The following is a 72089-nucleotide window of genomic DNA, read 5'->3' as shown; positions in this document are numbered from 1 at the left end:
TTATGCCATCTTTGGGTGATTTTTCGTTTGTTGATACTTTTGATCTCTGATTTTGATATGGGTAGCTTTAAGCTTATTTCGGGGATTTTGAGGGATTGTTTAGCGGCTTGGTCGGCGTTTTCGTTTCCGTATATTCCTACGTGGGCTGGGATCCAGATGAGTACTATCTTCTTGCCTGCCTCTGTTAAGTTATTTACGCTTTTGAGTATTTGGTTTATAAGTTTAGGGCGGTTTTTGGTGTTTTTATTTTGGAGGGCCTGCAGTCCACTTAGTGAGTCCGTGAGTATGAGGATTTTTTTTATGATTTTTAGATTGACCTTTTAGTCCTATTTTTTTAAGTTTTTGTATTAGCCCGTTGTGCCAAACTATGTCGTATGCTTTTGAGAAGTCCAGAAAGATGCCTGTTGTGTATTGTTTGTTGAGTTGTCCTGTTTTGATGTCCTGTTCTAGACGGGCTAGGTTATCTAAGGTTGAGCGGCCAGGAGTGAGACCGCTTTGGTCTGAGTTTATTATGTTGTTTTGGGTTAAGTAGTGTTGTAGTCTATTTTTTGCCATGGATTCCATTACTTTGCATAGATTGGAGGTAAGAGATATTGGTCTATAGGAGTTTGCTTGGTTGGTTGGTTTGCCGGGTTTAGGGATAGGGATGATTAGAGCCTCTTTCCAAGGGGTTGGTACCTGGTCGTTTTCATAGATTAGGTAATAGAGTTTTAGTAGTGCCTGGAGTAGTTTGGGGGGGGGGGGGGGGGGGGGGTATTATTTGGTAGGAAGTTAAGTCTAGACCTGGGGCTGTTCCCTCTTTCCTATTTTGGAGTACGTAGTTTAGTTCTTCTATTGAGTAGGGTTGGTTAATTTCTAGGTTATCATTATTTGGTTCTTGGATAGGTTTGGCTTCTGCTTTGAGTTTTTGTTAGAATTTATCACTGAAGTTGTTATTACTGCTTGTGGCCGAGAAGTGGTTTGCTAGGTTATTTGCTTTTTTGCTGGGATTGGTTGAGTTGTTTATGTTAGGTGTTTTTTTGTGACGTTTTAGGCCTCTAACAGCGTGAGACCCGTGAAGATTCCGGGGTAGAATAGGTCTTCAGCAACCCATGCTTGCCGTAAAAGGCGACTATGCTTGTCGTAAAAAGCGACTAACGGGATCGGGTGGTCAGGCTCTCTGACTTGGTTGATGAATGTCATCGCTCTCAATTGCGTGGATCGATGCTCATGATATCAATCACTGGATTGTCTGGTCCAGACTCGATTATTTACAGACCGCCGTCATATAGCTGTAATATTGCTGAGTGCGGCGTTAAACAACAAACCAACCGAACCGTCTAACAGCTTGAATTTTGCGCCAGACCGTTCTGGCGTCTGTGCGGTTGTTTAGTCCCTCGCAGAATTTTTACAATCTCTGGTTTTGGCTATTTTAACTAGGTTTTGGACCTGGTGGTTTAGTTGGTGAGCTACTGGTATGTGGTTGTGATCGCGTTTGGCTTTATTGAAGGCTGTTTTACGTTTTCGTCTAGTTAGTTCTATTTCCTCGTTCCACCAGGGTACAGAGGGCCTACCTGTTTTATTGGGTTTTCTAAAGGGGATTGAATTTTTGGCTGCGTTAATTATGTAGTCTGTTAAGTTTTGGCAGTAGATTTCTGGGTCACTATTCTCTATCTCTTGTAGATTAGCTTGGTTGCAGATATTTTGGGATTTATCCCAGTTAGCCTGGTTGTAATTAAATTTAGGTTCTGGGTTTTCGGTTTGGTTGGGGACGTTTGTGTTGCCTATGGTGATGTTTATTGGGAAGTGGTCACTTCCTAGGGGGGCGTCGTGAACTTCCCATTGGGTACTTTGAGCTAGGTCTGCTGTGCAGATAGTTAGGTCGATAGCCGACATGTCTCTATTGTTTTTATCGTATCTGGTAGGTTGGTTGTTATTTAGTAGTACTAGATCATTAGCCTCTATCCATTCTGAGATTAGTTTGCCATGGTTATCTAGTTTATCCCCCGTGGAGCCAGGAGGGGTGGTCGGCGTTTAAGTCTCCTAGGAAGATAGTTGATTTGTTGCCTTTTTGTTTGAGTATGTTTAGATCCGGTTGGATTTTCTGTTGTTGCCAATAGTAGATATTTCTGATGTTTATTTTTTGTTTTTTTAAAGTGATTTGGATGCCATTGGCTTCTAGGTTTGGAGTATTAACTTTGATTTCTTCATAGCTTATATCCTCTCTAATTAGTATAAGTAAGCCTCCTGATGCTCTAGTGATTTTGGATTTGGGTCGATCTAGTCTGACTATGTTATAGTTTGGTAGGTTGAATTTGGATTTATTTGAGAATTTAGTTTCCTGGATACATGCTATATGCGGTCCTTTGTTTAGTTTGAATTTAGCTTTGAGTTCGTGGCTGTGCGAGTTAAGCCCGTCGGCATTCCACTGGAAAATATTGAGGCCTGTCATTATTTGTTTTTTTAGCGTTTGGTAGAGTTGGTGGTTTATGTTTGCGATTTTTGGTTTGTTTAGGAGCTGATTTAGTAATTTCGTTTATGTCATCATCTGAGGTGAAATCTTCGTCGTCTACGTTTATTGTTTCCTCACACTCCATGTTGGTTTGCGTGTCTGGTAATGTTTGTGGGTGCATGCTGGGTGTGTCCGTGGTTAGGTTACTGCTTGGATTTTCGGGTTGTGCTTGCTCGGGTATGATTGTTGTTGCCCTGGTGGCTGTATGTTGTATGGTGATGGGTTGGGTGGTGGCGGGTATGGTGCGGTTTGTTTTGCGTGCGGGTGTGGATGTAGTGATTGGGTTTGGTGTGGTGAAGGTTTGGGGGTTTGGTGGATGGTGGATGTGTGTGGTTGTTGCCGGGTGTATTTCATGGAGGATGCCATCCCATAACGAGTTTAGATGTCGGGTGTTTGGTTGCGGTGTGGGTAAAAGTGGTTGTTTTGGATGCTGTGTTGGTTTTCTTGTTTGGTGCTTAGCCGTGTCGATGTCTATGTGTCTGTTGACCTGTTGAGTGAGGGTGTGTCTGTGGGGGCATTTGTTGGAGAGTGAGGAGTGGTTTGTTGTTTTACAGTGTATGCACCAGGGTGCGCAGGCCCCTGGGCATTGAGTTTGGGCACATGTCCTACATTTTGTTTTTTGGAATTTACATCCGTTAGCAGTACGATTATATTGAAGGCAGTTTGAACATTGTTTAACTTGTTTGATGTAAGGTTTTACTTCTAGTTTGGTTGATGCGCCGAAAGAGATAAATTTGGGGGCTTCAGGATATTTAGTTGATTTTTGGAAGTTGACGATGACGATTGGTGTGTTTGAAGTTCTGCCGTTCCTATTTGATGTTATTCTCCTAGTGCTGGTTATTTTGGGTTGAGGGAAGGTGTCGGTGTTTTGGTTAGCTTCATTAGTGTATAGTGTTAAGTCTTCCTCTGTTTCCCTAGGGTTAACCCTAATTACGCCTCTGGTGTAGAGCTGCCAGTTTGGAGTTTGGTGAGTTACAGTGTATTGGAAGATCTCCGTTACTTTTTTAGCTGCGTTTAGCGAGTCTAGATCTGGAAAAAATATTTGGTAGCCTTTGTGTGCTTCTCTGAATTTGTCGTAGTTTATTTTTTGTATTTTGAACCAAAGTCCTATTTTGTTTGCTGAGAGAACCTTAGTTAATGTGTTTACGGGGCCTGCTGCGCAGAAGTAAAGGGCGAAAGTAACCAGGGATGCAGTGAAGGTAGGTGATGAGGGTGTAGTGTTGGAAGAGTCCAACTTCCGTTTGTTAGTGTTCGTGGTGGTTGCCGGCGTTTCGGTAGTCTTTGTTGGCGAGGCGACTGTAGGTTTGTTACCGAAAACGTGTGGGATGAGGGTTTCGGGTGTCCGATCGGAAGTGTTGTGTGCTTCCGATGGTGTGGGTGTGTCGGTTTGGTGGATGTCTGCATGGTTGACGGTACGTGTGTCGGACATTTTGTTGTTGAGATGTGTAAGAAGATGTGGTGTTTAGGTTTTGTTTGGGGGGAGGAGAGTGAGCTGAGTTTAGGAGAGGGGTTTGTGTGTAGAGTGGGTGACTGGGTGAGTGGTGTTTAACTGGTTTTACGCTATTTTGGGGTTGGTTTGGGGTGTTTGTTTGTTCTAGCTAAGAGATTTGAGGGTTGGTATTTTAAGTGGGCTTGGGTGTGAGTTATTTTTACCTAAATTGTATGGGTGTGTTGTGATAATTACCGGGGTGTTGCTCTTGGGCTGGCTAGCAGTGGAAACTGTGCTGGCTTGGGAGGCTTGCTGGGTGAGGTTGGCTTGGTGGCTGGATGGCTTGGGTTGCTTCGTAGGCTGGAGAGGTGTTGCTAGCTTGGAGTACAAACTGCAGATGGAGATGATCAAGCCTCTGGCTATTTCGCACTCGGGGCAGACAGTTCTTATAAAGTATAAAATAATGGGAATAAGTATAAACGTCTAGCCCAAAAAAACTGTAAGTGTAGGGGGATAAAGTAATGAGAAGAGAGGTTGAGGTTTTAGTGGCCATAGAGAGCCGAGGAGGGATAAAAAGTTCTACATTAACCAGGTTTAATTGGGGTGTAATAACTAGGATAGGTAGAGTGACAGAAGTAATCAGTTAAGCTGATGTATAGCTACTACTAATAAAAATAAAATGATTTATAAGGGAGAAAGAGTAATGGATATGTGTAAGTAACCTAAGTTAAAAGCAGGGGCCTAGCGCGGGGGGTGGTCGGTGGGGGCAAGGCTGTGTGTCAGCGTGATTGGTAGTGGGCTTGTTGTTGATGGCTATGGGTGGATGGCTGGTTAAACGGCTATAATGTCAAGAATGTATGAGTTGTCTGGGGGTGTGTGAGTTATATGTTCTAGATTGTGTGTTTTAATGAGATTTTGCAGATGTGTTATGAAGGGTGCTATGTTTGTTTGTTTTTGAACTTGTTTAAGGTAGCTGGTCTTGAGTTTTTGTATTTATGGAGTATTTCGTTGTAAATGGGGTTTTGTTGTGCCCCAGCCCAATAACTAAGTATAGATTGATGTCGTTTAAGTTGGATTGATGTAATGCCTGTGATGATTTGTAGTGTATTAAGGGAGGTGCCATTTCTAGTCCCCAGGGCTGGTTATATCCCATTAGTTAGACGTCCCATTAGTTAGACGTCCCAATTGTTAGACATTTGTAATAAGGCAAAGAGGGAATATACCTACAGGTGTAATGGATCAGTCCTAATTAGATTAAAGTACTGAGTAGGGATAGGGGACTCACAGTTTAGGGAGTATATGTGTTATAATTTCGTTTAATTAACCTAAATTACCTTACTCTCAACACAGGTTCAATAGGCATGAGATTAACTATGTAAACTATGGAGTAGCTTAATTGTCTTACTGTATGATCAGTTGAAGGAGTTGAGTTTAGATTATCTACTCATCCAACAAATAAAAATGATCTTGGGGTACGTATCATTATCAGTATCGATTTGGCTGGTTTAAGGAAAGTAGAGTACATCACCTCTCGGCGTGGAAGTGAGCAGTTGATATTAGATGGATATATTTACAACAGAAACCGCGAGAGGCAAACCTACACACATTGGAGATGTGTCGTCAAGACGTGCAATGGGAAATGTACAACTGTCGGTGACTTTCTTTGCAATCAGTCGGAACATAACCATCCGCCTGAAGATGAAACCAGAGTGAACTTTGTCAGCAATCTTCGTAAAAGAGCGCGAGAAGTAACCACACAGATGCAGGCATTGTACGAGGAGCAAGTCACTCAAGTAGATGAAGCCAACATGCCAGCGATGCCATCATTTCAGAGCGTGAAAAGTGCACTTTACAGGTAAATATCATCCCGTATTTTTGACTTGGTTAGAATTTACTTTTTTTTTAGGTCCCACATAACTTGTTTTGCTCTTAAACATTTCAAGTTAATGAAATCATTATCAATATTTCGTCTGGGATAAATAAACTGTAAAAGTTATTAAATGTAAAGTGTACATTACCAAAAACTTGCACAAAGTGTTGTTACAAACTGTATTAAATTTATCAAATGTAAAGTGTCGTTAAATGTTAAGTATATTATTAAAGTATCTATTTAAAGCTGCTTTGCTTTGTTTGTCAGATCTTATCTGGACTATTCCATTTTAAAGTCTGAGGTAACAAGCATAAGGATTAGTGTGCACTCAACCGTTTAAAGTGTTGTTATAAGTTGTCTAACTATTGGGACGTCTAACTAATGGGAGGACACCCCAGGGCTATCTTGAGGGCCTTATATTGTAATGAATTGAGCTTTTTTTCCAATTTATCTGTTAAAGAGTGGAGAACCGGAGCGGCGTAATCTTTTTAGGCTTGTATAAGAGTTTTGTATATGTTTAATAGTGTTTGTTTGTCTGCTCCCCAGTGAGAGCCGCTGATGACTCTCATTAGATTAATATCTTTTTTTGCAGAAGTTGACCACGTTATTGATGTGGGGAGCCCATGTAAGGTGTTGGTCAAATGTGACTCCTAGGAATTTTTTTCTTTTTGGAATTTAATATTTTCTTTATGAAGTGTGTTAAATTTGGCATAAAGGGTTTTTTGAAGACAATTTTGAACCCCCATTGGGAAGCCCAGTTTTCTAGTTTCAAAAGAGTTGGTTTGATTCTTTTTTCAATTTGTTTTATGGATGTTGATGACGACCAAAATGATATATCATCAGCAAATTTTGCTGTGGTGGTATTTTTTGGGGTAGATGGGAATATGTCGTCAATCATTAGATTAAATAGGGTGGGGGACAGGATACTTCCCTGGGGGGTGCCGTTTTCAAGAATGTGAGGGTCTGATAGGGTGTTGCTTGACTTTACTGTTATGTTTCTGTTATTTAAGAAAGAATGAATGAAATTTAGAATTCTCCCATCAATTGCTTTATCTATTAATTTTTGAATTAGTCCTTGTTGCCAAACCATATCAAACGCTTTAGAAAAATCTATGAAAATGGCCACAGTGTATTGTTTTTGTGCTTGGGCTGTCCTGACATGTTCCAAATTTAAAATATGATCTAGGGTCTGTCTGTTTGCTGTAAAGCCACTCTGGTCCTCTTTTATAAGGCTATTGTTTTGTATTTTATGCTTTAGTCTGTTGTTTATTACTGTTTCCATGATTTTACATAGGTGAGATGTGAGAGAGATGGGGCGATAGGAATCAGGGTCATTTGGGGGATTTCCCTGGTTTTAGAATTGGCACCACTAGAGCATTTTTCCATGTTTTGGGGAGGTAGCCAGAAGTCCAAATTTGATTGTATAGTTGAAGTATTAGTTTTTGAATTTTGATGGGGACATGATTGAGAATTTTGTAACTTATGTTGTCTAATCCAGTGGCTGGGGCTGTGTTTTTGTTTTTTAAAGCGTTTTGAAGTTCGTGGATGTTGATGATTTTTTTATGGCAAGATGTGAGAGTGGTGATCTGTTTTGGTATGCAGGTTGAGTGTTTATAGTGTCTTGTATGTGTTTTGAGTGGTTGGTGGAGCTGCTTTCTTTGTCTGTTTTAAGTAGGGGAAAGTTGGGCGAGTTGAAAGATTTGGCATTGCCTTTTATTGCTTTAAGTTTATTCCACAGAATTTTTGAATTTTGTTTGCCCATCCTCAAGGTTGATGTAAAAGTTTGCCAATGGTTTCTTTTGGTTGCCATGATTAGTTCTTTGGTAAGATTTCTTTGTTTATGGGCCAAATGAAGTTTAGGTGGAGGAGGGCCTGTTGGGTTGGGACTGGAGTGGAAAAGAGTTGTTTACGTTTGGACTGGGTGGGTCGGGTCTGGGTGGGGGGAATAGGGGCAGGTAGTGATGTGGAGGAAGATGTGTCTGATATTTCTTCATAATCTGGAAGGCTATTGTATGTTTGTAATAGTCTGGCCGGTTTGGGTAGGTGTTCCTGTTTGATGTGTTTGTTTAGCCGGAGGATGTGTTGTTGTTTAAGTGGGCAAGTATTTTGTGTGGCTGTATGATCTCGGCATCACACTGTATACAGTAGGCCGCCCATGTGCACTCTGGGGTTTCATGTCTGAGGGACCCACATTTCTGGCAAGTTGGCAAGTGGCTGTAGTATGGTTGTATGAGTGTCATATGTTGCATTGTGGTGGGTTTTTCCTTATTGGATTAATTTTATATCTGAGTGCTCCGAAAATTATGTGTGTGGGTAGTGTGGTGCTCTTGAAAGTAAGGAAAATGGTTCTGCCTGGTATGGGTGTTCTGTTATTGATGCTCTTGTAATCTGTGATTTGGGGTTGTGTGTGGAGTTGATCTGCTGTTTGAATGTACTCTAGTATGTCTTCCTGTGTGTCCCTATGGTCTATGTATATAACCCCTTGTATAGATGTGTTGGAATGTAGTTTTTGTGGGGTGATTGGTTTGGGTGTAGTTGACCTGAGTGATTGTATTTTCTGAGCGAGTAGTGGTTTTCTAGATAAATGTGCTTTGACTTTGTGTGTTTTGGATTGGATTTGTAGTTGGGTGGATAGGATTGGTATGGCAGATCTGAAGAGTGTGTGGTTGGGTTGGGAGATGGATTGGGGGGTAGGGGTAGGTAGCAGGGGGGGGGGGGGGGGGGGGGGGGGTAGGTAGCAGGGGGTGGTGCTCTTGTGATGTGTGTTGTGGGTGGGGGTACTGCTGGAGGGGGGCATGATCAAGTAATCTTTCCTCTTTACAGCAATACTTTAGATTCGGATCGGGATCCTAATTCTCAGCGCGGGGGTGGTGCTCTTGTGATGTGTGTGTTGTGGGTGGGGGTACTGCTGGAGGGGGGCATGATCAAGTAATCTTTCCTGAGTGAGTGAGTGACACTAGGAGATTTTACGTGCGCTTTCCGACTAATAGCGTATTTCGCACACGGGGAAGCACTTAATACTCTTGGGAGAAAAAAAGCGTAATGAATAAATAAAGAAGTGCGACTCAAAAAAATGTAACTTTTACAGGACTAATTTAATAAAGCTGCGGGGGGTGGGGGTTTGGCTGGGGGGGAGTAGGTGATAATAAAGTACTCAATAATATGGAAAAAGTTGGGCGTGGGTTGGAGGGTGGGGTCTCTCATTGTCAGCTTGGTAGTTTGGAGAGCTCGGGAGGACGTGTGCGCGGGGCGAGAGTCCAATCCAATCTTTCCTTACTTACTTACTTATATTAGGAGATTTTACGTGCGCTTTCCGACTGAAGCGTATTTCGCACACGGGCCCGGCCGGGCCATTTAGTGATATTGAAGGGAATAGAAAGGTGAGCAACCAAGGAGGGGGTTTTAGTGGTTGCTTATATAAATTTTGGAAATTTTGAGATTTGGAAAACATGCCTTGGGGGAGTGGTTGGGACTGAGGGAGTGTGTGGAGTTGAGTTGTTGTGTTATATGCTAGTGTTTGGTGGTTTGGTAATTTTTAGATACGATTTATTAGGTCTGTTTTGGTTAGGTATATGCCTAGGGCTTTGAAGTTTTCTATTTTATTTTGAGGGTTTAGGATTGCTTCTAAGGTAAGAGCTTTATTTGGATTTAGGTTGGTTTGTAATGTTGTACGGTGGGTGTGGTAGTGGGTGCAATGTAGGAGTACGTGATCTATTGTTTCTGGGTGAGTGCAGTGTGGGCACTTCCCGTTTGCGTGTTTTTTTTATTTTTAGGAGATGGTTATTTAGTTTGATGTGACCTGTTTGGAGTTTGGTGATAATCCTATCGATTTTTTTGGAGGGGTGGAGGATTTTTGGTTTGTTAAGGGTTTTTTTGAGGATTTTTCTGATTTGGGTGTTTGTGTTTTGATAGAGGCTATGCCATCTTTGGGTGATTTTACGTTTGTTGATACTTTTGATCTCTGCTTTAGATATTGGTAGCTTAAGGCTTATCTCTGGTATTTTTAGGGACTGTTTAGCGGCTTTGTCGGCGTTTTCATTTCCGTATATTCCTACGTGGGCTGGTATCCAGATGAGTACTATGTCTTTGCCTGCCTCTGTTAATTTATTTACGCTTTTGAGAATTTGGTTTATTAATTTGGGGCGATTTTTGGTGTTTTTGCTTTGGAGGGCCTGAAGTCCACTTAGTGAGTCTGAGAGTATTAGGATTTTTTTTTGTTTTTTAGTGTGTTGGCTGTGGAGGGTCGTGGCAATACCCATGAGTTCTGTAGTGAAGATGGATTGGTTGTTTGGGAGTCGGAAAGATTGAGTATTTCTAATTGGTTGGGCTATGTGGACTCCGAAACCTGTGTGATTTGTGATCGGATCAGCGGATCCGTCTGTGTAGATGTGACACCAATTTGGCCAGTTTTGATGAATGTAAGCTAGTGAGGTGGATTTAGCTATGTTTGGGTCGGTTTGTTTGTTTATTGAGTTTGCTAAGGATGTGTCTATTTTGGGGATTTTAAGTTTTGGGGTGAATACGTTGGATTGTTTGCAGTTTTGTTGTTGGTTTCCTATTTGGTGTTCGTTACGGTAGTCTATTATTCGTTGGGATATTGGAGTGAGTAGAGGGTGTTTCCTAGTTAGTGCCTGGTTTTGGGGACGTATGTTTTCGTTTAGAAGGTTTTGGAGGAGAGGGTTTGATTGGGACGCTGCCCAGAAGTTTAGTGTTAGGTGTTGCCTACGCAGATTTAGTGGCATTTCTCCTGTAAGGGCCTGTAGTGAAGTAAGGGAGGTGCCATGTTGGGTACGTGTGACTAGTTTGAGGGCTTGGTATTGTATTGAGTCTAGTTTTTTAGTTATGGGTTCGTTTAAGGTATCGTATATGGCACAGCCGTAGTCTAGTTTGGATCTGATTAGGGATGTATAGAAACTGAGGAGGGTATCTTTAGAGGCACCCCAGTTGGAGCCGGTTAGACATCTTAGTGTATTTAAGTCTTTGCTACATTTGGTGGTTAGGTTTTGGACGTGAGCATCCCAGGAGAGATGTTTGTCGAAAATTAGGCCTAGGAATTTAGTTTGTTTCTGAAATTGGATTGGTTTGTTGTTTAGTTTGAGGATAGGGGTGGCCTGTCTCATATTTTTGTGTTTAAATACCATTCCTGTGGTTTTTTCAGAGTTTAGGGAGAAGCCCCATTTGTCTGCCCATTGTTGTATTTTGTTTAGGGATTTTTGTAGTAGTTCCTGGGATGTTAGAATACTTTTGGAGCGGATCCAGAGGGCTCCGTCATCTGCAAATTTGGAGGTGTTTATTTTAGGGGATAAGCCATCAAAGAGATCGTTTATCATTATGTTAAAAAGTGTGGGGCTAAGAATGCTGCCTTGGGGGGTGCCGTTTTCTGGTGGACACTGGTCCGACAAGGCCTGGTCTGTACCCACTGTGATTTTGCGGTTTTTAAGAAAGCTTTGAATGTAGTTTACGATTTGACCTTTTAGTCCTATTTTTTTTAAGATTTTGGATTAGCCCGTTGTGCCATACCATATCGAATGCTTTTGAAAAGTCCAGAAAGATGCCTGTAGTATATTGTTTGTTTAGTTGTCCTGTTTTAATATCCTGTTCAAGACGGGCTAGGTTGTCTAAAGTTGAGCGGCCGGGAGTGAAACCGCTTTGGTCTGAGTTTATTATGTTATTTTGGGTTAAGTAGTGCTGAAGTCTATTTTTTGCCATGGATTCCATTACTTTGCATAGGTTGGAGGTGAGAGATATAGGCCTATAGGAGTTTGCTTGGTTGGTTGGTTTACCGGGTTTAGGGATGGGGATGATGAGAGCCTCTTTCCAAGGGGTTGGTACCTGGACGTTTAGATAGATTAGATTGTATAGTTTTAATAATGACTGGAGTAGTTTGGGGGGGAGTTTTTTGATTATTTGGTAGGAGGTTAAGTCTAGACCTGGGGCTGTTCCCTTTTTCCTATTTTGGAGTACGTAGTTAGGGATAGGGATGATTAGAGCCTCTTTCCAAGGGGTTGGTACCTGGTCGTTTTCATAGATTAGGTTATAGAGTTTTAGTAGTGCCTGGAGTAGTTTAGGGGGGGGGGGGGTATTATTTGGTAGGAAGTTAAGTCTAGACCTGGGGCTGTTCCCTCTTTCCTATTTTGGAGTACGTAGTTTAGTTCTTTTATTGTGTAGGGTTGGTTTATTTCTAGGTTATCATTATTTGGTTCTTGGATAGGTTTGGCTTCTGCTTTGAGTTTTTGTTGGAATTTATGGCTGAAGTTGTTGTTGCTACTTGTGGCCGAAAAGTGGTTTGCAAGATTATTTGCTTTATCGCTGGGAGTTGTTGAGTTGTTTATGCTAGGTGTTTTTTTGTGGCGTTTTAGGCCTCTGACAGCGTGGATTTTGCGCCAGACCGTTCTGGCATCTGTGCGATTATTTAGTCCCTCGCAGAATTTTTTCCAATCTCTGGTTTTTGCTATTTTGACTAGGTTTTGGACCTGGTGGTTTAGTTGGTGGGCTACTGGTATGTGGTTATGGTCGCGTTTGGCTTTATTGAAGGCTGATTTACGTTTTCGTCTAGTTTGTTCTATTTCCTCGTTCCACCAGGGTACAGAGGGCCTACCTGATTTATTTGTTTTTTTGAAGGGGATTGCACTTTTGACTGCGTTAATTATGTAGTCCGTTAGGTTTTGGCAGTATATTTCTGGGTCACTATTTCCTATTTCTTGTAGGTTAGCTTGGTTACATATTTTTTGGAATTTATCCCAGTTAGCCTGGTTGTAGTTAAATTTGGGCTCTGAGCTTTCGGTTTGGTTGGGGACATTAGTGTTGCCTATGGTTATATTTATTGGGAAGTGGTCACTTCCTAGGGGGGCGTCGTGAACTTCCCATTGGGTGCTTTGAGCTAGGTCTGCTCTTTACAGCAATACTTTATAGATTCGGATCGGGATCCAAATTCTCAGCGCGGACTGTGTTCTACGACGTCCTCACCCCAAAATCCCAGCGCGGATTGTCTACATTGACGTCCGCGCCCCAAAATCTCAGCGCGGATTGTCCCCTCCGAAATCCGCGCCTCAAACTCTCCCATATCCATACTAAATAATAACATAGCCGTTCAACCAGCCAACCGCTCAATATCAAGGACAACTGCCACACACGCCGACACATAGCCCTTATGCGCTAGCCCCCTGTTAATTAGATTAGGTCACCTACTTCTATCCACTTAACCCTCTTCTTTTTCCCCCAGCCATTATTTATTTATTATCTTATTATTTACTTTTACATCAGCTTAACTGATACCTATCCTCGCTCTACCTCTCCTATTTATTTATACTCCACTAGACCTTGGTTAACTTTGGACTTTCTCAATCTCAGTTATGGCCTCTCACTGCCTCTTCAACCCATACCGTTCTCTCTCCTACTTTATCCCCCTTCATTTACAGTTTTTTGGGCTAGACGTTTATTATTATTCCCACTATTTATGATTTTATAAGACCCGTCTGCTCCCGAGTGCGAAATAGCCAGAGGTTGAAGCGCTCGTAAAATCTACCGCATTGCACCCGGAACATCTCGGCTTGGACACTCGCCCCGTGCAGACGTGTCCTTCCCAGCTCTCCAGCTCATTATCCAAAATGAGAAACATCGCCTTGTCACTACCGAGGGAGCTTGTCTCCATCCTGGAGCCCTTGCTGGCTTACCGGGTTGGGGACTACTCCCTCAAGACTTCCTATAAGTCAAACTCCTCCACCCTTTCCATCACCTTTGACGTCGGTCAAAGGAAGAGACCTCTGGTCAAAACCAAGGCTAAGACCAAGCCTCAGAAGGAAGCAACCCAGGCTGCACCCCGCCCGGTGCAAAAGGCCGGGCCCGCCAAAAAGGACAAGCCCCCTCCAGTTCTCCACATGGAGAGGATACCTTGCCCTCCACACCCCCGCCCCCCCGCAGCAGCACTGGAACTCGCTCCCCTCGAATCCAGAGGGGAGGAGCCCTTTCGCTCGGAGAAAAGGAAGAGGAGAGACATACCCTCACCCGAACCTTCCCTCCGACCAGCCACCACCGCGTCTGCAGAATGCCAGACGCCCTCACCAGCACCACCCTATCTAGCCGACAGTTTCGCCCAAACAGCCACTCCAGAACTACCCAGCTTTAACACCAGCCAAACCCAGACCACACCGGTCGAGGACCCCCCAGGGGGAAAGGCAACCAAGCTTCGCTAGAGAAGGCGGATTCAGTACTTAAGATCCAGAGATCATCTTCACCGAATCGGGGATCCGCTCATCGTGGTCCAGGATGAGGCGTTTGATCAAGATCAATAGAAAACAAAAAAACCCACTTTGACAAAATTAAAGAAGCACACAAAGGCTACCAAATAATTTTCCCAGACCAAAACTCGCTTAACGCAGCCAAAAAAATAACGCAAATATTTCAATTTACTGTAACCCACCAAACCCCAAACTGGCAGCTTTACACCAGAGGAGTAATTAACCCTAGAGAATCAGAGGAAGATCTTAATATGTACACAAACGAAGCTAATGAAAACACTGACACATTTCCTCAACCTAAAATCATCAGCACTAGGAGAATTAATTCAAATAGGAACGGTAGAATCTCTAACACCCCAATCATCATTGTAAATTTCCAAAAATCAGCTAAATACCCAGAAGCCCCCAATTTCATCTCCTTTGGCGCATCCACTAAACCCGAAGTCAAACCCTACATCAAACAGGTTAAACAATGCTCTAACTGTCTCCAATATAATCTACACTGCTACACTGCTAACGGATGTAAATTCAAAAAAACTAAATGTAGAAAATGCGCCCAAAATTGAATGCCCAGGGACCTACGCACCCTGGTGCATACACTGTAAAACCACAGAACACTCCTCACTCTCAAACAAATGTCCCCACAGACACACCCTCACACAACAGGCCAACAGACATATAAATATCGATACGGCCAAACACCAAATAAGAAAACTAACACAGCATCTAAAACAACCTCTACTACCCACACCGCAACCAAACGACCCCCGACACCTAGACTCCGCATGGGATGGCATCCTCCAGGAAGTACACCAAGCATCCACCACCCACCACCCACACTACCCCCAAACCTTCGCCACACCAAACCCAATCACAACATCCACACCCGCACGCAAAACACCCGCCACCACCCAACCTATCACCATACAGCATACAGCCACCAGGGCAACAACAATCACACCCAAGCAAGCACAACCCGAAAACCCAAGCAGTAACCAACCATGGACATGCCCATCACGCACATGCAAACACAACCAGACACTCAAACAACCCCCATGGAGAGTGAGGAAATAAACGAAATTAACTCAGACGAATGTGAATTCGAAACCGAGGAGGATAAAAACGAAAAAAACGAAAACGAAAACCCCAAACACTCCCAACTTCCAAACTAAATAGTGTAACACTCTTACTGGCCTACATGCTTAAACAAATCAATCCAGAAGCTAGCACAAAAGCCCTACATAAAGTAGCATACAAACTTAAACTCACCACTCAAAACTACCAAGACTTCCAACTAAGCTATCTATTGGTAACTTCTGAACAATAACTTAAACCAAAAAACAAATAACCAATCTCCAAACACTAAAAGCCCAAATAATGACAGGCCTAAATATTTTCCAGTGGAATGCGGACGTGCTTAACTCTCACAGCCACGAACTCAAAGCTAAATTCAAACAAAACAAAGGACCACTTGTAGCGTGCATCCAGGAAACTAAATTCTCAAATAAATCCAAATTTAACCTGGGAAACTATAACACAGTCAGAACAGACCGACCCAAATCCAAATTCACTAGAGCATCAGGAGGTTTACTCATACTAATTAGAGAAGATATAAGCTATGAAGAAATCAAAATAAACACTCCTAACCTAGAATCCAATGGTATCCAAATCACATTAAAAAAACAAAAAATAAACACCATAAATATCTACCATTGGCAACAACAGAAAATCCAACCAGAGGATCTAAACATACTCCAACAAATAGGCAACAAATCTTTCTCACATTCAAAGCTCCCCACTCTCCCCACCCACATAACCTTCTACTACAAAGTCCACCCCATTAGAAAAAAACCTCCCCAATGCATTTACTGCCACTCATTCCAACACAAGTCTTCAGATTGTAAAAAAACCCACCTCTGCTCCAGTGAGTGAGTGAGTTAATATTTAAAGTCACATCGGCAGTATTTCAGCCATATGGTGACTTGAACAAGTTAGGCATTGATATTATATATTAAAAGCTGTCATCGAAGGACAGTACAACAACCAGCAATATATCACAGATTATAATTTTAAAACTAGTTTTAGAGCAATAAAATAATCAGATACAATTCAAACAATACAATATAAAAACGGGCTGTAGATCGCCAGCAACCAAAGTTAGGCCACCATACTAGGGACCATGGGGACTTACGGTACTTCTGCTACCTACATGATACCCCAGCAGGATTTACACCATCCCTCTGGCCACTGGCGATTATCAGACAGATTAGCCAAAGAGTTAAAATCAACAAAAATACTACGATTAAAATCACAGAGAAAGGAAATGATACCTTGAATGATACTGGACTTACGTACACCTCTGCTCCAAATGTGGGTCTGAAAACCACACCATCCAAGAATGCTCCTGGTCCCCATACTGTGTCAATTGCAATGCCTTTTCAGTAAGGACTGTAAACCTTTACATTTTTTTAGGTTGCACTTCCTTGTTTATTCTTTACACTTTTCCCCCCAATAGTATAAGTGTAACCGTGTGCGACATGCACTATAGTGTAAGTTATTACACTCACTTACTTACTTACTTTGAGAGATTTAACGTGCGCTTTCCGACTGATGCGTATTTCGCCAGGCCATTTAATGTGTTTCCGAAAGGGGCGAAAGTGGTCTGCTCAACCCAAGAGGGGGGGTTTAGGGGTTGCTTATATAGAATTTGGGAATTTTGAGATTTGGAATAGATGATGACACTATAGTGTAAGTTATTACACGCGGAAAGCGCACGTTAAATCTCCAAAGACCTACCTACCTCCGTCGTTCCATCTGCAGTTTGTACTCCAAGCTAGCAAGACCTCTCCAGCCACCCAAGCCTCCTGAAGCCAAGCACAGCATGGCTGATAGCCAGCCAAAGGAGAGCCTCTAGGTAACTATCAAAACACAAATCCATCCTTTCATACAAATCACAACTCTACACAAGCAAAAACACTTACACCCAAGCCACGCTCAAAACCTAAATCCACTAAAACAAACACCCCCTCTCACCACAAAGCCTAAAAAACAACACACCTAAATACCCAAGCCCTCCTAAAACCTCTTTAAACAAGCATGAAATACTCACATCACCCGCCAATATGACATGTCGGGTTGTGTGCAATGTAAATGGCCTAATTGCAGCACTAAAACAAGTTATTACTGGTGTTGTTTTTCCATCTGCAGTTTATGATAGAATATGTAACTGAATTTGTAATGAGTAAGGATGAGACATATGGACGAACAACTTCTTTATTACAATTAGGAGTGATGGTTTCGTTGAAGGTTCTGACACCGTTATCAAGCAAGTGTATATATAATGTTTATACAGTTCAGTGGGTTTAAGATCAGTTACACTGTTGTATTTGTAATGAGTTGTGTTTCTGCATGAAGTAAGTCAGTGAATGCAACAACTGTGTCCATGACACTTTTGGAGGAACATACACTCAAGCAATGCAGAACTTACCAACTAGAAAGGAAATGAATTCAATACTGTGAGATGACATTATGTGCCAAGTTTGGTGAAGAAATATAGTACGGTTTTCAAGATCTGCTCCGGAAACGAGGACTACTGCCATTTTCAGTCTAAACCAAAGTCGTTGCCATGGAATCTCAAAAAAAATTTTTTTTTTTTAAAAAGCCAAAACTATCAAAAGGCACCAGTTCACCACTAGATCTATCTATGTGCCAAGTTTGGTGAAGCAATATGGTACGGTTTTCAAGATCTGCTCCGGAAACGAAATGTGACGGAAGGACGGACGGCACCCAATCCTATATCCCCCTGCCTCTTCGTCACGGGGTATAATAAAACTCACCAATTAAACAACCCAACCCAAGGGAAACTTCCCAAAGGGTTCGCAGAACTTTAGAAAGACGGCCTGTCAGACCATGTCGCTGGAATGCCTCTCAACAAACAGACAGTCCTTCGCCTCCAAACAGCCAACCTCAAACTTAAAAACTATTTAAACAACAACTTACTTAACTTTTCAACAAACCCTCCCATCTGTCTAAATTAGGCCCCCACCATATCATTTATTAAGTCAATTATTATATTATCAGCCATGGTGATTTTACATTGGAATTGCAATGGTCTCGGGGCAAATGGGCATGAGCTTAAGGCCCTCATAGCCCAAAATAAAATTCAAACCTTTATCATAGCTTATAAAGAAACCCTTTTATCACCCAAAAAGGCCTTCAAAATACCAGGTAGCCAATTCATTCGGAAAGATAGCCCCGCCGAATAGAGTTGATAGGGAGAGTTTTGTAAAATCACACCGTACTTCGCAGAAACTCACATGTCATGATCATGATCAGGAGCCAAGTGTACCAAACACACCCGGCTTCGCGGAAAGCACGTGCCTTCCGTGAAGACCTTGTTAATGATTGGAACATAATGACTGAGTTTCTGAGAGTCAGTTTGGACAGTAAAGCGGTGTCTTGGGATACCCCCACAACAAGAGTACACCTTTCATTATATTGTATTATATTTGAATGTCAGCATTGTTTGCAGTTCATTGTGCAACCTGCACTTGTGATATGAAATGGAACAGTTGTTTTTTGTTATTTATACAAAGTGTGCTGCTACTGGGGACGGGGGGTAGAGGGAAGGGTCTCCTCGTTCTCCATGATGGAGACTGATGGGGACTTCTTCCTCCTGACCTTCTGCATCGGGCGGGGTGCAGGGAAGGTTTGGGCAGGAGTAGGTTTTCCTGAGGCTTGTGTTTAGCCGTAGCTTAGCCCAGAGGCCTCTTCCTTTGACCTAAGTCAAAGGAGATGGAGAGGGTGGAGGTGCTGGTCTTGAAAGACGTCTTGAGGGAGTAGTCCCTAACCCGGTAGGCCAGCAAGGGCTCCAGGATGGAGACAAGCTCTCTCGGCAGTGACATGGAGAGATCTCTCATGGTGGTAGCGTTTGGTAACGAGCTTGGGAGGACACGTCTGAGCGATTGTCAAAGCCGAAGGTGGGCATCAGGGGATGTTTTTGCAAGCAGGGGGATCGGATCGGAAGCTTTGAGCGCACGGACGTCGGTGAAGACAAGCTAAACGGCAAAAAACACGGTTTCGATCCTATTCGCGGCTGGTTGCTTTGCATTCGGCCGTATATTTCTACCTTCACCCACCCACACACCTGCGAAATAGCCAACGGCTGAAGCGGTCGTAAAATCTACAATACTACTACTACTACACACACCTGACACCAGTCGCAGTTTGTACTCCAAGCTAGCAACACCTCCTCAGCCTACGAAGCAACCCAAGCCATCCAGCCACCAAGCCAACCTCACCCAGCAAGCCTCCGAAGCCAGCACAGTTCCACTGATAGCCAGCCCAAGAGCAACACCTCGGTAATTATCACAACACACCCATACAATTTAGGTTAAAACCAATCACACACAAGCCCACTTAAAATACCAAACCCACAAATCCCTTAGTTACTATCCAAACACACCCTTTCAAACTTAGGCAAAAGTAACTCACCCCCAAGCCCACTTAAAACACCAACCCTCAAAAAATCTCCTAACTAAATAAACCAACTCACCAACAAACCCAAACAGCGCAGAAGCCAGCCAAACACCACTCACCCAGTCACCCACTCTGCACACAAAAGCCCCTCTTAAGCTCAGCTCACTCTCCTCCCCCCAAACAAAACCTAAACACACTACATCAACCTACGCACAACCACAGACATGGCCGACACACGTATAATCACCCAGGCAGACATCCACTGCACAGAGACACCCACACCATCGGAGGCCCACAACACCTCCGATCGGACACCTGAAACCCTCATCCCACACGAATTCGGAAAGCCAACTACAGTCGCTTCTCCTACCAAAACTTCGGATTCGCCCGCAACCACAACAAACCCCAAAAAACGGAAGTTGGACGCTTCAAACACAACACCCACATCACCTTCCATCCCTGCATCCATGGTCACGTTCGCTCTCTACTTCTGCGCGGCTGGCCCCATTAACACACTAAGTAAGGTACTCTCCGCTAATAAAGTAGGACTATGGTTTAAAAAACAAAAAATACACTTCGATAAAATCAGGGAAGCTCACAAAGGATTTCAAATCATCTTTCCGGACCAACACTCACTTAATGCAGCCAAAAAAATAACGGAAATTTTTCAATACACAGTAACCCACCAAACCCCAAACTGGCAACTATACACTAGAGGAGTAATCAGAGTAAACCCTAGAGAGTCAGAGGAAGACCTAGAATTATACAGTAACGAAGCAAATCTTAACACAGACACCCTCCAACCTAAAATAACCAGCACTAGGAGAATGACCTCAAATAGGAACGGTAGAATAACCAACACGCCAATAGTCATCATAAACTTCCAAAAATCAGATAAATATCCAGTAGCCCCTAAACACATCTCCTTCGGAGCGTCATCTAAATTAGAAGTTAAACCCTACATCAAACAAGTTAAACAGTGCACTAACTGCCTTCAATATAACCACACCGCTAACGACTGTAAATATCAAAAAACTAAATGTAGAACTTGCGCTCAACCTCAATGTCCAGGATCCTGCACTCCCTGGTGCATTCACTGCAAAACAACCAATCACTCCTCACTATCCAACAAATGCCCCCACAAACACACCCTCACCCAACAGGCCAACAGACACATAGACATCGACTCGGCCAAATTACAAACACGAAAACTGACACAGCATCCAAGAACACCCTTGCTACCCACACCACAACCAAACAACGAACCACACCTACAGAGCCCGTTTGACGGCGTCCCCATGAAAATACCACACGCAACAGCCACAAACACCCAAACCCCACACTACCCGCCAACATTCGCCACACCCAAACCAGTCCTTGCATCTACTCCCGCACGCAAACCAAAACTCACCATACCCGCCATATCCCACCCAAACACCATACAATCCACAGCCACCAGGGCAACAACAATCGGACACGAGCAAGCAACACCCGAAAACACAAACATAACTCAACCCATTGAAATACCCAGCACGACACAACTAAACACTCAAACAACCCCCATGGATAGTGAGGACACTAATCTAATTAACTTAGATGACTCCCAAACCGAAACTCAGATTAACATAAATGATATAACACGGTCGGCCCCCAAAAATCTCAAAAACCTCAAACTCAACCTGAACCCCAAACACCCTTAAATACCCAACTAAATAACTTCACAATCCTTCTACTCTACCTGCTGAAAGAAATCAAACCAGACATTAAAGCCACTAACCTACACCAAGTAGCTCGTAGACTAAATCTTACAACCCAAACCTACCCAGAATTCTACGCAAGCTACACCCTAGCTACCGCAGGACTATAAATTAAAACCTAAACCAAAATCATAATCTCCAAACACTAAAAGCCCAAATAATGACAGGCCTAAATATCTTCCAGTGGAATGCGGACGGGCTTAACTCCCACAGCCACGAACTTAAAGCTAGATTTAAACTTAAACAGGGACCACATGTAGCGTGTATCCAGGAAACCAAATTTTCAAGCAAATCCAAATTTAACCTTCCAAACTATAACACAGTCAGACTAGACCGACCTAAATCAAAAACACTAAGAGCATCGGGAGGCCTAATTATACTTATCCGTGAGGACATAAACTACGAAGAAATCTTAGTCAATACCCCAAACCTAGAAGCCAATGGCGTCCAAATCACCTTAAAAAACAAAAAAATAAACATCGTAAATATCTACCACTGGCTACAACAAAAAATCCAACCGGAGGATCTAAATACTCTCAAACAACTAAGCACCAAATCATCCATCTTCTTAGGAGACTTTAACGCCCACCACCCCTCCTGGGGCACGGGGGATAAACTAGATAACCACGGCAAACTAATTTCAGAATGGATAGAGGCTAACGATCTAGTACTTCTAAATAATAACCAACCCACTAGATACGATAAAAGCAATAACAACATGTCGGCTATCGACCTAACAATCTGCACAGCAGATCTAGCTCAAAGCACACAATGGGAAGTTCACGACGCCCCCCTAGGAAGTGACCACTTCCCAATAAATATAACCATAGGAAATACTAACGTCCCCCACCAAACTGAAAGCTCAGAGCCCAAATTCAATTACAATAAAGCTAACTGGGACAAATTCCAAGATATTTGCAATCAAGTAAACCTACAAAACATAGAAAATAATGACCCAGAAATATACTGCCAGAACTTAACCAACTTCATAATTAACACAGCCAAAAGCGCAATCCCTTTCAAAAAACCAAATAAATCAGGTAGGCCCTCGGTACCTTGGTGGAACGAGGAAATAGAACAAACTAGGAAAAAACGTAAATCAGCCTTCAATAAAGCCAAACGCGACCATAATCACATACCGGTAGCTCACCAACTAAACCACCAAGTCCAAACACTAGTCAAAATAGCAAAAACCAGAGACTGGAAAAAATTCTGCGAGGGACTAAATAATCGCACAGATGCCAGAACAGTCTGGCGCAAAATCCACGCCGTCAGAGGCTTAAAAAAACAAAAAAAAACGCCTAACATAAACAACTCAAATACTCCCAGCGAAAAAGCAAATAACCTAGCAAACCACTTTTCGGCAATAAGTAGCAATAACAACTTCAGCCATAAATTCAAACAAAAACTCCAGGCAGAAACCAAACCTATCCAAGAACCAAACAATAACAACCTAGAAATAAACCAACCGTACACAATAGAAGAACTAAACCACGTACTTCAAAATAGGAAAAAAGGAACAGCCCCAGGTCTAGACTTAACTTCCTACCAAATAATCAAAAAACTCCCGCCCAAACTACTCCAGTCACTACTAAAACTCTATAATCTAATTTATCTAAACGGCCAGGTTCCAAATCCTTGGAAAGAAGCTCTCATTATCCCCATCCCTAAACCCGGTAAACCAGCCAACCAAGCCAACTCCTATAGGCCAATATCGCTCACCTCTAACCTATGCAAAGTAATGGAATCCATGGCAAAAAATAGACTCCAACACTACTTAACCCAAAATAATATAATTAATTCAGACCAAAGCGGTTTTACTCCCGGCCGCTCAACCCTAGATAACCTAGCACGTCTAGAACAGGATATTAAAACAGGACAACTAAATAAACAATATACTACAGGCATCTTTCTGGACTTTTCCAAAGCCTTCGATATGGTATGGCACAACGGGCTAATCCAAAAACTTAAAAAAATAGGACTAAAAGGTCAAATCATAAACTACATCCAAAGTTTCCTTAAAAACCGTAAAATCACAGTGGGTATAGACCAGGCCTTGTCGGACCAGTGTCCACTAGAAAACGGCACACCCCAAGGCAGCATTCTTAGCCCCACACTATTCAACATAATGATAAACGATCTCTTTGATGGCTTATCCCCTAAAATAAATACTTCCAAATTTGCAGATGACGGAGCCCTCTGGATCCGTTCTAAAAGTATTTTAACATCCCAGGACTTACTCCAGAAATCACTAAACAAAATACAACAATGGGCCGATAAATGGGGGTTCTCCCTAAACACTGAAAAAACCACAGGAATAGTATTTAAACATAAAAATATGACACGGGCCACCCCCACCCTTAAACTAAACAACAAACCAATCCAATTTCAGAAACAAACTAAATTCTTAGGACTAATATTCGACGAACATCTCTCCTGGGATGCCCACGTCCAAAACCTAACCACAAGATGTAGCAAAGATTTAAACACACTAAGATGTCTAACCGGCTCCAACTGGGGTGCCTCTAAAGATACCCTCCTCAGCCTCTATACATCCCTAATCAGATCCAAACTAGACTACGGCTGTGCCATATACGATACCTTAAACGAAACATTAACCAAAAAACTAGATTCAATCCAATACCAAGCCCTCAAATTAGTCACACGTACCCAACAAGGCACCTCCCTTACGTCACTTCAGGCCCTCACAGGAGAAATGCCGCTAAACCTACGTAGGCAACACTTAACACTAAACTTCTGGGCAGCTTCTCAATCAAACCCTCTTATACAAAATCTCCTAAACCTAAACATACGTCCCAAAAACCAGGCACTAACTAGGAAACACCCTCTACTCACTCCAATTTCCCAACGTATTATAAACTACCGCAACGAACACCAAATAGGGAACCTACAACAAAACTGCAAAAAATCCAACGTATTCACCCCAAAACTTAAAATCCCCAAAATAGACACTTCCCTAGCCAAAACAATAAACAAACAAACTGACCCTAACATAGCTAAATCCACCTCACTAGCCTACATACATCAAAACTGGCCAAATTGGTGCCACATCTACACAGATGGATCTGCTGATCCATTCACAAATCACACAGGTTTCGGAGTCCACATAGCCCAACCAATAAGAAATACGCAATCCTTCCGACTCCCAAACAACCAATCTATCTTCACCGCAGAACTCATGGGTATCGCCACGGCCCTCCACAGCCATCACACTAAAAACCAAAATAAAATCCTAATACTCTCAGACTCACTAAGTGGACTCCAGGCCCTCCAAAGCAAAAACACCAAAAACCGCCCCAAATTAATAAACCAAATTCTCAAAAGTATAGATAAATTAACAGAGGCAGGCAAAAACATAGTACTCACCTGGATACCAGCCCACGTAGGAATATACGGTAATGAGAACGCCGACCAAGCCGCTAAACAGTCCCTAAAAATACCAGAGATAAGCCTTAAGCTACCAATAAGTAAATCAGAGATCAAAAGTATCAACAAACACAAAATCACCCAAAAATGGCATAGCCTCTATCAAAACACAAACACCCAAATCATAAAAGTCCTCAAAAAACCCCTTACCAAACCAAAAATCCTCCATCCATCCAAAAAAATCGATAGAATAATCACCAAACTCCAAACAGGACACACCAAACTAAATAACCATCTTCTAAAACTTAAAAAACACGCAAACGGGAAGTGCCCACACTGCACTCACCCAGAAACCATAGACCACGTACTACTACATTGCACCCACTACCTCATCCAACGTACAACATTACAAACCAACCTAAATCCAAATAAAGCTCTTACCTTAGAAGCAATCCTCAACCCCCAAAATAAAATAGAAAACTTCAAAGCCCTAGGCATTTACCTAACCAAAACAGACCTAATTAATCGTATCTAAAAATTCACTAAACCACCAACACTAAACATCTAAAAACAACAACTCACCCCCACACACTCCCTTAGTCCCAACCACTCCCCCAAGGCATGTCTTCCAAATCTCAAAATTTCAAAACTTTATATAAGCAACCACTAAACCCCCCTCCTTGGTTGCACTCTTCTCGCTTCCCCTTTTATATCACTAAATGGCCCGGCCGGGCCCGTGTGCGAAATACGCTCCAGTCGGAAAGCGCACGTAAAATCCCCTAATATAAGTAAGTAAGTAAGTAACTTGGACACCCGCCCTGCAAACACGTCCATCCAAGCTCTCAACACTCCAACCGACTATGAGAGATATCTCTAGGTCATTACCGAGGGAGCTTGTCTCCATCCTGGAGCCCTTGCTGGCTTACCGGGTTGGGGACTACTCCCTCAGGACTTCCTATAAGTCCAAAACCTCCAGCATCTCCATCATCTTTGACTTAGGTCAAAAAAGAGGCCTCTGGTCAAAGCCCCGGCCAAGACCAAGCCTAAGGAGAAACCCGCCCCGGCCCCTACCCCCGCTGCACCACTCCCGGTGAAGAGGAAAAGGCCGCCCAAGGTGAAGAAGACCCCTCCAGTATCCATCATGGAGATCGAGGAAAGTCTTCCCACTACCCCTCCACCCCCAACAGCAGCGACGGAGCTCGTTCCCCTCGACTCCAGGGGGGAGGAGCCCTTCCGCTCACCCGAGGGGACAGGACATGGGAGGAAAAAGAGGAAGAGGAGAAGCATATTCTCCCCTGACACTACACCCATCCCAGCTACTCCTACCACCCAGTCCATAGAGTGCCAGACCGCCGACCCTCCAGGCCCTGCACTCAATGACAGCCACACCCAGATCGCCCCACCACCAGTCCCGACTCTCTGCGACAGCCACACCCAGACCATCCCGGTCCGAGTGCCAAAGGAGAAGCCAGAGGACGCCCGGGTCTCACTCACCCGGGTAGCGTCCGGAATCAAGGACAAATTCAAACATCTACCGCCACCTGCCTGTGGAAAACCAACTAACAGGATCTACCCAAGCAGTCGCCCCCAACCAGCCATGGTTATGGTCCAGACCATAGAGGGCGAACGCTTTGAGCATGACATCCATAGCTTCAAGGACCTCAAGGAGTTCCTGGAACAGAGCGAAGTTGTCTACTCAGACAACTTCGTCGCCGCCATGGCAGCCCGCCTCGTCGACGGATTCTTACCAGTTATCTCCCGGGAGGAATGCCACCTCGCAAACCTCTTCCTCACTGGCGTTCTCCAGTAAACGCCTCTAGTCGCCACACAAGCTCGCCTGCCGACGCTGTGCCTTCCCACGCTTGACCACCTCGCCTCCAACCCACGCCCCAACTTTTCCATATTATTGAGTATTTTATTACCTCCCACAACCCCCCCAGCCAAACCCCCACCCCCCGCAGCTTTATTAGATTAGTCCTGTAAAAGTTACATTTTTTTGAGTCGCACTTCTTTATTTATTCATTACGATTTTTTTCTCCCAAAAGTATAAAGTGCCTCCCGGTGTGCGAAATACGCTTTGAGTCGGAAAGCGCACGTTAAATCTCCTAGGAACCTAACCTAACCCATACACCCACCCCATTGAAAACGGCACCCCTCAGGGAAGCATCATATCACCAACTTTATTCAATTTCATGATTAACGAAATTTTCTCAGATGTCAAATACTCGGAAAAAATCACAACTGCCAAATTTGCAGATGACGTTTCTTTTTGGAGCTCCTCGGCCTCCATTAATTTATTAAAAACAAGAATCCAATCTGTCCTAGATAACATTCAAAAATGGGCTTCCCAGTGGGGTTTCCAAATAAACACAAAAAAAACTATTGGCATGCTATTCAAAAAACAATATATGCAAAATTATACACCCAAACTTCACCTTAATAATCAAGACATTTCCTATCAAAAAGAAGCCAAGTTCCTAGGTATCACATTCGACCAACACCTTACATGGGGCCCCCAAGTACTGAAAACGGTCAATTCATGCGAAAAAGATCTAAATTTAATGAGAGCTATCAAAGGTAATAAATGGGGGTCCGACAAACAAACCCTACTCAACATATACAAAACACTCATCCAATCAAAAATTGACTATGCCGCTCCGGTCTTAAGCGGCATCACAACCACTAACTACAACAAACTAAAATCAATACAATACAAAGCCCTCAAACTAGCCACCGGCACAAGGACTGGGACCTCACACAACGCCCTCCTATTAATCACCAATACACTCTCCATCAAACACCGAATCCAACAAACCATCCTCAACTACTGGGCTGGGGCCCAACACAACCCAATTTTCAAAACAATAAAACAAAAATACAACATCAACAAACAGACTTTACACAAATTTCAAAACACCCCCGACAAGGCACCATACATCATCCACTTACATAAACTACTAATCACCCACAATCTAAACAATATAACTCACTCACCCCCCTCAAATCAATTCATAGCCGACCTCCCTTCCCCCCTTGTAGATACTTCCCTTCAACGGTTCACCCCTAGCAACGGCATCCCAGCTGAAAACAAAGCCAAACTAGCACTCACCCACATCCATAATAACTGGCCCACTCACACCCACATCTACACAGACGCATCTCAGTCAAACAACACCACAGGCTTAGGATTACACATAGATCAAACACCCCCCGCTCACTACAAATTTCAACTATAAAAACTACACAAACAACAACACCGGTGAATTACTAGCCATTCTAACAGCAATACACGCTATTAAAACAATCAACCAACAAAAATTCCTAATCATCTCCGACTCACTATCATCTCTTAAACAAATACAAAATAAACACTCTAGAACACGGCCTGACCTCATTGCTAATATAATCACCCTCACCAACCAACTTAAAGAGAAAAACAAACATATTAATTTACTCTGGGTCCCAGGGCACACCAATATACCAGGTAACAACATAGCCCACACCGCAGCCAAAGTAGCCACCCAACAACCATCACTAGAAATATACTTTCACACGTCCAAGATAGAAACTAAGAATATAATCAAGAGATCCATTAAAGTCCACAACTAAAATAGTATTATACAAAACTGCAACTCCGTATGGCTCAGACCAATTTGCCACCCGTCCCAATTTTAAATGTCGCAACTTCAACACATCCAACCACCTAGACAACACCATTTCCAGATATATTAGCGGCAACACAGCTCTCAACCAAACACTACACAAACAAGGAAGACATCCAGACGGAACCTGTACATATTGTAAAAATCCTGAAGACTTGTATCATATTTTTAACAGCTGTCCTTTTTACAACTCTCTTCACTCTGAACTCTATCAAGCTATCCCTCCTAACTTCAAACAGAATCTCCCACTTCTCTTCAACCCCTCCAATCCTCCTTACATCTTCAACGCCATAACACAATTTATCATTAAAGCCGAACTTCTCGACAAAATTTAGATCCTCCCAAATAAAACTTAAAAATTTAAATACTTTTCTAGCCAGTTAACTCCTGTCACTTTCGGATCGGGATCCAAATTCTCACCGCGAGTCGTCTTCTCCGACGTCCGCGTCACCAACTCCGATATCCACACACTAAAAATAGACTCTCGTTTAACCAGCCAGCTCCCGGCACAAGCCCACAACGCACGTTACCTAACCAAGCTATAACCCCCCCACACACACACGTCCATCACGTTTCACTCCTGGCCGCTCAACCCTAGATAACCTCGCCCGACTAGAACAAGATATTAAGACAGGACAGCTAAATAAACAATATACCACAGGCATCTTCTTAGACTTCTCTAAAGCTTTCGACATGGTATGGCACGATGGGCTAATACAAAAACTTAAAAAAATAGGACTCAAAGGTCAGATAATAAACTACATCCAGGACTTCCTAAACAATCGTAAAATAACCGTGGGTATAGACCAAACTCTATCGGACCAATGTCCCCTAGAAAATGGTACTCCACAGGGCAGTATCCTCAGCCCCACCCTCTTCAATATAATGATAAACGATCTATTCGAGGGCCTATCCCCTAAAGTAAACACATGAAAATTCGCGGATGATGGAGCCATCTGGATCCGCACTAAAAGCATGAACATGGTCCAAAATCTACTCCAAAAATCTCTTAATAAAATACAACAATGGGCTGACAAATGGGGCTTCTCCCTTAACTCAGAAAAAACAACAGGAATAGTATTCAAACATAAAAACATGAAACCCGCCTCCCCAATCCTCCAGCTAAACAATCAAACAATCAAATTTCAAAAACAAACCAAATTCTTAGGACTTATTTTCGATGAACATCTCACCTGGGATGCTCACATCCAAAACCTAACAACTAAATGCAGTAAAGACCTAAACACCCTAAGATGCCTAACTGGCTCTAACTGGGGAGCATCCAAAGATACCCTCCTCTCTCTCTACATATCACTAATTAGATCAAAACTAGACTACGGCTGCGCCATATACAACACCCTAAACAACTCTCTATCTAAAAAACTTGACTCAATACAATATCAGGCTCTCAAACTAATTACACGCACCCAACATGGCACCTCCTACACCTCACTTCAGGCCTTAACAGGAGAAATGCCACTAAGTCTACGCAGGGAACAGCTAAGCTTGAATTTCTGGGCCGCGTCCCAATCAAACCCTCTCATCCAAAACTTAATAAACCAAAACATCAGCCCCAAAAACCAAGCTCTAGCTCGTAAACACCCCTTACTTACCCCAATATCCCAAAGAATAACAAACTACCTAAATGAACACCAAACTAAAAATCTTAAACAAAACTGCAAACAATCAAATATCTTCACCCCTAAACTTAAAATACCCAAAATAGACACAACACTAGCTAGCCAAATAAATAAACAAACCGACCCAAACATAGCTAAAACTACCACACTAGCATACATACACGAAAATTGGCCAAATTGGTGTCACATTTACACGGACGGATCCTCAGATCCGACCTCCAAACACACAGGTTTCGGAGTCCATACCACACAACCAACTAAAACCACACAATCCTTCCGACTCCCAAACAACCAATCAATATTCACGGCAGAACTAATGGGCATGGCCTCAGCCCTCCATAATCAAGGATCAAAAAACCACAAAAAAATCCTAATACTTACCGACTCCCTAAGTGGACTGCAAGCCCTCCAAAACAAAAATACCAAAAACCGACCTAAATTAATAAATCAAATACTTAAAAGCTCCAACGACCTAACTAAGGCAGGCAAACAAATAACCTTCTTGTGGGTACCCGCCCACGTAGGAATATACGGTAATGAAAACGCCGATAAAGCAGCTAAACTATCCCTCAAAATCCCAGAAATAAGCTTAAACTTACCCATCTCAAAATCAGAAATTAAAAGTGTAAACAAGCAAAAAATCACAAAAAAATGGCATAACCTATATCTAAACTCAGATAGCCAAATCAAAAAAGTGCTCAGCAAACCATTAACCAAACCCAAAATTCTCCATCCATCCAAAAAAATCGACAGAGTAATCACTCAACTCCAAACAGGACACACCAACCTAAATAACCACCTAAAAAAATTTAAAAAACACACTACAGGTAAATGCCCACACTGCAAACAACCAGAAACCCCAGAACACGCACTCATCCACTGCACACACTACCTAACACATCGAACCGCATTACAAACCACCCTCAATCTAAACAAGGCTCTAACTCTAGAAGCAATACTAAACCCACAAAATAAACTAGAAAACTTCAAGGCCTTAGGCGTATTCTTAATAAAAACGGAACTAATAAAACGCATCTAAAAACACAATAACCTACCAAATCAAAATCACATAAACAAACAAACATCCCCCATACCCAGCTCCCTTGGTTCTCCTCCCCAATCCCATCGGCATCTATTCCAAATCTCAAAATTCCCAAATTCTATATAAGCAACCCCTAAAACCCCCCTCTTGGGTTACACAGACCACCTTCGCCCCTTTCGGAAACACATTAAATGGCCTGGCCGGGCCCGTGTGCGAATTACGCATCAGTCGGAAGGCGCACGTTAAATCTCCAAAGTAAGTAAGCAAGTAAGCACGTCCATCTGCAGTTTGTACTCCAAGCTAGCAACACCTCCTCAGCCCACGAAGCAACCCAAGCCATCCAGCCACCAAGCCAACCTCACCCAGCAAGCCTCCCAAGTCAGCACAGTCTCCACTGCTAGCCGGCCCCGGTAATTATCACAACACACCCATACAATTTAGGTTAAAACTACTCACACACAAGCCCACTTAAAACACCAAACCCTCAAATCCCTTAGTTACTATCACAACACACCCTTTCAAACCTAGGCAAAAGTAACTCACCCCCAAGCCCACTTAAAATACCAACCCTCTAAATCTCCTAACTAAACAAACAACCTCACCAGACAAACCCCAAAAATAGCGTAGAAACCAGTCAAACACCACTCACCCAGTCACCCAGTCACCCAGTCACCCAGTCACCCACTCTACACACAAACCCCTCTCTTAAGCTCAGCTCACTCTCCTCCCCCCAAACAAAACCTCACATCCGCTCACACACATCTACCAACAATGTCCGATACACGTACCGTCACCCATGCAGACATCCACCAAACTGACACACCCACACCATCGGAGGCCCACAACACCTCCGATCGGACACCCGAAACCCTCATCCCTCACGAATTCGGAAACCAATCTACAGTCGCCTCTCCTACTAAGACTTCCGAAACGCCTGCTACCACCACAAACCCTAAGAAACGGAAGCTGGACTCTTCCAACACTTCACTCCCACCACCTACCTTCACTGCATCCCTGGTCACCTTCGCCCTTTACTTCTGCGCAGCAGGCCCCGTAAACACACTAACTTAGGTACTTTTTGCCAACAAAATAGGACTCTTTCGGCGCATCAACCAAACTAGAGGTCAAACCCTACATCAAACAGGTCAAACAATGCTCCAACTGCTTACAATATAATCATACTGCTAACGGTTGTAAATATCAAAAAACTAAATGTAGGACTTGTGCCCAAACTCAATGCCCAGGGGGCCTGCGCACCCTGGTGCATTCACTGTAAAACTATAAACCACTCTTCACTCTCCAACAAATGCCCCCACAGACACACCCTCACTCAACAGGCCAACAGACACATAGACATCGACTCGGCCAAGCACCAAAGACGAAAACCAACACAACATCCAAACAAACCTCTACACCTCTACACACCACAAACAAACAACGCCCGACATCTACAATCCGCATGGGATGGTATCCCTCAGGAAATACCCCAAGCAACAACCACACACACCCAACACCCACAAAACCCACCAACATTCGCCATACCCAAACCACTCTCTGCATCCACTCCCGCACGCAAAACAAACCGCACCATACCCGCCATACCCCAACCCAACACCACACAAGCTACAGCCATCAGGGCAACAACAACCACACCCGAGCAAGCACTACCCGAAGACTCAAACTGTAACCAACCCATGGACATGCCCAGCACGCACTCGCAAACACAACCAGACACTCAAACAACCCCCATGGAGAGTGAGGAAACTAACCAGAGTAACTTAGAAGAATACGAATTTCGAAACTGAGGATGACATCAACGAAATTACACGCTCAGCCCCCAAAAAACTCAAAAACCGAAAACGTAAACCTCAACCTCAACCCCAACCACCCATAACTACCAAACTAAATAGTATAACAATCCTACTAGCCTACATGCTCAAACAAATCAAACCAGATGCTAGCTCCAAGAACCTACACAAAGTAGCACAAAAACTAAAACTCACCACCCAAAACTTCAAAGATTTCTCTGCAAGTTATACACTAGCAACCGCAGGACTATAAATTAAACCAAAAAAAAACAAAACCATAATCTCCAAACACTAAAAGCCCAAATAATGACAGGCCTAAATATCTTCCAGTGGAATGCGGACGGGCTTAACTCCCACAGCCACGAACTTAAAGCTAGATTCAAACTAAAACAAGGACCACATGTAGCGTGCAGCCAGGAAACTAAATTCTCAAGTAAATCCAAATTCAACCTACCAAACTATAACATAGTCAGACTAGATCGACCAAAATCCAAAACAATTAGAGCATCAGGAGGCTTACTTATACTAATTAGAGAGGATATAAGCTACGAACAAACCAAAGTAAATACTCCAAACCTAGAAGCCAATGGCATCCAAATCACCTTAAAAAAACAAAAAATAAACATCATAAATATCTACCATTGGCAGCAACAGAAAATCCAACCGGAGGATCTAAATATTCTCAAACAAATAGGCAACAAATCAACTATCTTCCTAGGAGACTTTAACGCCCACCACCCCTCCTGGGGCACGGGGGATAAACTAGATAACCACGGCAAACTAATCTCAGAATGGATAGAGGCTAATGATCTAGTACTACTAAATAACAACCAACCTACCAGATACGATAAAAACAATAGAGACATGGCGGCTATCGACCTAACAATATGCACAGCAGATCTAGCTCAAAGTACCCAATGGGAAGTTCACGACGCCCCCCTAGGAAGTGACCACTTCCCAATAAACATCACCATAGGCAACACTAACGTCCCCAATCAAACCGAAAGCTCAGAACCCAAATTTAACTATAACCAGGCTAACTAGGATAAATTCCAAAATATCTGCAACCAAGCTAATATACAAGAAATAGAAAATAGTGACCCAGAAATATACTGCCAAAACCTAACGGACTACATAATTAACGAAGCCAAAAGCTCAATCCCCTTTAAAAAACCCAATAAATCAGGTAGGCCCTCTATACCTTGGTGGAACGAGGAAATAGAACTAACTAGACGAAAACGTAAATCAGCCTTCAATAAAGCCAAACGCGACCACAACCACATACCAGTAGCTCACCAACTAAACCACCAGGTCCAAAACCTAGTTAAAATAGCAAAAACCAGAGATTGGAAAAAATTCTGCGAGGGACTAAACAACCGCACAGACGCCAGAACGGTCTGGCACAAAATCTACGCCGTTAGAGGACTAAAACGTCACAAAAAAACACCTAACATAAACAACTCAACAACTCCCAGCAAAAAAGCAAATTACCTAGCAAACCACTTCTCGGCCACAAGCAGTAATAACAACTTCAGTGATAAATTCCAACAAAAACTCAAAGCAGAAGACAAACCTATCCAAGAACCAAATAATGACAACCTAGAAATCAACCAACCCTACTCAATAGAAGAACTAAACTACGTACTCCAAAATAGGAAAAAGGGAACAGCCCCAGGTCTAGACTTAACTTCCTACCAAATAATAAAAAAACTCCCCCCCAAACTACTCCAGGCACTACTAAAACTCTATAATCTAATCTATCTAAACGGACAGGTACCAACCCCTTGGAAAGAGGTGCTTATCATCCCCATCCCTAAACCCGGTAAACCAACCAACCAAGCAAACTCCTATAGGCCAATATCTCTTACCTCCAATCTATGCAAAGTAATGGAATCCATGACCAAAAATAGACTTCAACACTACTTAACCCAAAACAATATAATAAACTCAGACCAAAGCGGTTTCACTCCTGGCCGCTCAACCTTAGATAACCTACCCTGTCTTGAACAGGATATCAAAACAGGACAACTAAACAAACAATACACTACAGGCATCTTTCTGGACTTTTCAAAAGCATTTGATATGGTATGGCACAACGGGCTAATCCAAAAACTTAAAAAAATAGGACTAAAAGGTCAAATCGTAAACTACATCCAAAGCTTTCTTAAAAAACGCAAAATTACAGTGGGTATAGACCAGGCCTTGTCGGACCAGTGTCCCCTAGAAAACGGCACTCCCCAAGGCAGCATTCTTAGCCCCACACTATTTAACATAATGATACAGGGTCGGGGACTACTCCCTTCGGACTTCGTACAAGTCCAACTCCTCCACCCTCTCCATCTCCTTCGACTTAGGTCAAAGGAAAAGGCCTCTGGTCAAAGCTCCGGCCAAGACCAAGCCTAAGGAGAAGAAGACCCCGGCCCCTGCCCCTGCTGCACCACGCCCGGTACAGAAGGCCAAGCCGCCCACAGTGAAGAAGGCTCCACCAGTCGCCCCCATGGAGATCCAGGAGAGCCTTCCCACCACCCCTCCACCCCCTTCAGCTGCACTGGAACTCGCTCCCCTCGAATCCAGAGGGGAGGAGCCCTTTCGCACGCCGGAAGGGACAGGACATGGTAGAAAGAAGAGAAAGAGGAAAAGTATCTTCTCCCCCGACTCTCCCCCTCTTCCATCACCACCAAGCAGAAACACGGAGACCCAGACCGCCACACCACCAGGCCCGTCTCTCAACTCTAGCCAAGTCCAGACTGACCCAGTCCCGGACCCAGTTCAAATGGAAAAACCGGAGGACCAGCGGTTACTTCTCTCCCGGGAAGCGACCAGTCTACTGGAAGCCCACAAGAGCCTACCACCACCGGCCTGCGGAACTCGCACAAACTGGATTAAGCCAAGCAGTCGCCCCTTACCATCCCTGGTCATGGTTCAGACCATAGAGGGCGAACGGTTTGAGCATGACATCCACAACTTCACCGACCTGAAGGAGTTTCTGGAGCAGAGCGAACTCGCCTGCCCAGACCACTTCATCGCCGCCATGGCAGCTCGCCTCATCAAGGGATCCTTCCAAGACATCTCCAATGAAGAAAGCAAGCTCGCCAACCTCCTCCTCGCTGGCGTTTCCCAGTAAACATCCTCGTCGCCACACAAGCTCGCCCGCCGACGCCGTGCCTTCCCACGCCTACCCTCTCCCCTCCAACCCACGCCCAAACTTTTCCATATTATTGAGTATTTTATTACCACCCACACACCCCCAGCCAAACCCACTGCCCCTTAGCTTTTATTAGATTAGTGCTGTAAAAGTTACATTTTTTTGGGTCGCACTTCTTTATTTATTTATTACGCTTTTTTTCTCCCAATAGTATAAAGTGCTTCCCCGTGTGCGAAATACGCTAATAGTCGGAAAGCGCACGTTAAATCTCCTAAATCCATCCATCCGATTGTTTGGGAGGGTCTAAATTTTTTCTATTAAATTGGTGTCTTTGAGGAAGGTGGCTATTTGTAGGTAAGTGGCTGGTGGATTGTCAGGTTTGAATAGCATTGTTATATTGTTGTTGAATTTGGGTGGGAGAGAGTTATAGAGTGTTAGTTGTTGTTTTTTATATTTGCTACAGGTGGTGAATATGTGATTTATGTCTTCTATTGTATTGCAGTGAATGCAGTTTGGGCTTGTATGTCTGTTTTGCTTGTATAGTGTTGCGTTTAAGTTGGTTTGGTTGCTTTGTATTCTGTTTATGACTTTGTCTGCTAAGATGGAATTTGTGTAGTTTTTGCATTTTGTTGTTGGTTTGCTGAATAGTGTTTTGATCCATTGAGATTTACATTTTTTGATGTTGTTGCTAAAGTTTTGTTGTATTATATTGTGTTTTATTAGTGTTTTTGTTTCGGTTTTGCTTGTGTGGAATTGTAAAGTGGGTATTTGGTCAGTTGTAGCTATTTTTGCTGTTTGATCTGCAATTTGGTTTCCTGTTATGCCTGTATGGCTGTATGGCTGGGTATCCATACTAATGTTATTGTTTTGTTGGCTCTTTTGAGTTTTGTATGGGTGTTTATTATTTGTTTGATTAAGTCGGGTCTGCATTTAGAAAATTTGTCTGCTAATTGTTTTATTGAGTTTAATGAGTCGGAAATTATGATGTTCTTGTTATGGTTGGATGTTTCTGCTTGTTTGTAGGCTTGAAGAATGGCTAGTAGCTCTGCTGTGTTTGTATGTGAATAGTTTGCATATTGGTATTTCTTTGTGCTTTGTATGGGCTGTGTTGTGTGGACACCCAGCTCTGTTTTTTTGTTTTTACTGTTGATGATGCACCTGTATAGATGTGTGTATGTTCCGGCCAGTTGTCGTGGATATAATTAAGTGATATTGTTCCCTTTTCTAAGTTTGTAAGTTTGTTATGCTTGTTAAATAGTATTGTTAGAGATATGTCTGTTTCGGGGGGGGGGGGGGGGGGGGGGGGGGGGGGGGGTGGGGGGTGTCAAGAATGTATGAGTTGTCTGGGGATGAGTGAGTTATGTGTTCTAGATTGTGTGTTTTAATGAGATTTTGCAGGTGTGTTATGAAGGGTGCTATGTTTGTCTTGTTTTTGAACTTTTTGAGGGTAGCTGGTCTTGAGTTTTTGTATTTGTGGAGTATTTCGTTGTAAATGGGGTTTTGTTGTGCCCCAGCCCAGTCACTAAGTATAGATTAATGTCGTTTAAGTTGAATTGATGTAATGCCTGTGATGATTTGGAGTGTATTAAGGGAAGTGCCATTTCTAGTCCCCAGGGCTATCTTAAGGGCCTTATATTGTATTGAATTGAGCTTTTTTTCCAGTTTATCTGTTAAAGAGTGGAGAACCGGAGCGGCATAATCTATTTTTGCTTGAATAAGGGTTTTGTATATGTTTAATAATGTTTGTTTGTCAGCTCCCCAGTGAGAGCCGCTGATGGCTCTCATTAGATTAATATCTTTTTGGCAGGAGTTGACCACGTTATTGATGTGGGGAGCCCATGTAAGATGTTGGTCAAATGTGACTCCTAGGAATTTTGCTTCTTTTTGAAATTTAATATTTTCTTTAAGGAGTGTAAGTTTGGATGTTAAATTTGTCATAAAGGGTTTTTTGAAGACAATGCCGATGGTTTTTTTGGTGTTAATTTTGAACCCCCATTGGGAAGCCCAGTTTTCTAGTTTCGCAAGAGTTGGTTTGATTCTATTTTCAATTTGTTTGATGGATGTTGATGACGACCAAAATGATATATCATAAGCGAATTTTGCTGTGGTGGTCTTTTTTGGGGTGGATGGGAATATGTCATCAATCATTAGATTAAATAAGGTGGGGGACAGGATACTTCCCTGGGGGGTGCCATTTTCAAGAGTATGGGGGTCTGATAGGGTGTTGCTTGATTTTACTGTTATGTTTCTGTTGTTTAAGAAAGAATGAATGAAATTTAGAATTCTCCCATCAATTGCTTTATTTATTAATTTTTGAATTAGGCCTTGTTGCCAAACCATATCAAATGCTTTAGAAAAATCTATAAAAATGGCCACAGTGTATTGTTTTTGTGCTTGAGCTGTCCTGACATCATGTTCCAAATTTAAAATATGATCTAGGGTCTGTCTGTTTGCTGTAAAGCCACTCTGGTCCTCTTTTATAAGGCTATTGTTTTGTATTTTATGCTTTAGTCTGTTGTTTATTACTGTTTCCATGATTTTACATAGATGAGATGTGAGAGAGATGGGGCGATAGGAATCAGGGTCATTTGGGGATTTCCCTGGTTTTAGAATTGGCACCACTAGAGCATTTTATCATGTTTTGGGGAGGTGGCCAGAAGTCCAAATCTGATTATAAAGTTAGAGTATTAATTTTTGAATTTTGATGGGGACATGATTTAGAATTTTGTAACTTATGTTGTCTAGTCCAGTGGCTGGGGCTGTGTTTTTGCTGTTTAAAGCGTTTTTGAAGTTTCGTGGATGTTGATAAGTTTGTTTATGGCAAGATGTGAGAGTGGTGATCTGTTTTGAAATGCAGGTTGAGTGTTTATAGTATCTTGTATGTGTTTGGAGTGGTTGGCGGAGCTGCTTACGGTCGAAAGATGGTCGGCCATGGCATTAGCCTTTTCTTTATCTGTTTTAAGTAGGGGAAAGTTGGGCGAGTTGAAAGATTTGGCAATGCCTTTTATTGCTTTACGTTTATTCCACAGAATTTTTGAATTTTGTTTGCCCATCCTCAAGGTTGATGTAAAAGTTTGCCAATGGTTTCTTTTTGTTGCCATGATTAGTTCTTTAGTAAGATTTCTTTGTTTATGAGCCAAATGGAGTTTAGTTCGATCATGTTTAGCCTTATTGAGAGCTTTTTTTCCTGAGTTTTCTAGATTGAATAATTTCAGGGCTCCACCATGGTACTGTGTTATGTGTGGGTTTTATTTTGGTTGTAGGAATGCATTTAATAGATATGTTGTATAGAGTATTGCTGAGGTTTGTGTTGAAGGTGTCGATGTCAGTACTATGTATGTTGTGGGTGTCTATTTGGTTGCATAATATGTTGAACTCCTGCCAGTCAGCTTTGGTAAAGTTGAATTTAGTTTGTTTGGGGGTGGCAGAAGTGGAGTTGGGCTCAGATAGGGGTTTGTCAGGAAGGATATTTATAGAAATTTTTATGGGGAAATGATCACTACCCCAGGTGTCATTGTGGGGGTCCCATGTGAGTTTTTGGAAGAGTTGGGGGGTGGTGATGGATAGGTCCACTGCAGTGGGGGATTGTAAGTGGCTGTTAGGGAATCTTGTGGCTCTATTGTCATTTAAGCTAATGAGATGTTTGGTGTCTAACCATTCTGTTATGTATTTTCCAAATCTATCTTGATAATTTTTAGTGCCCCACAGTGGGTGATGTGCATTAAAGTCTCCTAGAATGAGGGTATTTGGGCCTATAAATTTGGAGAGAGTTTCTAAATCTTCAGGGTTAAACGGTTTGGTTTTGGTGTGGTAGCAGTTAAATACAGTTATTTTAGTGTCATTGATAGTGATGTTAGCCGCCAGGACTTCTAGATTAGGAGTGGGGATGGATAATTCTGTGAACTGGATAGCATTTTTGATAAACAGGCCTAGTCCTCCATGGGGGGGGCCTGGTTTATCCTCCCAAATAAAATTTAAAAATCTAAAGTGAGTGAGTGAGTAACACTAGGAGATTTTACGTGCGCTTTCCGACTAATAGCGTATTTCGCACACGGGGAAGCACTTTATACTATTGGGAGAAAAAAAAAGCGTAATGAATAAATAAAGAAGTGCGACCCAAAAAAATGTAACTTTTACAGAACTAATCTAATAAAGCTGCGGGGGGGTGGGGGTTTGGCTGGGGGGGGAGAAGGTGATAATAAAGTACTCAATAATATGGAAAAAGTTGGGCGTGGGTTGGAGCGTGGGAAGGCACGGCGTCGGCTGGCGAGCGTGGTGTTTACCGGCGGTGTCCTGCAAGAAGTCTCATGGCAATGGCTTCATCCTTAGGATTTGGCGTCTTGTAGAGGCTCTTGGTGAGGAGGGCGGTACAGTATGCGACGAAGTGTCTGGGGGCTCCCAAGAAGAAGTGGGAGAGATCTTGGTAGCTGGAGATCTCATGTCGGAAGGACTCCGGTCCTATCAGCTGAATCAGTATGAAGGAGCCTTCGTCCTTTTCGAGGGGTGTGATTTCGATCGTGCCGACGTGGAGGTGGTCGGCACAAGGCGTGTTGGGCGCCTTATAGTATCTAATCACCTTTTGAGCTTCCTCCAGGAGCCTGGTTGTGAGGGGTTTAGCCTCTACCTGGACCGGGGTGGTCTGGGTTTGACCGTGGCTGAGGGAGGGGGGCTCTGGTAGACTGGTCTGACTGCAGCTGTCGCTCAGGGAGGGCGGCAGGGTCTGGCATTCAGTAGTCGCAGTGGTGGTGGGTAGTCGGGGGCTGGTTCGGGAGAGGGGATTTCTCTCCTCTTCCTCTTTTTCCTCCCGTGGCCGGTGCCCTCGGGCGAGCGGAAGGGTTCCTCCCCTCTGGATTCAAGGGGAGCGAGTTCCAACGCAGCTGCCGGGGGAGGCGGGGTGGTGGGGAGGGAAGTCTCTATCTCCATGTCTAGGACCGGAGGAGGGATCTTCTTTCCCCGAGGGGGCCCCTTTTCTGCGCCGGGCGGGGAGCAGGAGGTTTAGGGGCTGGGGCTCGGGCCATCTGAGGCTTAGTCTTAGCCAGGGCTTTGACTAGAGGTCTCTTCTTTTGACCAAGGTCGAAGGAGATGGAGAGCGTCGATGAGTTGGACTTGTAGGAAGTCCTGAGGGAGTAGTCACCAACCCGGTAGGCCAGCAAGGGCTCCAGGATGGAGACAAGCTCCCTCGGTAACCACATTGAGAGGTCTCTCATTGTCAGCTTGGTAGTTTGGAGAGCTTGGGAGGACTTTACTAGCCAGTTAACTCCTGTCACTTTCGGATCGGGATCCAAATTCTCACCGCGAGTCGTCTTCTCCGACGTCCGCGTCACCAACTCCGATATCCACACACTAAACATAGACTCTCGTTTAACCAGCCAGCTCCCGGCACAAGCCCACAACGCACGTTACCTAACCAAGCTATAACCATCTACCCCTGGTGCATTCACTGTAAAACTATAAACCACTCTTCACTCTCCAACAAATGCCCCCACAGACACACCCTCACTCAACAGGCCAACAGACACATAGACATCGACTCGGCCAAGCACCAAACACGAAAACCAACACAACATCCAAACAAACCACTACTACCCACACCACAACCAAACAACGCCCGACATCTACAATCCGCATGGGATGGTATCCCTCAGGAAGTACCCCAAGCAACAACCACACACACCCAACACCCACAAAACCCACCAACATTCGCCATACCCAAACCACTCTCTGCATCCACTCCCGCACGCAAAACAAACCGCACCATACCCGCCATACCCCAACCCAACACCACACAAGCTACAGCCATCAGGGCAACAACAACCACACCCGAGCAAGCACTACCCGAAGACTCAAACTGTAACCAACCCATGGACATGCCCAGCACGCACTCGCAAACACAACCAGACACTCAAACAACCCCCATGGAGAGTGAGGAAACTAACCAGAGTAACTTAGAAGAATACGAATTTCGAAACTGAGGATGACATCAACGAAATTACACGCTCAGCCCCCAAAAAACTCAAAAACCGAAAACGTAAACCTCAACCTCAACCCCAACCACCCATAACTACCAAACTAAATAGTATAACAATCCTACTAGCCTACATGCTCAAACAAATCAAACCAGATGCTAGCTCCAAGAACCTACACAAAGTAGCACAAAAACTAAAACTCACCACCCAAAACTTCAAAGATTTCTCTGCAAGTTATACACTAGCAACCGCAGGACTATAAATTAAACCAAAAAAAACAAAACCATAATCTCCAAACACTAAAAGCCCAAATAATGACAGGCCTAAATATCTTCCAGTACGTCTGAGCGATTGTCAAAGCCGAAGGTGGGCATCAGGGGATGCAGGGGGATCGGATCGGAAGCTTTGAGCGCACGGACGTCGGTGAAGACACCTAAACGGCAAAAAACACGGTTTCGATCCTATTCGCGGCTGGTTGCTTTGCATTCGGCCGTATATTTCTACCTTCACCCACCCACACACACAGGTGTCGTCTCTCACGACTCTTGATGTGGTGGTGGTTGCCGTAGTCGTCGTGTCGTCGTCGTCGTGGTGTGTCGTCGTCGTGTGTGCGTTATCGTTCGTTCGTTAAGCATGAACATTACCACGAGAAGCATCAACAAATCCCTTCCTAGGGATCTTGTGGAAATAATACTTCCACTACTATCCTTCAGAGTGGGAAACTACTCTATCTTAGCGGACCTGTCTCTGGGTGTCAAGACATTGACCATACAATTTGACACCAAACAGCCCAAAACAGCCTGGTATCGAAACAGCAGGAAGACCAATCATCCCAACCCTCCACAAGCCTCAACCACCGGGCAAGCCCTCTCTTCCACATCGGCCAACCAACCTACTGGCAACTCAGACATGGAAATATACCCAACTTCATCAACTCCCCCGCCAATCCAGGAACCAGTCACACAACCAATGACCCCCCAGCCAACACCCCAGGATCAAGACTATGTAAATATGTTAGCTCATCCCCTCCAACAACCTCTGGGTACAAATTCCCTTACCCCCGGCACAAACTCGGCTACCTCTCCCCCAAATGAAACCCCTCTTCATCTTAAAAAGAGGAAAAGACTAAGCACACCTACCCATATCCCCCAATCTGACCACTTCACCCAAACACCACCCCCAAAGGCTCCCCCCAATATAACCAGTTTTCACTGCTCCACCCAAACCATGGAACAACCCCAATCGCCACCCCCCTCCCCCAAACAACCACCCACTACCAACTCTGCTACTTCACCTATCAAACCCCCGTTGCACATCAACACTGACTCCCAAACTGACCCCATCGCCCATGATACAGCCCCATCTGAGCTGCTAAATACACAAGAGCTCACACTACTGGCCGAAAAAATCCTCTATGATCACTACCTCCTACCCTCCCCATTTACACTCTAAGCCCCTGGCACTAAATTATATAAAAGTACCCATGAACGCCCTCTCTTCACCATCGTTCAATACCTGGGAAGGGAGCGCTTCGAGCATGAAATCTCCACCCCCTCAGATCTTAAATCTCTACTCCTCGAAGTCCAAGACCAGGGGATAACCCTTACCCCCCAATTCATCACCAACACCACGGCCCACTTTGTTAAGAAATACTACCACCCCCTAAGCCTCCATGATCACCAACTTACTAAAACTCTACTCTCTGGAGTTCTCCCTGACACTTAGACAGCAAATCCCCGGGACCTGCCCTACCTAAACCCGCCTTTACCACTCCTAGTTTATTTTCTCCTAATAATCCTAATAACCAGTTTCCCATAGTCCCACTGTAAACAAACCTTTATATTTAGGATCGGGATCCAAATTTCCAGCGCGGACTGTCTTCTCCGACGTCCGCGCAGGCAAACTCGTTTTTCCAGTCACTTAAAAATCATTTTCACTTAACCATACCTAAAGCTATCCAATCACCGCGAGATGCACACCACACATAACCAAAGCTCCTCACCCCCCACCCCCTCCCCAGCTTACCTAGACTTACTATAGGCTTTTTCCCTTTTTCTTTCTTTATTAACCTCACTATGGTTAAATTACAGCCTAACTGTAATCATTTCACTTTATATGCTCTACATTTAATAGGGTAGTTACATAATAATCTCTCCGATAGGTTATTCCCCTCTCTTACAGTTTTTTGGGTACGGTGTTTACATATTTATACTTTATTTTATTTTTAGTAATACCACCTACCCCGTCTGCGAAATGCAGTAAATGCGAAGCGGACGTTAAACCCTAATATACTACACACACAGGGCAGGAGTCGTCGTCGTTCGTTCATATACTTTGTTTACTTCCGGTATGGCCGGTCGCCATTTTCTGGCTCTATAAATCCAAGTTTATCAAGGTTTACCAAGGGATTACGAACTCTACTTTATCGAACTTCGGGATATCGAACACAGAGTGTAAATCACCTCTGCCCAGACTGCGCTACGCGGCCCATCGGCCGCTTGGCCAAGAGATCAAAGTCTACTACACACACGTCTCGCCAACTTCTCTGCTAAGTACTCACTTCTTTTTCCCCTCATCCTCTTACTGCATGCTTCTCTACCCCCAAAGTTCTCTTGTATTTGTATCATTTTGTATTTGTGCTGCCCATACCGTATCCCAACCTTCCATCACCCCCCCCACACACACACACACACCCCCCCACCCCCCCAACCCAAACCATCATGTCCTCCCCGACCTACACATCACCCCAATCAACATCGCTTTTTAACCACCCCCATCCATAGCAATAAACATTTCCCAGGTCTAACACCCACAAACATTTCCAACCCAATCCCCATTGATTTTGGCCTAGACCTGGATGAGCTCATTCTCCCCCCTGCCCCCCCCCCCCCCCCCCCCCTCCCCTCCCCCCAAGAAAATCCACACACCCCAAGCCCAAACTCAAATCCATTTAGAACCACTCATTGTCATCCAGCAACCCCCCCAACAAACTGCCCATACCGTATCCCAACCTTCCATCACATCACAACTGCCAAAAAACCACCACCCCCAAAACAAACAAAGCGCCCCTCCCACTCACCTCTGGAGGCCCAAACCACCCAAAAGAAAACCTGCTCTCAACAAACCCCCCCCGCAATCATCCACCCCCCCAAAACACATCCTACTAGCATTTTCAACAACATCCACACCCTTAAACGACACATTCTCCACTAACAAATTCGCCCTCTGCCTACACAAAGCCAACATAACTTACAAATATATAAACAGATGTGGCAGAGGATACAAACTCACATTCCAAACACAAGAAGCACTCATTCATGCAAGCAAAAACCCCATCATCGATGGACTAAACATTACATGGCAGGTGCCCAAATGGTTCACAGAAATACAGGGAGTTATACACATAGACCACAGAGACACACAACAAGACATCCAAGAATACATTCACATGGCAAACAAAATCCAGACACAACCAAAAATTACAAATTTCAAGAATATAAACAATCGTACACCCGTCCCGGGCAGGACAACCACACAAACAGTCTTCATCACATTCAAAACCACAAACCTACCCACCCATATCATTTTCGGCACACTCACTTACAAAGTCCACCCCGTCAGGAAAAATCCAAAACAATGTTACATATGCCACTCATTTAATCACCCCACATCCACCTGTCGTGAGCCACCCATGTGCCAAAAGTGTGGCTCGTACCGCCACGAAGCCACAGAATGCACATGGGCCCCATACTGCATCCAATGCAAGGTGGAAGGCCACACAGCTACACAAAACACCTGCCCTACCCAAAACTAAAAGTAAACAACTCTTCTCTACCCCCACCCCGGCCTGCCCCCCCCTGTCGGCCCCCCTACTACCCACCCCCTTCCAACTGCCCCCCCTACCCCCACCCCCACCTCCCCACCTCCAGGCCAAGCATGGACCAATTTCCACCTAGGGCCCTGCTACCCACCCCTGCTTCCCCCCCCACCACCACAAACCTCCCTCTCCCAAACCCAAGCCCCACATCCAGCCAAGTCAGCCATCCCTGTCCCCTCCAACAACCAAACTAAAAACAGACAAATTAACTACAAAATAAACACCACATGAAAACAGCTACTCAACCACAAACTCCAACTCCTCAAAACAACACCCATACCAACAGTCACACCCAAAAAACTTCACCACAACACAAAAAAACTAATCGAATTTCTGTCTGCAGCTATCCTACTAAAAAAAACCAACCCAAAGAAACTCCACTCCCTGGCCCTCCTTACCACTGTATACCAAAAATCCTTTCAAAATTTCCAATCAGCTATCAGAGCCCTCAAATAAGCCCCAATCTCTACCAACATCTTCCAAATTAGCCCCAGAACACCATCCTATTCAGACTCAATTGCCCCCCCATTCTAAAACCCGATAATGGTGTTCTTACAGTGGAACAGTAATGGAATCACCACCAATGGGCATGAGCTCAAGGCACTCATTGCCCTTGGCAAAATTAAACCCTTGATAATCGCAATTCAGGAAACTAAAATCTCACCCAAAAAAGCCTTCAAAATACCAGGCTATGTTTTCATTCGGAAGGACAGACCACGTCCATCCCCCCCCCCCCCCCCCCCCCCCCCAATGGAGGGCTGGGCATCTTTATCAAACAAGATCTAAACTATGACATAATTGAGATCCCTACCCCAAATTTGGAATGCCTGGCTAAAAAAATTACCATCAACCAAACAAATATTACTATTATCAACGTCTATCATTCTAGAACAAAACCCCTAGCAGTCGAGGACTTGGACATATTAACAAAATTTATCGATCAAAACACACTTTTTCTTGGTGATTTCAACGCCCATCACCCACTGTGGGGCACAAAAAACTATACTGATAAATATGGTAACTTTGTAAACAACTGGATTGAAACTAACAATCTTATATGTCTAAACAACAACCAACCCACTAGAATCCCACTCAACCACCTCCAATCTCCCACTGCCATTGACCTCTCCATCTGCACACCCCATCTACAAGCTAAATTAAATTGGGAGGTTCATTCAGATACCTGGGGTAGCGACCACCTCCCCATTAAAATCTCTACAACCATAACCCCCCCCCAGCACCAAACCCCCTCCCACCCCACCCCACCCCCCTTCAGATCACCCCACCCAGAAACTTAACTTCAACTTCAAAAAAGCAGACTGGACTCAATTCAACAACCTGTGCAATCAAATAGATATCCACAACATACACAATCAAGACAACGACACATTCAACACAAACTTTACAAATACAGTACACAAAATAGCAATCCAATGCATACCCACCATCAAGACATCCCCCAACCACATATCTGTCCCATGGTGGAGCCCCGACATTCAAAATTCTAGAAAGTTAAGGAAAAAAGCTCTGAATAAGGCTAAGCGGGATAAAACTAAAATCCCCTTAGCCATAGCTCTTAGAAATTCCACTAAACAACTAATAAGAGCGGCAAAAGAAAACATTGGGAACAATTCACAAGTACCTTGAAAACGGGAAAACAAAATACTAAAATTCTATGGAAAAAACTTAAATCAATTAAAGGTAATTCCAAAGCTCACTCATTTCCCACCTTCCCAAACCTAAATACAGACAAAGAAAAGGCTCATGCCATGGCTGCTCACTTCTCGGCAACTAGTAGCTCCACCAACCACACCCCAAGCATGCAAAACACAATCAAAAATCACCCCACTGACAGAAATATCATAATCAAAACAAACAATTCTCTCTCTGATCTTCATCCTTTAGAAAATGGCACCCCACAGGGAAGCATTATCTCCCCAACCCTGTTTAATCTCATGATAGACGACATATTTCCCCCAAACCTAAATAACACCACCACTGCTAAATTTGCTGACGATATATCTTTCTGGACGTCGTCTACATCAATAAATCAAATCCAAAAAGGATTCAACCAACTTTAAATCATTCAAAACTGGGCCTCCCAGTGGGGTTTCAAAATTAATACACAAAAAACCATCGGATTATTATTCAAAAATAAATATATGCAAAAACTTACACCCAAACTAACACTTAATAATGAACCCATCCTATTCAAAAATGAAGCAAAATTCCTAGGAGTAACATTTGACCAACAACTCACATGGGCACCCCATATTCATAACTTGGTTGCATCTTGTCAAAAAGATCTCAACTTAATGAGAGCCATCAGCGGCTCCGACTGGGGAGCTGACAAACAAACCCTTCTCAATATCTATAAATCACTCATTTTACCCAAAATTGACTACGCCGCCCCGGTCCTCCATTCAATCACTGACAAACTTAACCAAAAACTTAATTCCATACAATACAAGGCCCTCAAAACAGCCCTGGGGACCAGAACCGGTGCCTCCCTCATATCACTATTATTAATATCAGGTAATACATCGATCAAGCTTAGATGAGACCAAACTACACTAAATTACTGGGCTGGGGCCCAACACAACCCTATTTTCAAACAAATTACAGACAAATACAAACATCTTAGACCCGCAACACTCAAAAAGTTTAAAAACAACAACAATTTAGCCCCTTTCACCACCCACCTACACAAACTTATCAAAACCCACAATCTTGAACATATCAAACACTCCCCCCCCCAACCATGTCCGACACACGTATAATCACCCAGGCAGACATCCACTGCACAGACACACCCACACCATCAGAGTCACACAATACCTCCGATCGGACACCTGAAACCCTCATCCCGCACGAATTCGGAAAGCCAACTACAGTCGCTTCTCCTACCAAAACTTCGGATTCGCCCGCAATCACAACAAACCCCAAAAAACGGAAGTTGGACGCTTCAAACACAACACCCACATCACCTTCCATCCCTGCATCCATGGTCACGTTCGCCCTCTACTTCTGCGCGGCTGGCCCCATTAACACACTAAGTAAGGTACTCTCCGCTATTAAAGTAGGACTATGGTTTAAAAAACAAAATATACACTTCGATAAAATCAGGGAAGCTCACAAAGGATTTCAAATCATCTTTCCGGACCAACACTCACTTAATGCAGCCAAAAAAATAACGGAAATATTCCAATACACAGTAACCCACCAAACCCCTAACTGGCAACTATACACTAGAGGAGTAATCAGAGTAAACCCTAGAGAGTCAGAGGAAGACCTAGAATTATACAGTAGCGAAGCAAATCTTAACACAGACACCCTCCAACCTAAAATAACCAGCACTAGGAGAATTACCTCAAATAGGAACGGTAGAATAACCAACACGCCAATAGTCATCATAAACTTTCAAAAATCAGATAAATATCCAGAAGCCCCTAAACACATCTCCTTCGGAGCGTCATCTAAATTAGAAGTAAAACCCTACATCAAACAAGTTAAACAGTGTACAAACTGCCTTCAATATAATCACACCGCTAACTGTTGTAAATACCAAAAAACTAAATGTAGAACTTGCGCTCAACCTCAATGTCCAGGATCCTGCACTCCCTGGTGCATTCACTGCAAAACAACCAACCACTCCTCACTATCCAACAAATGCCCCCACAAACACACCCTCACCCAACAGGCCAACAGACACATAGACATCGACTCGGCCAAACTACAAACACGAAAACTGACACAGCATCCAAGAACACCCTTGCTACCCACACCACAACCAAACAACGAACCACATCTACAGAGCCTGTTTGACGGCATCCCCATGAAAATACCACAAGCAACAGCCACAAACACCCAAACCCCACACTACCCGCCAACATTCGCCACACCCAAACCACTCTCTGCATCTACTCCCGCACGCAAACCAAAACTCACCATACCTGCCATATCCCACCCCAACACCATACAATCTACAGCCACCAGGGCAACAACAACCAGACACGAGCAAGCAACACCCGAAAACACAAACATTACTCAACCCATTGAAATACCCAGCACGCTCATTCCAACACAACCAAACACTCAAACAACCCCCATGGATAGTGAGGACACTAATCTAATTAACTTAGATGACTCCCAAACCGAAACTCAGCATAACATAAATGATATAACACGGTCAGCCCCCAAAAATCTCAAAAATCGCAAACGCAGACCTCAAACTCAACCTGAACCCGAAACACCCTTAACTACCCAACTAAATAACTTTACACTCCTACTAGAAATCCTAGTCAATACCCCAAACCTAGAAGCCAATGGCGTCCAAATCACCTTAAAAAAACAAAAAAATAAACATCGTAAATATCTACCACTGGCTACAACAAAAAATCCAACTGGAGGATCTAAATACTCTCAAACAAATAAGCACCAAATCATCCATCTTCCTAGGAGACTTTAACGCCCACCACCCCTCCTGGTGCACGGGGGATAAACTAGATAACGACGGCAAACTAATTTCAGAATGGATAGAAGCTAACGATCTAGTACTTCTAAATAATAATCAACCCACTAGGTACGATAAAAGCAAAAACAACATGTCGGCTATCGACCTAACAATCTGCACAGCAGATCTAGCTCAAAGCACACAATGGGAAGTTCACGACGCCCCCCTAGGAAGTGACCACTTCCCAATAAATATAACCATAGGCAATACTAACGTCCCCCACCAAACCGAAAGCTCAGAGCCCAAATTAAATTACAACAAAGCTAACTGGGACAAATTCCAAGATATTTGCAATCAAGTAAACCTACAAAACATAGAAAATGATGACCCAGAAATATACTGCCAAAACTTAACCAACTTCATAATTAACACAGCCAAAAGCGCAATCCCCTTTAAAAAACCAAATAAATCAGGTAGGCCCTCCGTACCTTGGTGGAACGAGGAAATAGAACAAACTAGACAAAAACGTAAATCAGCCTTCAATAAAGCCAAACGCGACCATAATCACATACCAGTAGCTCACCAACTAAACCACCAAGTCCAAACACTAGTCAAAATAGCAAAAACCAGAGATTGGAAAAAATCCTGCGAGGGACTAAATAATCGCACAGATGCCAGAACAGTCTGGCGCAAAATCCACGCCGTCAGAGGCTTAAAAAAACAAAAAACAAAAACGCCTAGCATAAACAACTCAAATACTCCCAGCGAAAAAGCAAATAACCTGGCAAATCACTTTTCGGCCACAAGTAGCAATAACAACTTCAGCCATAAATTCAAACAAAAACTCCAGGCAGAAACCAAACCTATCCAAGAACCAAACAATAACAACCTAGAAATAAACCAACCTTACACAATAGAAGAACTAAACCACGTACTTCAAAATAGGAAAAAAGGTACAGCCCCAGGTCTAGACTTAACTTCCTACCAAATAATCAAAAAACTCCCGCCCAAACTACTCCAGTCACTACTAAAACTCTATAATCTAATTTATCTAAACGGCCAGGTTCCAAACCCTTGGAAAGAAGCTCTTATTATCCCCATCCCTAAACCCGGTAAACCAACCAACCAAGCAAATTCCTATAGGCCAATATCGCTCACCTCTAACCTATGCAAAGTAATGGAATCCATGGCAAAAAATAGACTCCAACACTACTTAACCCAAAACAATATAATTAATTCAGACCAAAGCGGTTTTACTCCCGGCCGCTCAACCTTAGACAACCTATAGCTAGCACGTCTAGAACAGGATATTAAAACAGGACAACTAAATAAACAATATACTACAGGCATCTTTCTGGACTTTTCCAAAGCCTTCGATATGGTATGGCACAACGGGCTAATCCAAAAACTTAAAAAAATAGGACTAAAAGGTCAAATCATAAACTACATCCAAAGCTTCCTTAAAAACCGTAAAATCACAGTGGGTATAGACCAGGCCTTGTCGGACCAGTGTCCACTAGAAAATGGCACGCCCCAAGGCAGCATTCTTAGCCCCGCACTATTCAACATAATGATAAACGATCTCTTTGATAGCTTATCCCCTAAAATAAATACTTCCAAATTTGCAGATGACGGAGCCCTCTGGATCCGCTCTAAAAGTATTTTAACATCCCAGGACTTACTACAGAAATCACTAAACAAAATACAACAATGGGCCGATAAATGGGGTTTCTCCCTAAACTCTGAAAAAACCACAGGAATAGTATTTAAACATAAAAATATGAGACGGGCCACCCCTACCCTTAAACTAAACAACAAACCAATCCAATTTCAGAAACAAACTAAATTCTTAGGACTAATATTCGACGAACATCTCTCCTGGGATGCCCACGTCCAAAACCTAACCACCAGATGTAGCAAAGATTTAAACACACTAAGATGTCTAACTGGCTCCAACTGGGGTGCCTCTAAAGATACCCTCCTCAGTTTCTATACATCCCTAATCAGATCCAAACTAGACTACGGCTGTGCCATATACGATACCTTAAACGAAACCTTAACCAAAAAACTAGATTCAATACAATACCAAGCCCTCAAATTAGTCACACGTACCCAACAAGGCACCTCCCTTACGTCACTTCAGGCCCTCACAGGAGAAATGCCACTAAACCTACGTAGGCAACACTTAACACTAAACTTCTGGGCAGCTTCTCAATCAAACCCTCTTCTCCAAAATCTCCTAAACCAAAACATACGTCCCCAAAACCAGGCACTAACTAGGAAACACCCTCTACTCACTCCAATTTCCCAATGTATTATAAACTACCGCAACGAACACCAAATAGGGAACCAACAACAAAACTGCAAAAAATCCAACGTATTCACCCCAAAACTTAAAATCCCCAAAATAGACACATCCTTAGCCAAAACAATAAACAAACAAACCGACCCTAACATAGCTAAATCCACCTCACTAGCCTACATTCATCAAAACTGGCCAAATTGGTGTCACATCTACACAGATGGATCTGCTGATCCGATCACAAATCACACAGGTTTCGGAGTCCACATAGCCCAACCAATAAGAAATATGCAATCTTTCCGACTCCCAAACAACCAATCCATCTTCACCGCAGAACTCATGGGTATCGCCACGGCCCTCCACAGCCAACACACTAAAAACCAAAATAAAATCCTAATACTCACAGACTCACTAAGTGGACTCCAGGCCCTCCAAAGCAAAAACACCAAAAATCGCCCCAAATTAATTAACCAAATTCTCAAAAGTATAGATAAATTAACAGAGGCAGGCAAAAACATAGTACTCACCTGGATACCAGCCCACGTAGGAATATACGGAAATGAAAACGCCGACAAAGCCGCTAAACAGTCCCTAAAAATACCAGAGATAAGCCTTAAGCTACCAATAAGTAAATCAGAGATCAAAAGCATCAACAAACGCAAAATCACCCAAAAATGGCATAGCCTCTATCAAAACACAAACACCCAAATCATAAAAGTCCTCAAAAAAACCCTTACCAAACCAAAAATCCTCCATCCCTCCAAAAAAATCGATAGAATAATCACCAAACTCCAAACAGGACACACCAAACTAAATAACCATCTTCTAAAACTAAAAAAACACGCAAACGGGAAGTGTCCACACTGCACTCACCCAGAAACCATAGATCACGTACTCCTACATTGCACCCACTACCACACCCACTGTACAACATTACAAACCAACCTAAATCCAAATAAAACTCTTACCTTAGAAGCAATCCTAAACCCTCAAAATAAAATAGAAAACTTCAAAGCCCTAGGCATTTACCTAACCAAATCAGACCTAATTAATCGTATCTAAAACTTCATTAAACCACCAACACTAACATCTAAAAACAACAACTCACCCCCACACACTCCCTTAGTCCCAACCACTCCCCCAAGGCATGTCTTCCAAATCTCAAAATTTCAAAATTTTATATAAGCAACCACTAAACCCCCCTCCTTGGTTGCACCCATCTCGCTTCCCTTTTTATCTCACTAAATGGCCCGGCCGGGCCCGTGTGCGAAATACGCTCCAGTCGGAAAGCGCACGTAAAATCTCCTAATATAAGTAAGTAAGTAAGCACACATCTGCAGTTTGTACTCCAAGCTAGCAACACCTCCCCAGCCTACGAAGCAACCCAAGCCATCCAGCCACCAAGCCAACCTCACCCAGCAAGCCTCCCAAGCCAGCACAGTTCCACTGATAGCCAGCCCAAGAGCAACACCTCGGTAATTATCACAACACACCCATACAATTTAGGTTAAAACTACTCAAACACAAGCCCACTTAAAACACCAAACCCTCAAATCCCTTAGTTACTATCACAACACACCCTTTCAAACTTAGGCAAAGTAACTCACCCCCAAGCCCACTTAAAACACCAACTCTCTAAATCTCCTAACTAAACAAACAAAGTCACCAGATAAACCCTAACAGCGTAGAAGCCAGCCAAACACCACTCACCCAGTCACCCACTCTACACACAAAAGCCCCCTCTTAAGCTCAGCTCACTCTCCTCCCCCCAAACAAAACCTAAATACCCTACATCAGCCTAACACATATCCTTCGGAGCCCACACCAACTTAGAAGTCAAACCCTACATAAAGCAGGTTAAGCAATGTACAAAGTGCCTCAAATACAACCACACTGCCTCCCAATGCACATACCGTAAAACTAAATGTAAAAAATGCGCACAAACAGACTGCCCAGGCACATGCACACCCTGGTGCATCCACTGCAAATCCACCCAACACACTTCACTTTCAAACCAATGCCCATACAGACACACACTCACCCAGCAGGCCAACAAACACATAAACATAGACACGGCTAAAATCCAAACACGAAAATTTGCTACACCTGCATCTAAACCACTCCTCCCTACACCACACCCAAACACCATCCCACAAACCAACACCACACCCATAACCGACAGCTCTGTCTGGGCCCCCTACCGAGAAACCGCACCCACCTCACACACACAAGCAGCCACTCAACCAACCACGAACCCTCCCACATCTCACATAGCCAAAACATCAACCCCCGCATGCAAAACAATCCTCAAAATGACCACCACAACACGACCCTCATCCAAGCACCCTACAGCCCATATGGTAACAACACTCTCTCACAAGCAAGCACAACAACAAAACACAAACACTAAGAAATCATCAGCTACACCCATCCCACAAACACCTTCACAATCCTCCACATCACATGCCTCCCCCATGGAAACTCAATCAGCTAAACCTAATCTAACCGGTGACGAAGATTTCTCCATTACTGAGGAAACAATAGACACTACTCCAACTAAAGCAAATCAAACTCCCCAACCAACCAACATCCAAAACCTAAATAACCTCACCTTACTCCTAGCATACATGCATAGTCAAAACTCACCAAAAGCTAGCATGAAATCCTTCCACAAAGTAGCTTTCAATCTAAAATTAACCAATCTTCCCTTCTTCCTCTTTAACCTCCATCTAAAAGAACTCACCGAATAAAATAAAAAATAAAAACTAAATCACCAATCACCCGAAACCAATATTCGAAGGACTAAATATTTTTCAGTGGAACGCCAACGGACTCACCTCCCACGGCCATGAACTAAAAACTAAATTTAAACTAAATAAAGGCCCTCACATTGCTTGTATACAGGAAACCAAATTCTCAAAAAAATCCAAATTCACACTACCTAATTACAACTCAGTTAGAACTGACAGAGCTAAACCGAAAACAAGAAGAGCCGCAGGAGGACTAATCATATTTATCAGGGAAGATATAAATTACGAAGAAATAAAAATAGACACGAAAAACCTAGAAGCCAACGGCATTAAAATCACATTAAATAACCGAAACATAAACATCATAAATGTTTACCACTGGGCGGAACAAAAAGTCCAACCTGAGGATCTAAACAAACTACTCCAAATAAGCGATAAATCTACTATATTCCTAGGAGACTTTAACGCTCACCATCCTACATGGAGCATAGATGATAAAATAGATAATCATGGCAAATTAATCTCCGAATGGATAGAAACAAACGACCTAGTACTCCTTAATAGCAACCAACCCACGAGGTACGATAAGATAAACCAAAAAATGTCGGCTATCGACCTTACCATATGCACCGCAGATCTAGCCCAAAGTACTCAATGGGAAGTGCACGACGTCCCGCTAGGTAGTGACCACTTCCCCATAAACATAACCATAGGAAATACAAACGTACCAATCCAAACAGAAAACCAAGAACCAAAATTCCACTACAATAAAGCTAACTGGGACCAATTCCAAGATGTCTGCAACGAAGCTAACTTAAACGAAATAGAAAATAATGATCCAGAAACCTATTGTAAAAACCTAACAGACTATATAATAAACGCAGCCAAAACCTCCATCCCCTTCAAAACATCTAAGACAGGCAAACCGACGGTACCATGGTGGAATGAGGAAATAGAACAGACTAGACGAAAACGTAAATCAGCCTTCAATAAAGCAAAACGCGACTACAAATATTTAAACATAGCCCACGAACTAAACCACCAGGTTCAAAAACTAGTCCAAATAGCCAAAAGTAGAGACTGGAAAAAATTCTGCGAAGGTATAAATAACCGTACAGATGCCAGAATGGTCTGGCGCAAAATCCACGCCATCAGAGGCTTAAAACGACATAAAAAAAACCCTAACATTGACAACTCAACCAACCCCGCCCAAAAAGCAAATAATCTCGCCAACCACTTTTCGGCCGTTAGCAGTAACACAAACTTTAGTAAAAAATTCCAAGATAAACTTAAAACAGAAAACAAACCCACAAAAGAACCAAACAATAACAATCTAGAAATAAATCAACCTTACACAATGGAGGAGCTCCTCTACGTAATCCAAAACAGGAAAAAGGGCACAGCCCCAGGATTAGACCTAACTTCATACCAAATAATTAAAAAACTCCCCCTAAAACTACTCCAGGCACTACTCAAACTATACAATCTCATCTACCTAAACGGACAGGTTCCTACTCCCTGGAAACAGGCCCTAGTCATACCAATCCCTAAACCTAATAAACCAGCTAATCAAGCTAACTCATATAGGCCAATATCCCTAACTTCAAACTTATGTAAAGTAATGGAATCAATGGCTAAAAATAGATTACAACATTACTTAACCCAAAATAACATCATAAACCCAGATCAAAGCGGTTTCACTCCTGGCCGCTCAACCCTAGATAACCTCGCCCAACTAGAACAAGATATTAAGACAGGGCAACTAAATAAACAATATACCACAGGCATCTTCTTAGACTTCTCTAAAGCTTTCGACATGGTATGGCACGATGGGCTAATACAAAAACTTAAAAAAATAGGACTCAAAGGTCAGATAATAAACTACATCCAGGACTTCCTAAACAATCGTAAAATAACCGTGGGTATAGACCAAACTCTATCGGACCAATGTCCCCTAGAAAATGGTACTCCACAGGGCAGTATCCTCAGCCCCACTCTCTTCAATATAATGATAAACGATCTATTCGAGGGCCTATCCCCTAAAGTAAACACATCAAAATTCGCGGATGATGGAGCCATCTGGATCCGCACTAAAAGCATGAACATGGTCCAAAATCTACTCCAAAAATCTCTTAATAAAATACAACAATGGGCTGACAAATGGGGCTTCTCCCTTAACTCAGAAAAAACAACAGGAATAGTATTCAAACATAAAAACATGAAACCCGCCTCCCCAATCCTCCAGCTAAACAATCAAACAATCAAATTTCAAAAACAAACCAAATTCTTAGGACTTATTTTCGATGAACATCTCACCTGGGATGCTCACATCCAAAACCTAACAACTAAATGCAGTAAAGACCTAAACACCCTAAGATGCCTAACTGGCTCTAACTGGGGAGCATCCAAAGATACCCTCCTCTCTCTCTACATATCACTAATTAGATCAAAACTAGACTACGGCTGCGCCATATACAACACCCTAAACAACTCTCTATCTAAAAAACTTGACTCAATACAATATCAGGCTCTCAAACTAATTACACGCACCCAACATGGCACCTCCTACACCTCACTTCAGGCCTTAACAGGAGAAATGCCACTAAGTCTACGCAGGGAACAGCTAAGCTTAAATTTCTGGGCCGCATCCCAATCAAACCCTCTCATCCAAAACTTAATAAACCAAAACATCAGCCCCAAAAACCAAGCCCTAGCTCGCAAACACCCCTTACTTACCCCAATATCCCAAAGAATAACAAACTACCTAAATGAACACCAAATTAAAAATCTTAAACAAAACTGCAAACAATCAAATATCTTCACCCCTAAACTTAAAATACCCAAAATAGACACAACATTAGCCAGCCAAATAAATAAACAAACCGACCCAAACATAGCTAAAACTACCACACTAGCATACATACACGAAAATTGGCCAAATTGGTGTCACATTTACACGGACGGATCCTCAGATCCGACCTCAAAACACACAGGTTTCGGAGTCCATACCACACAACCAATTAAAACCACACGATCCTTCCGACTCCCAAACAACCAATCAATAGTCACGGCAGAACTAATGGGCATGGCCTCAGCCCTCCATAATCAAGAATCCAAAAAACACAAAATTATCCTAATACTTACTGACTCCCTAAGTGGACTGCAAGCCCTCCAAAACAAAAACACCAAAAACCGACCTAAATTAATAAATCAAATACTTAAAAGCTCCAACGACCTAACTAAGACAGGCAAACAAATAACCTTCTTGTGGATACCCGCCCACGTAGGAATATACGGTAACGAAAACGCCGATAAAGCAGCTAAACTATCCCTAAAAATCCCAGAAATAAGCTGAAACTTACCCATCTCAAAATCAGAAATTAAAAGTGTAAACAAGCAAAAACTCACAAAAAAATGGCATAACCTATATCTAAACTCAAATAGCCAAATCAAAAAAGTGCTCAGCAAACCACTAACCAAACCCAAAATTCTCCATCCATCGAAAAAAATCGACAGAGTAATCACTAAACTCCAAACAGGACACACCAACCTAAATAACCACCTAAAAAAAATTAAAAAACACACTACAGGTAACTGCCCACACTGCAAACAACCAGAAACCCCAGAACACGCACTCATCCACTGCACACACTACCTAACACATCGAACCGCATTACAAACCACCCTCAATCTAAACAAGGCTCTAACTCTAGAAGCAATACTAAACCCACAAAATAAACTAGAAAACTTCAAGGCCTTAGGCGTATTCTTAATAAAAACGGAACTAATAAAACGCATCTAAAAACACAATAACCTACCAAATCAAAATCACATAAACAAACAAACATCCACCATACCCAGCTCCCTTAGTTCTCCTCCCCAATCCCATCGGCATCTATTCCAAATCTAAAAATTCCCAAATTCTATATAAGCAACCCCTAAAACCCCCCTCTTGGGTTGCACAGACCACCTTCGCCCCTTTCGGAAACACATTAAATGGCCTGGCCGGGCCCGTGTGCGAAATACGCATCAGTCGGAAAGCGTACGTTAAATCTCCAAAGTAAGTAAGTAAGTACGCACAACCACAGACATGTCCGACACACATATAATCACCCAGGCAGACATCCACTGCACAGACACACCAACACCATCAGAGGCCCACAACACCTCCGATCGGACACCTGAAACCCTCATCCCGCACGAATCCGGAAAGCCAACTACAGTCGCTTCTCCTACCAAAACTTCGGATTCGCCCGCAATCACAACCAACCCCAAGAAACGGAAGTTGGACGCTTCAAACACAACACCCACATCACCTTCCTTCCCTGCATCCATGGTCACGTTCGCCCTCTACTTCTGCGCGGCTGGCCCCATTAACACACTAAGTAAGGTACTCTCCGCTATTAAAGTAGGACTATGGTTTAAAAAACAAAAAATACACTTCGATAAAATCAGGGAAGCTCACAAAGGATTTCAAATCATCTTTCCGGACCAACACTCACTTAATGCAGCCAAAAAAATAACGGAAATATTCCAATACACAGTAACCCACCAAACCCCTAACTGGCAACTATACACTAGAGGAGTAATCAGAGTAAACCCTAGAGAGTCAGAGGAAGACCTAGAATTATACAGTAGCGAAGCAAATCTTAACACAGACACCCTCCAACCTAAAATAACCAGCACTAGGAGAATTACCTCAAATAGGAACGGTAGAATAACCAACACGCCAATAGTCATCATAAACTTTCAAAAATCAGATAAATATCCAGAAGCCCCTAAACACATCTCCTTCGGAGCGTCATCTAAATTAGAAGTAAAACCCTACATCAAACAAGTTAAACAGTGTACAAACTGCCTTCAATATAATCACACCGCTAACGGTTGTAAATATCAAAAAACTAAATGTAGAACATGCGCTCAACCTCAATGTCCAGGATCCTGCACTCCCTGGTGCATTCACTGCAAAACAACAAACCACTCCTCACTATCCAACAAATGCCCCCACAAACACACCCTCACCCAATAGGCCAACAGACACATAGACATCGACTCAGCCAAATGGCAAACACGAAAACTGACACAGCATCCAAGAACACCCTTGCTACCCACACCACAACCAAACAACGAACCACATCTACAGAGCCTGTTTGACGGCATCCCCATGAAAATACCACAAGCAACAGCCACAAACACCCAAACCCCACACTACCCGCCAACATTCGCCACACCCAAACCACTCTCTGCATCTACTCCCGCACGCAAACCAAAACTCACCATACCTGCCATATCCCACCCCAACACCATACAATCTACAGCCACCAGGGCAACAACAACCAGACACGAGCAAGCAACACCCGAAAACACAAACATTACTCAACCCATTGAAATACCCAGCACGCTCATTCCAACACAACCAAACACTCAAACAACCCCCATGGATAGTGAGGACACTAATCTAATTAACTTAGATGACTCCCAAACCGAAACTCAGATTAACATAAATGATATAACACGGTCAGCCCCCAAAAATCTCAAAAATCGCAAACGCAGACCTCAAACTCAACCTGAACCCGAAACACCCTTAACTACCCAACTAAATAACTTTACACTCCTACTAGCCTACATGCTGAAAGAAATCAAACCAAACATTAAAGCCACTTACCTACACCAAGTAGCACTTAGACTAAATCTTACAACCCAAACCTACCCAGAATTCTACGCAAGCTACTCCCTAGCAACCGCAGGACTATAAATTAAAACCTAAACCAAAATCATAATCTCCAAACACTAAAAGCCCAAATAATGACAGGCCTAAATATCTTCCAGTGGAATGCGGACGGGCTAAACTCCCACAGCCACGAACTTAAAGCTAGATTTAAACTTAAACAGGGACCACATGTAGCGTGTATCCAGGAAACCAAATTTTCAAGCAAATCAAAATTCAATCTTCCAAACTATAACACAGTCAGACTAGACCGACCTAAATCAAAAGTACTAAGAGCATCGGGAGGCCTAATTATACTAATCAGAGAGGACATAAACTACGAAGAAATCCTAGTCAATACCCCAAACCTAGAAGCCAATGGCGTCCAAATCACCTTAAAAAAACAAAAAAATAAACATCGTAAATATCTACCACTGGCTACAACAAAAAATCCAACCGGAGGATCTAAATACTCTCAAACAAATAAGCACCAAATCATCCATCTTCCTAGGAGACTTTAACGCCCACCACCCCTCCTGGGGCAAGGGGGATAAACTAGATAACGACGGCAAACTAATTTCAGAATGGATAGAGGCTAACGATCTAGTACTTCTAAATAATAATCAACCCACTAGATACGATAAAAGCAATAACATGTCGGCTATCGACCTAACAATCTGCACAGCAGATCTAGCTCAAAGCACACAATGGGAAGTCCACGACGCCCCCCTAGGAAGTGACCACTTCCCAATAAATATAACCATAGGCAATACTAACGTCCCCCACCAAACCGAAAGCTCAGAGCCCAAATTAAATTACAACAAAGCTAACTGGGACAAATTCCAAGATATTTGCAATCAAGTAAACCTACAAAACATAGAAAATGATGACCCAGAAATATACTGCCAAAACTAAACCAACTTCATAATTAACACAGCCAAAAGCGCAATCCCTTTTAAAAAACCCAATAAATCAGGTAGGCCCTCCGTACCTTGGTGGAACGAGGAACTAGAACAAACTAGACAAAAACGTAAATCAGCCTTCAATAAAGCCAAACGCGACCATAATCACATACCAGTAGCTCACCAACTAAACCACCAAGTCCAAACACTAGTCAAAATAGCAAAAACCAGAGATTGGAAAAAATTCTGCGAGGGACTAAATAATCGCACAGATGCCAGAACAGTCTGGCGCAAAATCCACGCCGTCAGAGGCTTAAAAAAACACACAAAAAAACGCCTAGCATAAACAACTCAAATACTCCCAGCGAAAAAGCAAATAACCTGGCAAATCACTTTTCGGCCACAAGTAGCAATAACAACTTCAACCATAAATTCAAACAAAAACTCCAGGCAGAAACCAAACCTATCCAAGAACCAAACAATAACAACCTAGAAATAAACCAACCTTACACAATAGAAGAACTAAACCACGTACTTCAAAATAGGAAAAAAGGTACAGCCCCAGGTCTAGACTTAACTTCCTACCAAATAATCAAAAAACTCCCGCCCAAACTACTCCAGTCACTACTAAAACTCTATAATCTAATTTATCTAAACGGCCAGGTTCCAAATCCTTGGAAAGAAGCTCTTATTATCCCCATCCCTAAACCAGGTAAACCAACCAACCAAGCAAATTCCTATAGGCCAATATCGCTCACCTCTAACCTATGCAAAGTAATGGAATCCATGGCAAAAAATAGACTCCAACACTACTTAACCCAAAACAATATAATTAATTCAGACCAAAGCGGTTTCACTCCTTGCCGCTCAACCTTAGACAACCTAGCACGTCTAGAACAGGATATTAAAACAGGACAACTAAATAAACAATATACTACAGGCATCTTTCTGGACTTTTCAAAAGCATTCGATATGGTATGGCACAACGGGCTAATCCAAAAACTTAAAAAAATAGGACTAAAAGGTCAAATCGTAAACTACATTCAAAGCTTCCTTAAAAACCGTAAAATCACAGTGGGTATAGACCAGGCTTTGTCGGACCAGTGTCCACTAGAAAACGGCACTCCCCAAGGCAGAATTCTTAGCCCCACACTATTCAACATAATGATAAACGATCTCTTTGATGGCTTATCCCCTAAAATAAATACTTCCAAATTTGCAGATGACGGAGCCCTCTGGATCCGCTCTAAAAGTATTTTAACATCCCAGGACTTACTACAGAAATCACTAAACAAAATACAACAATGGGCCGATAAATGGGGTTTCTCCCTAAACTCTGAAAAAACCACAGGAATAGTATTTAAACATAAAAATATGAGACGGGCCACCCTTACCCTTAAACTAAACAACAAACCAATCCAATTTCAGAAACAAACTAAATTCTTAGGACTAATATTCGACGAACATCTCTCCTGGGATGCCCACGTCCAAAACCTAACCACCAGATGTAGCAAAGATTTAAACACACTAAGATGTCTAACTGGCTCCAACTGGGGTGCCTCTAAAGATACCCTCCTCAGTCTCTATACATCCCTAATCAGATCCAAACTAGACTACGGCTGTGCCATATACGATACCTTAAACGAAACCTTAACCAAAAAACTAGATTCAATACAATACCAAGCCCTCAAATTAGTCACACGTACCCAACAAGGCACCTCCCTTACGTCACTTCAGGCCCTCACAGGAGAAATGCCACTAAACCTACGTAGGCAACACTTAACACTAAACTTCTGGGCAGCTTCTCAATCAAACCCTCTTCTCCAAAATCTCCTAAACCAAAACATACGTCCCCAAAACCAGGCACTAACTAGGAAACACCCTCTACTCACTCCAATTTCCCAACGTATTATAAACTACCGCAACGAACACCAAATAGGGAACCAACAACAAAACTGCAAACAATCCAACGTATTCACCCCAAAACTTAAAATCCCCAAAATAGACACATCCTTAGCCAAAACAATAAACAAACAAACTGACCCTAACATAGCTAAATCCACCTCACTAACCTACATTCATCAAAACTGGCCAAATTGGTGTCACATCTACACAGATGGATCTGCTGATCCGATCACAAATCACACAGGTTTCGGAGTCCACATAGCCCAACCAATAAGAAATACGCAATCTTTCCGACTCCCAAACAACCAATCCATCTTCACCGCAGAACTCATGGGTATCGCCACGGCCCTCCACAGCCAACACACTAAAAACCAAAATAAAATCCTAATACTCACAGACTCACTAAGTGGACTCCAGGCCCTCCAAAGCAAAAACACCAAAAACCGCCCCAAATTAATAAACCAAATTCTCAAAAGTATAGATAAATTAACAGAGGCAGGCAAAAACATAGTACTCACCTGGATACCAGCCCACGTAGGAATATACGGAAATGAAAACGCCGACAAAGCCGCTAAACAGTCCCTAAAAATACCAGAGATAAGCCTTAAGCTACCAATAAGTAAATCAGAGATCAAAAGCATCAACAAACGCAAAATCACCCAAAAATGGCATAGCCTCTATCAAAACACAAACACCCAAATCATAAAAGTCCTCAAAAAAAACCTTACCAAACCAAAAATCCTCCATCCCTCCAAAAAAATCGATAGAATAATCACCAAACTCCAAACAGGACACACCAAACTAAATAACCATCTTCTAAAACTAAAAAAACACGCAAACGGGAAGTGTCCACACTGCACTCACCCAGAAACCATAGATCACGTACTCCTACATTGCACCCACTACCACACCCACTGTACAACATTACAAACCAACCTAAATCCAAATAAAGCTCTTACCTTAGAAGCAATCCTAAACCCTCAAAATAAAATAGAAAACTTCAAAGCCCTAGGCATTTACCTAACCAAATCAGACCTAATTAATCGTATCTAAAACTTCATTAAACCACCAACACTAACATCTAAAAACAACAACTCACCCCCACACACTCCCTTAGTCCCAACCACTCCCCCAAGGCATGTCTTCCAAATCTCAAAATTTCAAAATTTTATATAAGCAACCACTAAACCCCCCTCCTTGGTTGCACCCATCTCGCTTCCCTTTTTATCTCACTAAATGGCCCGGCCGGGCCCTTGTGCGAAATACGCTCCAGTCGGAAAGCGCACGTAAAATCTCCTAATATAAGTAAGTAACCACACACGTCAATATCCCAAAGAATAACAAACTACCTAAATGAACACCAAATTAAAAATCTTAAACAAAACTGCAAACAATCAAATATCTTCACCCCTAAACTTTAAATACCCAAAATAGACACAACACTAGCTAGCCAAATAAATAAACAAACCGACCCAAACATAGCTAAAACTACCACACTAGCATACATACACGAAAATTGGCCAAATTGGTGTCACATTTACACGGACGGATCCTCAGATCCGACCTCCAAACACACAGGTTTCGGAGTCCATACCACACAACCAACTAAAACCACACGATCCTTCCGACTCCCAAACAACCAATCAATATTCACGGCAGAACTAATGGGCATGGCCTCAGCGCTCCATAATCATGAATCCAAAAAACACAAAAATATCCTAATACTTACCGACTCCCTAAGTGGACTGCAAGCCCTCCAAAACAAAAATACCAAAAAACGACCTAAATTAATAAATCAAATACTTAAAAGCTCCAACGACCTAACTAAGACAGGCAAACAAATAACCTTCTTGTGGATACCCGCCCACGTAGGAATATACGGTAACGAAAACGACGATAAAGCAGCTAAACTATCCCTCAAAATCCCAGAAATAAGCTTAAACTTACCCATCTCAAAATCAGAAATTAAAAGTGTAAACAAGCAAACTCTCCAAATCTCATAACTAAACAAACAAACCTTACTTAACAAAACCCCAAAAAGCGTAGAAACCAGTCAAACACCACTCACCCAGTCACCCACTCTACACACAAACCCCCCTCCTAAGCTCAGCTCACTCTCCTGCCCCCAAACAAAACCTAAAAACCTCACATCAGCTCACGCACAACCACAGACATGTCCGACTCACGTATCATCACTCAGGCAGACATCCACCGAACAGACACACCTACACCATTGGAGGCCCACAACACCTCCGATCGGACACTAGATACCCTCATCCCTCACGAATTCGGAAATCAATCGACAGTCGCTTCTCCTACCAAAACCTCCGATTCGCCTGCAACTACAACAAACCCCAAGAAACGGAAGTTGGACGCTTCCAAAACTTCACTCACACCACCTTCCCTCACTGCATCCATGGTCACCTTCGCCCTCTACTTCTGCGCGGCTGGCCCCATAAACACTCTAAGTAAGGTACTCTCCGCCAACAAAATAGGACTATGGTTCAAAAAACAAAAAATAAACTATGACAAAATCAGGGAAGCGCACAAAGGCTACCAAATCATATTTCCCGACCAAGACTCACTAAATGCAGCCAAAAAAGTAACGGAAATATTCCAATACACTGTAACTCATCAAACCCCAAACTGGCAACTATACACTAGAGGAGTAATCAGAGTTAACCCTAGAGAATCAGAGGAAGACCTAGAACTATACACTAGTGAAGCAAACCTAAACACAGACACCTTCCCCCAACCAAAAATAACCAGCACTAGGAGAATAACCTCTTATAGAAACGGTAGAACATCAAATACACCAATAGTCATCATAAACTTTCAAAAATCAGCCAAATTTCCGGAAGCCCCTAAATTCATCTCCTTTGGAGCATCAACCAAACTAGAGGTAAAACCTTACATTAAACAAGTTAAACAGTGTACCAACTGCCTACAATACAATCACACCGCTAACGGTTGTAAATACCAAAAAACTAAATGTAGAACATGCGCCCAACCTCAATGCCCAGGATCCTGCGCACCCTGGTGCATACACTGTAAAACCACAAACCACTCCTCACTATCCAACAAATGCCCCCACAGACACACCCTCACCCAACAGGCCAACAGACACATAGACATCGACTCGGCCAAGCACCAAACACGAAAACCGACACAACATCCAAACAAACCCTTGCTACCCACACCACAACCAAACAACGAACCACATCTACAAAGCCTGTTTGACGGCGTCACCATGAAAATACCCCAAGCAACACCCACACACACCCAAAACCCGCACAACCCGCCAACATTCGCCACACCCAAACCACTCTCTGCATCTACTCCCGCACGCAAACCAAAACGCACCACACCTGCCTTACCCCAACCCAACACCACACAAGCTACAGCCATCAGGGCAACAACGACTACACCCGAGCAAGCAACACCCGAAAACACAAACTGTAATCAACCCATGGACATACCCAGCACGCCCAAGCAAACACAACCAAACACTCAAACAACCCCCATGGAGAGTGAGGAAACTAATCAAAGTAGCATATGCATAGAAGATTCCCAAACCGAAACTGAGGATAACATCAATGAAATAACACGGTCAGCCCCCCAAAATCCCAAAAATCCCAAAATTCGTAAACGTAAATCTCAACCTCAACCTCAACCCCAACCGCCCTTAACTACCAAACTAAATAATCTCACAATCCTATTAGCTTACATGCTTAAACAAATTCAACCAGATGCTAGTACCACGAAACTACACAAAGTAGCATTTATAAACTAAATCTTACAACCCAAACCTACCCAGAATTCTACGCAAGCTACAATCTAGCAATCGAAGGACTATAAATTAAACCAAAAAACCAAAAACCATAATCTCCAAACATTAAAAGCCCAAATAATGACAGGCCTAAATATCTTCCAGTGGAACGCGGACGAGCTTAACTCCCACAGCCACGAACTAAAAGCTAGATTTAAACTAAACCAAGGACCACATGTAGCGTGTATCCAGGAAACCAAATTCTCAAGTAAATCCAAATTCAATCTACCAAACTTTTACACAGTCAGACTAGACCGACCCAAATCAGAAGTACTTAGAGCATCAGGAGGCCTAATGATACTAATCAGAGAGGACATAAACTACGAAGAAATCCAAGTCAATACTCCAAACCTAGAAGCCAATGGCGTCCAAATCACCTTAAAAAACAAAAAAATAAACATCATAAATATCTACCATTGGCAACAACAAAAAATCCAACCGGAGGATCTAAACACTCTCAAACAAATAAGCACCAAATCAACTATCTTCCTAGGAGACTTTAACGCCCACCACCCCTCCTGGGGCACGGGGGATAAATTAGATAACGACGGCAAACTAATCTCAGAATGGATAGAGGCTAATGATCTAGTACTACTTAATGATAATCAACCTACCAGGTACGATAAAAGCAATAGAAACATGTCGGCTATCGACCTAACTATCTGCACAGCAGATCTAGCTCAAAGCACTCAATGGGAAGTTCACGACGCCCCCCTAGGAAGTGACCACTTCCCAATAAATATAACCATAGGCAACACTAACGTCCCCAATCAAACCAAAAGCTCAGAGCCCAAATTTAATTACAACCAAGCTAACTGGGAGAAATTCCAAAATATATGCAGCCAAGTTAACCTACAAAACAGAGAATAATGACCCAGAAATATACTGCCAAAACTTAACGGACTTCATAATTAACGCAGCCAAAAACGCAATCCCGTTTAAAAAAACCAATAAATCAGGTAGGCCCTCTGTACCCTGGTAGAACGAGGAAATAGAACAAACTAGACGTAAACGTAAATCAGCCTTCAATAAAGCCAAACGCGACCATAACCACATACCAGTAGCCCACCAACTAAACCACCAGGTCCAAAACCTAGTCAAAATAGCAAAAACCAGAGATTGGAAAAAATTCTGCGAGGGACTAAATAATCGCACAGATGCCAGAACGGTCTGGCGCAAAATCCACCCTGTTAGAGGCCTAAAACGCCACAAAAAAACACCTAGCATAAACAACTCAACAACTCCCAGCGAAAAAGCAAATAACCTTGCAAACCACTTTTCGGCCACAAGTAGCAATAACAACTTCAGCCATAAATTTCAACAAAAACTCAAAGCAGAAGCCAAACCTATCCAAGAACCAAATAATGATGCCCTAGAAATAAACCAACCCTACACAATAGAAGAACTAAACTACGTACTCCAATATAGGAAAAAGGGAACAGCCCCAGGGTTAGACTTAACTTCCTACCAAATAATCAAAAAACTCCCGCCCAAACTACTCCAGTCATTATTAAAACTATATAATCTAATCTATCTAAACAGACAGGTACCAACCCCTTGGAAAGAGGCTCTCATCATCCCCATCCCTAAACCCGGTAAACCAACCAACCAAGCAAACTCCTATAGGCCTATATCTCTCACCTCCAACCTATGCAAAGTAATGGAATCCATGGCAAAAAATAGACTTCAGCACTACTTAACCCAAAATAATATAATAAAGTCAGACCAAAGCGGTTTCACTCCCGGCCGCTCAACTTTAGACAACCTAGCCCGTCTTGAACAGGATATTAAAACAGGACAACTAAACAAACAATATACTACAGGCATCTTTCTGGACTTTTCAAAAGCATTCGATATGGTATGGCACAACGGGCTAATCCAAAAACTTAAAAAAATAGGACTAAAAGGTCAAATCGTAAACTACATTCAAAGCTTTCTTAAAAACCGTAAAATCACAGTGGGTATAGACCAGGCCTTGTCGGACCAGTGTCCACTAGAAAACGGCACTCCCCAAGGCAGCATTCTTAGCCCCACACTTTTTAACATAATGATAAACGATCTCTTTGATGGCTTATCCCCTAAAATAAACACTTCCAAATTTGCGGATGACGGAGCCCTCTGGATCCGCTCTAAAAGTATTCTAACATCCCAGGAACTACTACAAAAATCCCTAAACAAAATACAACAATGGGCAGACAAATGGGGATTCTCCCTAAACTCTGAAAAAACCACAGGAATAGTATTTAAACGTAAAAGTATGAGACAGGCCACCCCTATCCTCAAACTAAACAACAAATCAATCCAATTTCAGAAACAAACTAAATTCCTAGGCCTAATTTTCGACGAACATCTCTCCTGGGATGCTCACGTCCAAAACCTAACCACCAAATGTAGCAAAGACTTAAATACACTAAGATGTCTAACCGGCATACATCCCTAATCAGATCCAAACTAGACTACGGCTGTGCCATATATGATACCTTAAACGAAACCTTAACTAAAAAACTAGACTCAATACAATACCAAGCCCTCAAACTAGTCACACGTACCCAACATGGCACCTCCCTTACTTCACTACAGGCCCTTACAGGAGAAATGCCACTAAATCTGCGTAGGCAACACCTAACACTAAACTTCTTGGCAGCGTCCCAATCAAACCCTCTCCTCCAAAACCTTCTAAACGAAAACATACGTCCCCAAAACCAGGCACTAACTAGGAAACACCCTCTACTCACTCCAATATCCCAACGAATAATCAACTACCGTAACGAACACCAAATAGGAAACCAACAACAAAACTGCAAACAATCCAACGTATTCACCCCAAAACTTAAAATCCCCAAAATAGACACATCCTTAGCCAATTCAATAAACAAACAAACCGATCCTAACATAGCTAATTCCACCTCACTAGCTTACATACATCAAAACTGGCCAAATTGGTGTCACATCTATACAGACGGATCTGCTGATCCGATCACAAATCGCACAGGTTTCGGAGTCCACATAGCCCAACCAAATAGAAACACGCAATATTTCCGACTCCCAAACAACCAATCAATCTTCACTGCAGAACTTATGGGTATCGCCACGGCCCTCCACAGCCAACACACTAAAAACCAAAAAAATCCTAATACTCTCAGACTCGCTAAGTGGACATCAGGCCCTCCAAAACAAAAACACCAAAAACCGCCCCAAACTAATAAACCAAATTCTCAAAAGCGTAAATAAATTAACAGAGGCAGGCAAAGACATAGTACTCATGTGGATACCAGCCCACGTAGGAATATACGGAAATGAAAACGCCGACCAAGCCGCTAAACAATCCCTAAAAATACCAGAGATAAGCCTTAAGCTACCAATATCTAAAGCAGAGATCAAAAGTATCAACAAACGTAAAATCACCCAAAGATGGCATAGCCTCTATCAAAACACAAACACCCAAATCATAAAAATCCTCAAAAAAAACCTTACCAAACCAAAAATCCTCCACCCCTCCAAAAAAATCGATAGAATTATCACCAAACTCCAAACAGGTCACACCAAACTAAATAACCATCTTCTAAAAATAAAAAAACACGCAAACGGGAAGTGCCCACACTGCACTCACCCAGAAACAATAGATCACGTTTTCCTACATTGCACCCACTACCACACCCACCGTACAACACTACAAACCCACCTAAATCTAAATAAAGCTCTTACCCTAGAAGCAATCCTAAACCCTCAAAATAAAATAGAAAACTTCAAAGCCCTAGGCATATACCTAACCAAAACAGACCTAATAAATCGTATCTAAAAATTACCAAACCACCAAACACTAGCATATAACACAACAACTCACCTCCACACACTCCCTTAGTCCCAACCACTCCCCCAAGGCATGTATTCCAAATCTCAAAATTTCCAAATTTTATATAAGCAACCACTAAACCCCCCTCCTTGGTTGCACACCTTTCTATTCCCTTCAATATCACTAAATGGCCCGGCCGGGCCCGTGTGCGAAATACGATTCAGTCGGAAAGCGCACGTAAAATCTCATAATATAAGTAAGTAAGTAAGCACACACGTCGGTCGTCGTCGTTATTATAATCAATTATAATGTTGGAGATAGAACACGCATTTTGGCTACCTGGAGAGATTTTCACCCCCTGGGACACACAATCACTTCACACCTAAGATCTGGTCGTCACCATATCTAACTATTTGCCTGAGTTACCTGCCACTCCTAATCAATCAACAAGTAGACAGCAAGGGATTCGGACTAATACCCAAGCCGGCCGGCTGGTCGCCATTACCTGGCCTTCACCTCAAAGCGCTACCCCCAGGACAAATTGGACTAGATAAGTCACCCTACTTTCTCCCCTTATACCCTGTAAATAACCCCTTGATATCACCATCAACCCAATTTTTGCCTAGTATTAGTCCATGTATTGTTGTCATATGTTTATG

At 42.9% G+C, this 72089-nt stretch overlaps 1 protein-coding gene across 1 annotated transcript; it reads left to right on the top strand.

The window, feature by feature from the left end:
* The first annotated feature begins 18675 nt into the window (after positions 1 to 18675).
* Positions 18676 to 35925, top strand: LOC125376735 (proteoglycan 4-like). Its single transcript, XM_048388485.1, has 5 exons — positions 18676 to 18747; positions 19284 to 19387; positions 25649 to 26455; positions 31281 to 31403; positions 35085 to 35925. The coding sequence occupies exons 1-5, from the start codon at positions 18676 to 18678 to the stop codon at positions 35923 to 35925; spliced, it is 1947 nt and encodes a 648-aa protein (XP_048244442.1).
* The last annotated feature ends 36164 nt before the right edge of the window (positions 35926 to 72089 follow it).

Source organism: Haliotis rufescens, unplaced genomic scaffold, assembly GCF_023055435.1.
Source record: "Haliotis rufescens isolate VD_foot unplaced genomic scaffold, xgHalRufe1.0.p SCAF_72, whole genome shotgun sequence".
NCBI lineage: Eukaryota > Metazoa > Mollusca > Gastropoda > Lepetellida > Haliotidae > Haliotis > Haliotis rufescens.
Note: the sequence above shows the minus strand (reverse complement) of the source record. Positions and strands in the feature narration are given on the sequence as shown.

What these genes read in the sequence shown, in the direction of transcription:
- LOC125376735 (XM_048388485.1), top strand. Translation starts at nt 18,676, where the DNA reads ATGGAGACTGATGGGGACTTCTTCCTCCTGACCTTCTGCATCGGGCGG. An exon ending in AGCCCAAGAGCAACACCTCG is followed by an intron (nt 19,388 to 25,648) that starts GTAATTATCACA and finishes TCTTTGACTTAG; the next exon opens with GTCAAAAAAGAGGCCTCTGG. An exon ending in TCCACTGCTAGCCGGCCCCG is followed by an intron (nt 31,404 to 35,084) that starts GTAATTATCACA and finishes ATAATGATACAG; the next exon opens with GGTCGGGGACTACTCCCTTC.